The sequence below is a fragment of the Triticum urartu genome, chromosome 3 (genome assembly GCF_003073215.2).
Source record: "Triticum urartu cultivar G1812 chromosome 3, Tu2.1, whole genome shotgun sequence".
NCBI classification, from domain to species: domain Eukaryota; kingdom Viridiplantae; phylum Streptophyta; class Magnoliopsida; order Poales; family Poaceae; genus Triticum; species Triticum urartu.
This window is the reverse complement of record NC_053024.1, coordinates 303484976-303557064: the sequence shown is the minus strand read 5'-3', so window position 1 is coordinate 303557064 and position 72089 is coordinate 303484976.

Below are 72089 nucleotides of genomic sequence, written 5' to 3'. Positions count from 1 at the left end.
CTGAGCTCAATTTCACACCTTGCAACACAGGCAAGAACCCCTTCTTAGACTGATCCATATTGAACTTCTTCAATATCTTATCAAGGTATGTGCTTTGTGAAAGACCTATGAGGCGTCTTGATCTATCTCTATAGATCTTGATGCCTAATATATAAGCAGCTTCTCCAAGGTCCTTCATTGAAAAACTCTTATTCAAGTAGGCCTTAATGCTGTCCAAAAGCTCTATATCATTTCCCATCAAAAGTATGTCATCTACATATAATATGAGAAATGCTACAGAGCTCCCACTCACTTTCTTGTAAACGCAGGCTTCTCCATAAGTCTGCATAAACCCAAACGCTTTGATCATCTCATCAAAGCGAATGTTCCAACTCCGAGATGCTTGCACCAGCCCATAAATTGAGCGTTGGAGCTTGCACACCTTGTCAGCATTCTTAGGATCGACAAAACCTTCCGGCTGCATCATATACAGTTCTTCCTTAAGATGACCGTTAAGGAATGCCGTTTTGACGTCCATTTGCCATATCTCATAATCATAGCATGCGACAATAGCTAACATGATTCGGACGGACTTCAGCATTGCTACGGGAGAGAATGTCTCATCGTAGTCAACCCCTTGAACTTGTCGATAACCCTTAGCGACAAGCCTAGCTTTATAGATGGTCACATTACCATCCGCGTCTGTCTTCTTCTTAAAGATCCATTTATTTTCTATGGCTCGCCGATCATCGGGCAAGTCAGTTAAAGTCCATACTTCGTTTTCATACATGGATCCTATCTCGGATTTCATGGCTTCCAGCCATTTGTCGGAATCCGGGCCTGCCATCGCTTCTTCATAGTTCGAAGGTTCACCATTGTCTAACAACATGATTTCCAAGACAGGGTTGCCGTACCACTCTGGTGCGGAACGTGTCCTTGTGGACCTTCGAAGTTCAGTAGGAGCTTGATCAGAAGTATCTTGATCATCATCATTAACTTCCTCTCTAATTGGTGCAGGCACCACAGGAACATTTTCCTGAGTTGCGCCACTTTCCGGTTCAAGAGGCAATACTTCATCAAGTTCTACTTTCCTCCCACGTACTTCTTTCGAGAGAAACTCCTTCTCTAGAAAGGATCCATTCTTGGAAACAAAGATCTTGCCTTTGGATCTGAGGTAGAATGTATACCCAATAGTTTCTTTAGGGTATCCTATGAAGACGCATTTTTCCGACTTGGGTTCGAGCTTTTCAGGTTGAAGTTTCTTGACATAAGCATCGCATCCCCAAACTTTTAGAAACGACAGCTTAGGCTTCTTCCCAAACCATAATTCATACGGTGTCGTCTCAATGGATTTCGACGGAGCCCTATTTAAAGTGAATGCGGCAGTCTCTAAAGCATAGCCCCAAAATGACAGCGGTAAATCGGTAAGAGACATCATAGATCGCACCATATCTAATAGAGTGCGATTACGACGTTCGGACACACCATTACGCTGAGGTGTTCCAGGCGGCGTGAGTTGTGAAACTATTCCACATTTTCTTAAGTGTGTACCAAATTCGTGACTCAAGTATTCTCCTCCACGATCTGATCGCAAAAACTTGATTTTTCTGTCACGTTGATTCTCAACCTCACTCTGAAATTCCTTGAACTTTTCAAAGGTTTCAGACTTGTGTTTCATTAAGTAGATATACCCATATCTACTCAAGTCACCAGTGAGGGTGAGAACATAACGATAGCCACCACGAGCCTCAACACTTATTGGACCGCACACATCAGTATGTATGATTTCCAATAGGTTGGTTGCTCGCTCCATTGTTCCTGAGAACGGAGTCTTGGTCATCTTACCCATGAGGCATGGTTCGCACGTGTCAAATGATTCGTAATCAAGAGACTCTAAAAGTCCATCTGTATGGAGCTTCTTCATGCGTTTGACACCTATGTGACCAAGGCGGCAGTGCCACAAGTATGTGGGACTATCATTATCAACCTTACATCTTTTGGTATTCACACTATGAATATGTGTAGCATTACGCTCGAGATTCATTAAGAATAAACCATTCACCATAGGAGCATGACCATAAAACACATCTCTCATATAAATAGAACAACCATTATTCTCGGATTTAAATGAGTAGCCATCTTGAATTAAACGAGATCCTGATACAATGTTCATGCTCAAAGCTGGTACTAAATAACAATTATTGAGGTTTAAAACTAATCCCGTGGGTAAATGTAGAGGCAGCGTGCCGACGGCGATCACATCGACCTTGGAACCATTCCTGACGCGCATCGTCACCTCATCCTTCGCCATTCTTCGCTTATTCCGCAACTCCTGCTTTCAGTTACAAATGTGAGCAACCGCACCGGTATCAAATACCCAGGAGCTACTACGAGTACTGGTAAGGTACACATCAATTACATGTATATCACATATACCTTTCGTTTTGCCGGCCTTCTTGTCCGCTAAGTATTTGGGGCAGTTCCGCTTCCAGTGACCACTTCCCTTGCAATAAAAACACTCAGTCTCAGGCTTGGGTCCATTCTTTGGCTTCTTCCCGGCAGCTTCCTTACCGGGCGCGGCAACTCCCTTGCCGTCCTTCTTGAAGTTCTTCTTACCCTTGACTTTCTTGAACTTAGTGGTTTTATTCACCATCAACACTTGATGGTCCTTTTGACTTCTACCTCTGCTGATTTCAGCATTGCAAATACTTTAGGAATGGTCTTTTCCATCCCCTGCATATTGAAGTTCATCACAAAGCTCTTGTAGCTTGGTGGAAGCGACTGGAGGATTCTGTCAATGACCGCGTCATCCGGGAGATTAACTCCCAGCTGAGTCAAGCGGTTATGTAACCCAGACATTGTGAGTATGTGCTCACTGACAGAACTATTTTCCTCCATCTTACAACTGAAGAATTTGTCGGAGACTTCATATCTCTCGACCCGGGCATGAGCTTGGAAAACCATTTTCAGCTCTTCGAACATCTCATATGCTCCGTGTTGCTCAAAACGCTTTTGGAGCCCCGGTTCTAAGCTGTAAAGCATGCCGCACTAAACGAGGGAGTAATCATCAGCTCGTGCCTGCCAAGCGTTCATAACGTCTCGGTTCTGTGGGACGGGTGCGTCACCTAGTGGTGCTAGTAGGACATAATCTTTCTTGGCAGCTATGAGGATGATCCTCAGGTTCCGGACCCAGTTCGTATAGTTGCTGCCATCGTCTTTCAGCTTGGTTTTCTCTAGGAACGCGTTGAAGTTGAGGACAACGTTGGCCATTTGATCTACAAGACATATTGTAAAGATTTTAGACTAAGTTCATGATAATTAAGTTCATCTAATCAAATTATATAATGAACTCCCACTTAGATAGACATCCCTCCAGTCATCTAAGTATAACATGATCTGAGTTAACTAGGCCGTGTCCGATCATCACGTGAGACGGACTAGTCAACATCGGTGAACATCTTCATGTTGATCGTATCTTCTATACGACTCATGCTCGACCTTTCGGTCTTCTGTGTTCCGAGGCCATGTCTGTACATGCTAGGCTCGTCAAGTCAACCTAAGTGTTTGCATGTGTAAATCTGTCTTACACCCGTTGTATGTGAATGTTGGAATCTATCACACCCGATCATCACGTGGTGCTTCAAAACAATGAACTGTCGCAACGGTGCACAGTTAGGGGGAACACTTTCTTGAAATTATTATGAGGGATCATCTTATTTACTACCGCCGTTCTAAGTAAACAAGATGCAAAAACATGATAAACATCACATGCAATCAAATAATAATAGTGACATGATATGGCCAATATCACATAGCTCCTTTGATCTCCATCTTGGGGCTCCATGATCATCTTGTCACCGGCATGACACCATGATCTCCATCATCGTGTCTCCATGAAGTTGCTTGCCAACTATTACTTCTACTACTATGGCTAACGCGTTTAGCAATAAAGTAAAGTAATTTACATGGCGTTTCTCAATGACACGCAGGTCATACAAAAAAATAAAGACAACTCCTATGGCTCCTGCCGGTTGTCATACTCATCGACATGCAAGTCGTGATTCCTATTACAAGAACATGATCTCATACATCACATATATATCATTCATCATTCATCACAACTTTGGCCATATCACATCACAAATCACTTGCTGCAAAAACAAGTTAGACGTCCTCTAATTGTTGTTGCAAGTTTTACGAGGCTGCAAAAGGGTTCTAGCAAGAACGTTTTCTTACCTACGTAATAGCCACAACGTGATTTGTCAACTTCTATTTACCCTTCATAAGGACCCTTTTCATCGAATCCGCTCCAACTAAAGTGGGAGAGACAGACACCCGCTAGCCACCTTATGCAACTAGTGCATGTCAGTCGGTGGAACCAGTCTCACATAAGCGTACGTGTAAGGTCGGTCCGGGCCGTTTCATCCCACAATACCACTGAAGCAATATAAGACTAGTAGCGGCAAGAAAGTTGACAACATCTACGCCCACAACAAATTGTGTTCTACTCGTGCAAGGAGAACTACGCATAGACCTAGCTCATGATGCCACTGTTGGGGAACGTTGCAGAAAACAAAAATTTTCCTACGGTTTCACCAAGATCCATCTATGAGTTCATCTAGCAACGAGTGATCGGATCGCATCTACATACCTTTGTAGATCACGCGCGGAAGCGTTCAAGGACGGGGATGAGGAAGTCGTACTCGACGTGATCCAAATCACCGGAGATCCTAGCGCCGAACGGACGGCACCTCCGTGTTCAACACACGTACGGTCAGCGTGACGTCTCCTCCTTCTTGATCCAGCAAGGGGGGAAGGAGAGGTTGATGAAGATCCAGCAGCACGACGGCGTGGTGGTGGATGCAGGGCGTCACCGCAGCAGGGCTTCGCCGTAGTACTGCGAGAGGGAGAGGTGAAGCAGGGGAGAGGGAGGCGCCAAGACTCAAGGTGTGGCTGCCCCCTCCCTCCCCCCTTTATATAGGCTCCCCTAGGGGGGGCGGCGGCCCTAAGAGATGGGATCTCGTAGGGGGGGGCCAAGGGGTGGAGTGCCCCCCAAGCCAGGTGGGGCACCCCCCACCCCTAGGGTTTCAACCCTAGGCGCATGGGGTGGGCCTAGGGGGGCGCACTAGCCCACTATGGGCTGGTTCCCCTCCCCACTTTGGCCCATGGGGCCCTCCGGGATGGGTGGCCCCACCCGGTGGACCCCCGGGACCCTTCCGGTGGTCCCAGTACAATACCGGTGACCCCGAAACTCTCCCGATGGCCGAAACTGCATTTCCTATATATAATTCTTCACCTCCGGACCATTCCGGAACTCCTTGTGACGTCCAGGATCTCATCCGGGACTCCGAACAACTTTTGGGTTACTGCATATTCATATCTCTACAACCCTAGCGTCACCGAACCTTAAGTGTGTAGACCCTACGGGTTCGGGAGACATGTAGACATGACCGAGACGGCTCTCCGGTCAATAACCAACAGCGGGATCTGGATACCCAAGTTGGCTCCCACATGCTCCTATGATCTCATCGGATGAACCACGATGTCGAGGATTCAAGCAACCCCGTATACAATTCCCTTTGTCAATCGGTACGTTACTTGCCCGAGATTCGATCGTCGGTATCCCAATACCTCGTTCAATCTCGTTACCGGCAAGTCACTTTACTTGTACCGTAATGCATGATCCCGTGACCAGACACTTGGTCACTTTGAGCTCATTATGATGATGCATTACCGAGTGGGCCCAGAGATACCTCTCCGTCATACGGAGTGACAAATCCCAGTCTTGATCCGTGTCAACCCAACAGAAACTTTCGGAGATACCCGTAGTATACCTTTATAGTCACCCAGTTACGTTGTGACGTTTGGTATACCCAGAACACTCCTACGGTATCCGGGAGTTACACGATCTCATTGTCTAAGGAAAAGATACTTGACATTGTAAAAACTCTAGCAAACGAACTATACGATCTTGTGCTATGTTTAGGATTGGGTCATGTCCATCACATCATTCTCCTAATGATGTGATCCCGTTATCAATGACATCCCCATGTCCATAGCCAGGAAACCATGACTATCTGTTGATCAACGAGCTAGTCAAGTAGAGGCTTACTAGGGACATGTTGGTGTCTATGTATTCACACATGTATTACGATTTCCGAATAACACAATTATAGCATGAATAAAAGACAATTATCATGAACAATGAAATATAATAATAATCCTTTTATTATCCCATGCCACCCCACTATATCGAGCCTATATCGAGGTACGTCGAACAAATTTCCTGCAGTCCGTGCTCTGCCCTCCTCTATCTCTCTTCTCAGCCAGCAGCGGACGCGCGGAGCCCATCGTATGTTTGCTCACATGCGGCCCCACATGTCAGTGAAAACGCAAGAGGACCCACTGAACGTGCACATCTTTCACCTCGACGTGCTGGTGATGAAAAACAAATCCAATAAAGATCTTCGGTGGCCGCTTTTGGAGTTACTCAAGAGTAGTAAGATTCTATTTACAGTTTAACCCAAGATGCACATCTCGTGGCTTCAACTACCACTCTATTTTCTTTCATGACACGACCTGGATGCTGGATGTCCCACGTGTCGGCAAAAGGAGGAAGAACCCGACCAAATCTTCGGTTCTGCTCTCGGATGAGATTAGTGCACTTGTTGATACTCCTACTAGAATAGAGGCTAGACATGAGACTAGATGCGAGGAAGCAACGTCTACTTCTTTACACTCGAAGAAGAAAGAAGCACGCAAGATCGAGCCTCCGCAGATCAACAATGAATGCATCGAGAAGACACTAATCCAACTTACAGGAGTAGTAAAATGTATTCTTGTGGTTCTTGTTTTCTTTGGTCTTGCTTTTCTAGTCAAAATTATCGTTGGAGTTCATGCAAAATGGAGGTCCGTTTGGGGTCGTGCATTGGAGTTGGCCTTATAAGTGGGACCGCAGTTAAGGAAACTGACTATCGGCAAATCCCCACCTCGCCCGCCGCGCGATGGCTAAAGTTAGAGAAACGACGAGGTTGAAGAGATTGCTCTAGCACGGACTCCAAGAAATAATATGGTGTCAGATGGATGTCGTGGTGGTGGCGTGTGCCATACTCCTGGACGTGAATGCTTGTTCTGGCCCATGCCACCCTACTACTCCTACTACTGACTCCTACTATATAGTACTAGTATCGAGGATTCGAGGTGCTGGTTACGTACAGCGAACACATTAACATATGGCTACAGTAAAAACACCCGCCCGACGCGTGAAGCATGTGAAGCTAGTACAAATAGTGTACTACTATTGTTGATTGGCCTCATCCGATTACCTGTTGCAATGGACGTACAATTATGTATTCGGAAAATATTTTTTTGCCTCGTCGCACCACTCACTCAGAGAAGCGACTCGAAAGCCATTCATAAATTTAGTAAGTTTATCACAGGCATATCATTTTATTACATACAACAGGTCATCAACCCACATCGACAACGAGGATACATTATAAATACTAAAGTTTTCACCACACAACAAATAACAAGCCATGAAATGAACTTCAACTCAACCATTCCGCGGCGTTGGAAATGCTTGCTTTGAACCACAAGTGATTCTCTGGGACAGGCCATCCGTTGTCGATCTGGAGACCAACGCAGGACTGATCATCCAGGCTGAAGCGGCCTACTATATCAGTACCAGGGTAGGGAACCACCCAAATGTCCGAGGTATAGACATAGTTGCTTCTCATAAATGTGTCAACAGCAGTTGGATCGCCTTTCACCATCATCGGATAGTTTTGTCCAAGGAAGAGCGAGTTTTCTCCAAGACTATCAATTCTGTGCCAGGGAGAAGGAGTTGGCGCTAGCACACTAGTATCCATCCCGAATACCATGCAACGGGTGTTGGAATAGGTACGGAGAGTGCGACCATGGGAGACACCTACTTCCTTAGCAGTAACATCATCAGTGGGCTGTATACACACAAGAAGAGGTGATCCATCGGAATTAGTTGCCAGGCGCCACAGAGTATATGGGCACTGCTCGTGATGATCACCATCGGCATCTCCCCCTTGGTTATAAAATTTTTCAAGTATAGGTGGTGGGATGTTCATAGGACCTTGGAAATACAAGAAGAAGGTTAATTATTAAAGGGAAACTTGCTAACCCGCATGCATGTGGATGAAACAATTATAATTACGGTGGAAGACAAACATACCGAAACTACGAGGATACCATGCAAAAAGAGTGCCATGAGTGGTGGCAGCAAACTCAAGGCCCTCGTATTGAATTGCATCACAGTACTCATTCGTGCACATAAACTGATTTTTGAGCAATGTCCATCGAGTCAAACCACTAAGGATGGCAACAAGCTTGGTGAAGATAGCAACAACTTCATAGTTGTTATAATTCCAAGAGCGGTTGGGAACTCGACAAATTGCTATCTTCTGTAGAAGACAGTCACCATGATCGTATTTGAATGCGCGTACATTACCGGTGTGCTCAACCTCTGGGCAGTGTGCTGAGATTTTTGGAAGTGGAACCCGGTGACGAGTGTACACATTCACAAGTTCCCACTCGCAGTTGGACCCAATGTAAACAACCCAATCTCCATTTGCACCCGCCCAAGCCTTGCCCTCAAGCGATGGCATCTTAACATCACACGTATCATTATCAAGCGGCATCAACTTGCACAGGGCGAGGCCTCCGTCGTGCCGGCGCCAGTCATCAGGGTCACGGCGAAGAAGATATGGGAGATCAAACCGCTCCTTGAATCTTGGGTTCTTTGTAATGATGTTATTAGTTGAGTCGAGAATGGGCTTGAACGAACCTGCCATGCTAGCCGAGGTGATGACGTCGCACCAATCAATGAGTTCCTCCACCACGTCATCTTTCAGATCGGGGCACGAGTAACGGGGTCGTTTCCGGCCTGTTCCCTCCATGGAGAAGACGATCGAACAATAGCAGAAGAAAGGGTGAAGGGCTGAAGGAAAATGGAGGAGGGAGAGGAAGAGCGTGCGACAACAGTTCCAAATCGAGAGGGAAAGGCGAAGAGTCGGTGGACGGTTGCGAGTTTGCCACGGTTCACGAAGAGGCGCCCCGGCCTACACGTCCGTTCGGAAATACTCCTACTACTCGCCGTCGTCTCACTGATATGTTGGAACGGGACCACATGTCGACGAAACATGGTGTGTAATTTCTCATGCAAAATGCGATCTGGCCGCGTTGGCCCGAGGTGCCACATTAGTTATCGACCTTTATTTTTTTAATGGCGTGCCGATCAGTTTTGAAGCACGACTAACTGGTACTATACGTGGAGAGGATGACAGCAGGGACCCGCCAAGGTCATGGCAGTACGCAAGCAAGTGCCTCCTTATTTCAAGCCAATAAAAAATGGCTCATCCTAGTGGATTTCTGACATCTGGGTCCCATGCCATTGTCAACGTAGTCAATAAACGAGAGAATTGCACAACGAGCGGCTGACACCAGGGACCCAGCAGCTTGCCCAGTTATTTTTGTTTTGGGTTAATTTGATAAATGCCACTCCAAATCTGGTGTATCCGAGAAATGTCACTGCAATTTCCAAACTTTGAAAAATGGCATTTCATGCCATTTCTAGTGGCATTTTTCGAAGTCTGGAGTGACGTTTTTCAAAGTTTGCAAACTGCAGTGGCATTTTTCAAAGTTTGGAAATTGCAGTGCCATTTTTATGAATCGCCATAATTGGAGTGGCATTTACCTAATTTGTTTTTGAGACAGAAGCAAGGTGTCAACTAGGCTGTGCGGGACACTCTGGCCTGTCTAGACAGCCTTTTCTTTTATGTTTACCACAAACTAGCCCAGTAGTTTTTTTTTCTTTCTGAAAATGGCTAGCCCAGTTCTTTTGTGATTTGTCAAGTAAGTCGCTTTATCAGGCCTGCTGGGCTGCAAATCTTTCAAGATGAGGAGAGCTTCATTCGGCTGGCCGAGAAAATGGCCTATCAGTAATGAGAAATGGGCTGTACATTTTTAAAACACATCAAACCGGCAATTATTTTCAAATATCTTTTTTTCATTTCGAGATTTTAAATTGCATTGATTTTTATGCGTGGACAATTTATTGGATTTTATATTGATATACATTTATTTTTAAAATCAGTCTGAATGTGACTCGAAATTTCGGGATTAAAAACAGTTCAGACCACACCGACATATGCAAAATTTCGTATAATTTTTTAACCGTGGCCACAATATGGGCTGTAATGCTAACATAAAGAATACGGGCTCCAAAAAACCTGTAAGAATTAGCAAATGGGCTATAAATTATTTGAAATAATGGCAGATGGGCTGTATGCTGTTTTCCACATATTTGAGGCTTTCCACAGATAGCCTGTATACTGTTGGATGTCCATCCAACGGCCGTCGTGCTTCTTCAATCTCTGCTCTTCCTGTTCCAGCCGCTCAAACAAGCGCCGGCGGGACTGCCTGCTCCCTCCTCCCTGCGGCCGGCTGTGCTGCCGCGCAGGCCTCACCGCCTGTAGGATCTAGAAGTAGGAGTGTCTAGAGGGGGGGGTGATTAGACACTTAATGCTAAAGTTGCACTTTTTAAGCTTTTTTTCGGTTTAAGTGGAGTTTTAGGCACAATTTCAGCAGTACATATCAAGCAAGTATGCAAAGAGTGTATAGGCAGCGGAAAGTAAAACATGCAACTTGCAAGAATGTAAAGGGAAAGGTTTGGAGAATTCAAACACAATTGGAGACACGGATGTTTTTCCCGTGGTTCAGATAGGTGGTGCTATCCTACATCCACATTGATGGAGACTTCAACCCACGAAGGGTAACGGTCGCGCGAGTCCACGGAGGGCTCAACCCACGAAGGGTCCACGAAGAAGCAACCTTGTCTATCCCACCATGGCCATCGCCCACGAAGGACTTGCCTCACTAGCGGTAGATCTTCACGAAGTAGGCGATCTCCTTGCCCTTACAAACTCCTTGGTTCAACTCCACAATCTTGTCGGAGGCTCCCAAGTGACACCTAGCCAATCTAGGAGACACCACTCTCCAAGAAGTAACAAATGGTGTGTTGATGATGAACTCCTTGCTCTTGTGCTTCAAATGATAGTCTCCCCAACACTCAACTCTCTCTCATAGGATTTGGACCTGGTGGAAAGAAGATTTGAGTGGAAAGCAACTTGGGGAAGGCTAGAGATCAAGATTCATATGGTAGGAATGGAATATCTTGGTCTCAACACATGAGTAGGTAGTTCTTTCTTAGAAATAGGATGCTGGAAGTGTAGGCTTAGTCTGATGGCTTTCTCTTCGAATGAAGAGAAGGTGGAGGGGTATTTATAGCCTCCACACGAAATCCAACCGTTACACACAGTTTTCCAATCTCGGTGGGACCGAATCAACAAACTCGGTCGGACCGAAATAGTAAACCTAGTGACCGTTAGTGATTTTCGGTGGGACCGACTGGAACAACTCGGTGGGACTGATGTGCTAGGGTTAGGGAAAATCCAAAACTCGGTTTGACCGATTACTCAAACTCGGTGGGACCGATTTGGGTAATAAGCGAAACAGAGAGTTGGCCAAGCAAACTCGGTGGGACCGATTACATATCTCGGTGGGACCGAAGATATTGCAACAGGTAACAGAGAGTTTGCAAGCCCATCTCGGTGAGACCAAGATCCCATCGGTGAGACCGAATTGATTAGGGTTTGGCAGTGGCTAAGTGACAAGTGAAACTTGGTGGCGTCGGATAGAAAGAATCGGTAGGTCCAAGTTTGGCTTTGGGTTTGGGTCATATGTGGAAGTGGGAAAGTAGCTGAGGATTTTGGAGCATATCATTAAGCACTTTGAGCAAGAGGCTCATTATCAACACCTCATCCCTCCTTGATAGTATTGGCTTTTCCTATGGACTCAATGTGATCTTGGATCACTAAAAGTGTAAAATGAAGAGTCCTGAGCTTGAAGCTTTAGCCAATCCTTTGTCCTTAGCATCTTGAAGAGGTTCCCACAACCTTTAGTCCATGCCACTCCATTGTTGAACTTATCTGAAATATACTAGATAAAGGTATTAGTCCAACAAGAGATATGTTGTCATTAATTACCAAAACCACCTAGGGAGCACTTGTGCTTTCAATCTCCCCCTTTTTGGTAATTGATGGCAACATACATCAAAGCTTTAGATAAAGATATAAAGAACAACAAGTAAAGCTTTCGAAGGACATGTAACAAGCATAGGCTCCCCCTACATGTATGCACTCATGTGAATATGAAATATAGAGGCATGTGAGAGCATAACCATGACAGAGTGGGCAATGTGTTACATGTATCTTGGCCATATGCATCAGAGCAAAAGATTGTTAAGGAAAATACCTTCATGCTCATGAGTCCTTCTTGCAAACAGTATGTACATAAGCAAGAACTCCTCATACTCATGATTTTGATGCATACACTTACCTTGTAGTCTTTGGTTGGCTTAGGATGGAATGAACCTGCACAAACAAGGTTAGATAACACAGGTACATCCACTAGCCAGAGCAAACTAAAGAAACCACAAGAATACCAAGACTGGGATGACATGTAGAGAGTAAGTACTAGGTACTACATTGAATTCAACATGTCCCCAAGAGTAAAGATATGCAATGAATTTGACTGATTTCTTTCCCATAGGTGTCTTGCTCCCCCTGAATCTTACATGGGATATTGGGAGAAGATAGGGAACAGAAAATCAGAGCTGAAAGATACAAATGAACATGTCTTTCCCCCTAAAAAGACACGTGACATCTCTCCTCTTGAACATCAAGCATCTGGGGTCCTTGAGTATTCTCTCTCCCCCTAGAAATCTCTTTCTCCCCCTTAATACATTATCTGGGACATCTGGGATCCTTGAGACTTTCTCTCCCCCTTTAGTGTGTTCTCTCTCTCCCACAAGCTTTGATGTGATCTCTCTCTCCCCCTTTGACATCAATTTCCAAGAAGGGTTTTCTGGAATCCGCCGTATAGGTTTGGTCCTTGAGATTCAGCACAAAGCAATGGATAAAATTGGGATGCTTGCAGAGGACAAGATTCATTGAGTGGAGCTGGATCAGAGGAAATATAGAATATGTGACAAACTGTTTTTTCTGTTGCTAAATCGGTGGCACCGAGTGGTATGTTTCGGTGGTACCGAAGGAATTCGGTTGGACCGAAAATTACAATTCGGTGAAACCGAGTTCACACAGAGAAAAAACACTTGTCACCTCAGCTCACTAGACATGTAGGATCTCACAAAGATTTGCAATGAATTATCTAAAGGATTTGCAAGGAATTGAATGCATAAAATGCAGAACAAAAACAAAAAAAGAAGAAACTGAGGGATCTAGATGAAGTAGAAGGAAACAAATAAACAAGCATGAGACAAATGCGGTAACACAGAAAAGAACACAAGAGAACTTCATCTAGAGTTGGGCGGTGACATAGTCACCTATGTTAGAGTATATTGACTTAGGAGTCAAGTGAGAGCACTTGATCATAGGTCATACTCATCGTTTAAGCTCAAAATGGGGTTACCATTTTTCATTTAAGCATCTTGATGTATTCACATCTTGTTGAGTTGCTTTGACTCATGTCTTGGAGTAAAACTTCTCTAAGATGGAATAACATACCTTGGGTGGTGGAGTGGTTCTTGCTCATGTAGTTGAACTTGTGTGGGTGCTCATGGTTGATGTAGCCCATCAAGAATTTGGAGCACCACTTGGAGTTTGAGTTCATCTACCTACATGGGTTAGTTCTTGCAAGGAAGAGCACTTGTGTATCCAAAAATGACAGTCATGAAGCTCAACATAGAATTTGTCAAAGGATATGTTTGAACGGTTTTGTGCTTCCTTGTCTTCAACCACCATTGTGTAGAGACTTGGTGATGTAGAGATTGCTCAAGATGTGAGTGAGTTGCAATGTCATGGAATTAGTTTCAACCAAGCACCTACATGGGTTAGACAACATGCAAGGTACAAATATATCCAAGACATAAGATAGTCATCATAAGAGATATATCATGGATTAGTCATAAGCTCATGTCTTGCATGTATCCAATGGAGTTCCTACTCCATGTTTGAAGCATCAATGATGTTCAATTCTCCTCTCAACCTGCAAAACACTTTCTCATCAAGTGGTTTAGTGAATATATCCGCTAATTGCTTATCAGTGCGAACATGCTTAAGATTAATGTCACCCTTAGCAACATGATCTCGAATGAAATGATGACGAACTTCAATATGCTTAGTTCGAGAATGTTGTACAGGATTATGACCAATTTTGATAGCACTTTCATTGTCACAAAGTAGTGGAACATGTTTCACATAGATTCCATAATCTTTTAGAGTTTGGGTCATCCAAAGTAATTGAGCACAACATGAACTAGCAGCAATGTATTCCGCTTCGGCGGTGGATAAGGATACCGAGTTTTGTTTCTTGGAGGACCAAGACACAAGAGATCTACCAAGAAATTGACAAGTACCCGAAGTGGACTTTCTATCAACCTTGTCTCCGGCATAATCCGAGTCGGAATAGCCAACAAGATCAAAAGAAGACCTCTTAGGATACCAAATGCCAAAGTTTGGTGTATGAATTAAGTATCTCACTATCCTTTTCACAGCCTTAAGATGACATTCTTTAGGAGCAGCTTGATATTGTGCACACATGCACACACTTAGCATAATATCGGGACGTGAAGCACATAGGTATAGCAATGAACCAATCATAGAGCGATAAACCTTTTGATCAACTGGTTCACCACCTTTGGTCAAATCATTATGTCCACTAGTGGGCATGGGTGTAGACATACCTTTGAACTCTTGCATATTGAACTTCTTGAATAAGTCCTTGGTGTACTTCGTTTGAGAGACAAATGTACCTTCCTTAGTTTGCTTGATTTGCAAACCGAGAAAGAATTTGAGTTCACTCATCATAGACATCTCAAACTTCTCTGACATTAGCTTTCCAAACTTTTCACTAAAGAAAGGGTTAGTTGAACCAAATATGATATCATCAACATAAATTTGGCATACAAATAGTTCTCCATTAACCCTTTTAGTAAAAAGAGTAGAATCAATCTTACCAATTTCAAAACCACTTGTAATAAGGAACTTGGTCAAACATTTATACCATGCTCTAGGAGCTTGTTTAAGACCATAAAGAGCTTTGTGAAGTTTGTAAACATGATTTGGTTTCTTAGGATTGATAAAGCCAGGAGGTTGTTTAACATAAACTTCCTCTTCTATTTCACCATTTAGAAAAGCACTTTTAATGTCCATTTGGTACAAGGTGATATTATGGTGATTAGCATATGCAAGTAAGATGCGAATGGACTCAAGTCTAGAAACGGGAGCATATGTCTCACCATAGTCCATACCTTCGACTTGTGTGTACCCTTGGGCAACGAGACGTGCTTTGTTGCGAACCACTTGTCCATCTTCATCTTGCTTGTTGCGAAACACCCATTTGGTACCAATGATGTTGTGGTTGTTGTCGGGCTTCTCAACCAATGTCCAAACTTGGTTTCTCTCAAAATTGTGTAGCTCTTCATGCATAGCGTTTATCCAATCCGGATCTTCTAATGCTTCTTCAACCTTCATAGGTTCAATGCTAGAGATGAATGAATAGTTTTCACAAAAGTTAGCTAAACGAGTTTTTGAGCGAGTGATTCTCACGGTTTGTATATCATTGAGGATTTGCTCGACGGGATGATCTTTGGCAATTCTTGCTCGAACTCGTGAGAGCTTTTGCTTGGGTCTTCGTTGAGCATCTTCTTCATCTTGTTCTTCTTCTTGGCCTTCTTCATTGTTGACGTTGTCATTCTCTTGTCGTGGTGGAGAAGGAGGTTGTTGATGTTCGTCTTGATGTACTTCCTTGTCTTCTTCATCTTGGCATGTCCCACTTGTGGATGCTTCCATATCAATTCTTGGTTCACCTTGTTGTGAAGTAGAGGCTTCCACTTGGACGGACGAGGTACTCTCCTTCACCTCCGTTGGAAGGATTTTGCCAATGGACAAGTCTTGGATTGCTTCTGAAGGGTCTTTGTCTCCTACATCAATTGGCAATTGCTCTACTTGCGAGCCATTAGATTCATCAAACTTCACATCTACCGTCTCTTCAACCTTTCGGGTGAAATTGTTGTAGACACGGTAAGTGTGAGAGTTTGAGCCATAACCAGGTAGAAAACCTTCATGAGATTTAGGAGCAAACTTTGAACGATGATGCTTATCAAGAATGTAGCACTTTGAGCCGAATACTCGAAAGTATCCAACTTGGGGTTTGTTACCGGTGAGGAGCTCGTATGCCGTCTTGCCGAGTAGCTTGTGAAGATACAAGCGATTTGTTGCGTGACAAGCTGTCTCAACCGCTTCTGCCCAAAAGTGCTTCGGTGTCTTGTATTCATCAAGCATCGTTCTTGCCATTTCGATGAGCGTCCGGTTCTTCCTCTCAACAACTCCGTTTTTTTGAGGTGTGTACGTAGCCGAGAACTCGTGTGAAATCCCTTCCTCGTCAAGAAAGGTATCCACATTTGCGTTCTTGAACTCCGTTCCGTTGTCACTCTGAACCTTCTTGATCTTCACGTCAAACTGATTTTGGGCCTTCCTAGCGAAGTTTTTGAAGATCTTCTGGACCTGCGACTTGTCATTAAGAAAGAACACCCATGTAAATCTTGAAAAATCATCAACTATAACTAGACCAAAATAATTTCCACCGAGACTCTTGTAGGCGTTGGGACCAAAAAGATCCATATGAAGTAGCTCGAGTGGCCTCCTTGTGGTCATGATGTTCTTCACGGGATGCCTTCCTCCAACCTGTTTACCTGCTTGACAAGCACTGCAAAGTCTATCCTTATCAAATATGACATCGTTAACTCCAAGGATATGATTTCCTTTAATAAGCTTGTCAAGGTTTCTCATACCAACGTGACCTAGTCGTCTATGCCACAACCAACCTTTTGAGGATTTAGCAATAAAGCAAGTTTTAGGTTGTGCCTTTTTAGAGAAATCGACAATGTAAAGATCACCTCTACGCATACCGGTAAAGACCATTTTATGATTGTCTCGACGAAACACTTGGCAATCTACCTCAGTAAATAGAACATTCAAACCAAAATCAGCAAGTGTAGATACTGAAAGTAAGTTGTAGCCAAGAGATTCAACGAGCATGACATTTTGAATGGAACTATCATGTGAGATGGCCACCTTACCAAGGCCAACCACTTTACCCTTTGAATTATCACCAAAGGTGACATATTTTTGAGGGCCGTCATTTTCAGCAAGCTCACGGAACATTTCTTCATCTCCGGTCATATGATCAGTACATCCACTATCAAGAACCCATTCCTTTCCACCTGATGCATATCCCCGAAGACTTGCCGTAAGACCAAAGTGTCTCATTGCATCATCAAGATCGAAGTCACTATCATCATCATCATAGTATCCATGTTCATCATGATCTTGTGACTCATCATTTCCTAGAGAGGGTAATTCATTAGATAAATGGTCATCAAAGTGGTCACTTTTATGAATTCTTATAGCTTCAAATATAATATCACTAATGATTCCAGCATCTCCTTTAGCATGCTTGAGATTGGTAAGCTCAAATAGACAATCACCAAACTTAGGATCACTAGAGTTCATCTTACTCAATGTAATAGATTTATGGAGAATTTCATCCAGATTTTTCAAGGAATGATCGGGAAATCGTTCCTCAAGAAATTTCCATATAGTATAGGCACAATTAAGAGTAGGCAAATTAGCAATCAAATTTTTGGGCAATCCTCTAATGATGAGCTCAATGGTTCTAAGATTGCGAATCATGTCAATATCTTCATCTAGGGTAGGATGCAAAGGATCAATATGAGGTGCACAAGGGCTGGCAATATACTTGTTTAAATGATATTGATTGAAGATTACAAGCATCTCATTTTTCCACTCATGAAAATACTCTCCATCAAGAATAGGCACTCTATGTCTAAGACTCCCTAAAGTGGACACATCCATCTTCCTCCAATGGTGATTAAACCAAGGCAATGGAGACCAAAGCTCTGATACCACTTGTAGGATCTAGAAGTAGGAGTGTCTAGAGGGGGGGTGATTAGACACTTAATGCTAAAGTTGCACTTTTTAAGCTTTTTCGGTTTAAGTGGAGTTTTAGGCACAATTTCAGCAGTACATATCAAGCAAGTATGCAAAGAGTGTATAGGCAGCGGAAAGTAAAACATGCAACTTGCAAGAATGTAAAGGGAAAGGTTTGGAGAATTCAAACGCAATTGGAGACACAGATGTTTTTCCCGTGGTTCAGATAGGTGGTGCTATCCTACATCCACATTGATGGAGACTTCAACCCACGAAGGGTAACGGTCGCGCGAGTCCACGGAGGGCTCAACCCACGAAGGGTCCACGAAGAAGCAACCTTGTCTATCCCACCATGGCCATCGCCCACGAAGGACTTGCCTCACTAGCGATAGATCTTCACGAAGTAGGCGATCTCCTTGCCCTTACAAACTCCTTGGTTCAACTCCACAATCTTGTCGGAGGCTCCCAAGTGACACCTAGCCAATCTAGGAGACACCACTCTCCAAGAAGTAACAAATGGTGTGTTGATGATGAACTCCTTGCTCTTGTGCTTCAAATGATAGTCTCCCCAACACTCAACTCTCTCTCATAGGATTTGGACCTGGTGGAAAGAAGATTTGAGTGGAAAGCAACTTGGGGAAGGCTAGAGATCAAGATTCATATGGTAGGAATGGAATATCTTGGTCTCAACACATGAGTAGGTAGTTCTTTCTTAGAAATAGGATGCTGGAAGTGTAGGCTTAGTCTGATGGCTTTCTCTTCGAATGAAGAGAAGGTGGAGGGGTATTTATAGCCTCCACACGAAATCCAACCGTTACACACAGTTTTCCAATCTCGGTGGGACCGAATCAACAAACTCGGTCGGACCGAAATAGTAAACCTAGTGACCGTTAGTGATTTTCGGTGGGACCGACTGGAACAACTCGGTGGGACCAATGTGCTAGGGTTAGGGAAAATCCAAAACTCGGTTTGACCGATTACTCAAACTCGGTGGGACTGATTTGGGTAATAAGCGAAACAGAGAGTTGGCCAAGCAAACTCGGTGGGACCGATTACATATCTCGGTGGGACCGAAGATATTGCAACAGGTAACAGAGAGTTTGCAAGCCCATCTCGGTGAGACCAAGATCCCATCGGTGAGACCGAATTGATTAGGGTTTGGCAGTGGCTAAGTGACAAGTGAAACTCGGTGGCGCCGGATAGAAAGAATCGGTAGGTCCGAGTTTGGCTTTGGGTTTGGGTCATATGTGGAAGTGGGAAAGTAGCTGAGGATTTTGGAGCATATCATTAAGCACTTTGAGCAAGAGGCTCATTATCAACACCTCATCCCTCCTTGATAGTATTGGCTTTTCCTATGGACTCAATGTGATCTTGGATCACTAAAAGTGTAAAATGAAGAGTCTTGAGCTTGAAGCTTTAGCCAATCCTTTGTCCTTAGCATATTGAAGAGGTTCCCACAACCTTTAGTCCATGCCACTCCATTGTTGAACTTATCTGAAATATACTAGATAAAGGTATTAGTCCAACAAGAGATATGTTGTCATTAATTACCAAAACCACCTAGGGAGCACTTGTGCTTTCACCGCCCCACCGTACTCCCATCGCTGGCCTAGCCATCCCTCTACTCACCCACACCTGCTGTTATTCTCCGGCGACGGCAGACGAACCAGTAAACCCTCGTACAGTCGTACTCCCCTCCGCGTGGGAAGCAAAAACAACGGCCGAGTCTTCCCTGCCTCTGTGTCGTTCCCTTCCTAGGCCTCACCGTCGTCCACCGCCCTGGTGCTCTCGGCGTGGCGTGGTCAGCGTGGTCAACGACCGACATGCATCTGAAGTGGACTGTACGTGGAGAGGCTGACAGCTGGGTCCACGGACGCACGCAAGGAAATGCCTCCTTATTACGCGCAAAATAATGATTTCCTCCACTTGACATCTGGGACCCACCGAAACGGCCTCTGTATTTCGCGAAAAAACGTTACCGCCGCTGACAGCTCGGACCCACCAGCTATATCTTTGCACGCAAGGAAGTGCCTCCTTATTACGCACAAAAAAATGAATACTCCCCCTGCTAGCTGGGACCCAGTATAGTGGGCCTACTAAGTTGACGGGGACGAAGGGCTTTGTCAACTTAGTCAATATGCATGATTCTAGCTCGACTGACCGTACGATGTCCATCCAACGGCCGTAGTCCTTCTTCAACCTCTGGTCTTCTTGCTCCAGCCTCCCAAAGCAGCGCCGGTCGTGCCGCCTGCTCCTGCCTCCTATGGCTGGCTGTGCTGCCGCGGAGGCCTCACCGCCCCCATACTACTCCCACCGCTGGCCAGGACATCCCTCCACTCCACTCACCCACACCCCCTGTTATTCTGCGGCGATGGCAGCACAGCTGAACCAGTGAACCCTCGTACTCCTCTCCGCGTGGGCATCCACTGCCGCGTCTTCCCCGGCTCCGCGTCGTCCCCTTCCTAGGCCTCGCCATCGTCCACCGCCGTGGTGCTGTCGGCGCGGCGTGGTCAATGTGGTCAATGACCGAATTCCATCGGAAGAATACTGTACGTGGAGAGGCTGACAGCTGGGTCCACGGCAGCCACAAGGAAGTGCCTCCTTATTACGCGGAAAATAATTATTCCTCCACCTCACAACAGGGACCCACCGGACGCCCACCAGTATATCGCGAAAAAACGTTTGCCCCTGACTGCTGGGACCCACCCGACGGGCCACCGTATTTCGCAAAAAAACGTTCCCCCTGCTGTCAGCTCGGACCCACCAGAAGTGCCTCCTTATTACGCACAAAAAAATGAATACCCCCCTTCTAGATGGGACCCACCATAGTGGCAGGCTGACTTGTGGGCCTACTAAGTTGACGGGGACGGAGGGCTTTGTCAACTTAGTCAATATGCATGATTCTAGCTCCAGTGACCGTACGATGTCCATCCAACGGCCGTAGTGCTTCTTCAACCTCTGGTCTTCTTGCTCCAGCCGCCCAAACCAGCGCCGGTCGTGCCTCGTGCTCCTGCCTTCCGTGGCCGGCTGCGATGCGGCGGAGGCCTCACCGCCCCCTACTACTCCCACCGCTGGCCAGGCCATCCCTCTACTCACCCACACCCCCTGTTATTCTGCAGGACGGCAGCCTCACACCGCAATGAACCAGTGAACCCTCGTACTCCTCTACGCGTGGGCATCCACTGCCGCGTCTTCCCCGGCTCCGCGCCGTCCCCTTCCTAGGCCTCGCCGTCGTCCACCGGCCTGGTGCTCTCGGTGCGGCGTGATCAACATGGTCAAGGAACGGCTTCCATCGGACGTGGACTGTACGTGGAGAGGCTGACAGCTGGGTCCACGGCCGCAGCAAGGAAGTGCCTCCTTATTACGTGCAAAATAATTATTCCTCCACCTGACAGCGGGGACCCACCGGACGGGCCACCAGTATTTTGCGGAAAAAATCATTTCCCCCTGACTGCTGGGATGCACCGGACGGGCCACCGTATTTCACGAGAAAAACGTCCCCCCCGCTATCAGCTCGGACCCACCGGAAGTGCCTCCTTATTACGCACAAAAAATGAATACTCCCCCGGCTAGCTGGGACCCACCTTGCTGGGAGGCTGACTTGTGGGCCTACTAAGTTGACGGGGACGAAGGGCTTTGTCAACTTAGTCAATATGAATGATTCTAGCTCCACTGACCATACGATGTCCATCCAACGGCCGTAGTGCTTCTTCAACCTCTGGTCTTCTTGCTCCAGCTGCCCAAAGCAGCGCCGGTCGTGCCGCATGCTCCTGCCTCCCGTGGCCAGCTGTGCTGCCGCAGAGGCTTCACCGCCCCCTACTATTCCCACCGCTGGCCAGGCCCTGCGACGACGGCAGCCTCACACCGCAGCCGAACCAGTGAACCCTTGTAGTCCTCTCCGCGCGGGCTTCCACTGTCACGTCGTCCCCTTCCTAGGCCTCGCCGTCGTCCACCGCCGTGGTGCTCTCCGCGCGGCGTGGTCAACATGGTCAAGGAACGACTTTCATCGGAAGAGTACTGTACGTGGAGAGGCTGACAGCTGGGTCCAAGGCCACATCCCAATTTTTTTGTGATTTGCCAAGTAAGTCGCTTTGTCAGGCCTGTTGGGCTGCAAATCTATAACATCCCAAATTTTCAATTTGGAATGTTATACACTAGATCATATGCATATCATATTTTCTTGTATTTTGGTTGATCCTAGAAATTTCACGCAACTCAAGGACCCTCAGAGAGAGTTGGAGATTTCGTTATTTTCATATTTGAAAGTTCTCTCGAATTTTAAAAATAGGATCATTTGATTTATTTATTTTGTCTTCAATAATTTTTCCGGTGTCAGAAAATATGAGAGAGGGAATAATATGACTTTTCCAAATTTAGGAAAAACGAAGATATAATAAATAGATCAATTTTGCTTTCCGGTGTTTATTTGCATTTTATTCGGATAGGGAAAAATGCGCGTTTTCAAAAATTGCATTTTAGGTCCGGAGAAAAGTTCATTTTGTTCGGCTCATTTTTAGGAGTCGGGGAAAATTTACTTTAGATTTTTCGGAGTTCGTTTAGATCCCTTTTTGTTTTTTTTTCTGCGCGAGGAAACTATTTAAAAAAAAAAATTTGAGCAGTGCCTTGGGCCAAAGGCCCAAGCCAAGCCACCTACCGCCGCGCTCCCAGGCGCCAGGCGCCGAGCCAGGAGCCGGTCGGCCGCCGCCGCCTCTTGCTAGGACCGAATCCTTTTAGGATTCTAGGGCGCCCCCTTGTCCCCTTTTCCTTATTTCGTTTTCTTTAGTCCTACTCCGTTTATTTTCTAGATCTTTCCTACTCCTATTCTAATTCCTTGTCCTCTACCCCAAGTAAACCCCTCCCCTCCCCAATATAAATACCCAAGCACCCCCCCTCTAAACACATCAAATCAAAGCCCTCCTCCACACCGCGCCTTGCACCGCCGCCGCGCCGCCGCACCTTGCCGCCGCCACCCCACACCCGCGCCGCGCCGCCGCACCTTGCCGCCGCCACCCCACACCCGCGCCGCCGCCGCACCTTGCCGCCGCCGCCCCACACCCGCGCCGCCGCCGCACCTTGCCCACGCCGCCGCCCTACGCCGACGCCGCCGGAGCCCCTCACCGGAGACCTCGCCAAGGTTGCCCCGCGCTACATCTATTCTTTTTCTCGGATCGTTTTCTTCTAATCGTTCCGATTCTTTTCTTCTCTAAACCGTTCCGGTTTTCTAGATCGGTTTTTCGTTCGGTTTTTCTTCTCCGAAACCCTAGATCGGATTCGTTTTCTTCTCCGATTTAGTTTCTTTGGACCGTTCGCCGGACCGTTCGTCCTAACGAACGTGATCACCGGATTCTTCTAGGTTAACGAACGTCCGTTCGTTTAACCGTTCTTCTTTTTCTTTTCGTCGGATTTATTCCGCGATCGCGATCTCAGATCCGATCTTCTTTCTAGTCTATTTTTCCGCTCGTTTATCGGAATCAGGTGATTCAAGCGCCTGGAGTTTCGTCTCGAAACCGCCGTTCCGTCTAATCAACTTGAACAAGCTTTTGTTATAGTAAAATTTTGACCTAGATTCAACTCGCTAGAACCGAGTTGTTTTCTTCCGCCGTTTGTTTTTCGTTCTTTCTTTGCAACCGGAGTTCTTAAGTTGAACTACCTGGTTCGTTCTCTTGTTCGAGTTTTACCTGTGCATTAGACGAGTACTTATTGTATGCTTGTTGTTTGTTTGCGATAGATTACCCGGATTGCGCTTCTTGTTACTTCGAAACCCTAGGACTCGCGGATCATCAGCAAGGCAAGTGACACTTTGATCATACCTTTTCTACAACCCATGTTTTATTGCATTAGATCAATCCTCTCACATTGCATGATTAGGATCTAATTAAATTGTGGGATGGGAAGTAGATGAGGTAGTACCTATTACCTGTATTATTATGAAACCTTTGGGAGTTACTTCTACGTTTGCTTATCATGCCATGCTATGCTAGTAGACGTGGATTGGGTGAGTGATATCCATGACAGATGTGAGATTGATAATTTTAATGGTTTATCTAAGGTGGCAACTTAAACACACATCTGGGTGGATTGAGGCACCTGATGTCTATCAGGACTTGCCTATTTTTTTTGGACCGCCACCCAGGCTCAAAGGGATCATAAGATAATTCATGCTAGAAACTTCCGTGTGCAGCCACATGCTACTATGGGCTCTGGCATAGTTGACTAAGTTGTGCGAACTCTTACGGGGTGGACTAGCAGATGTAGGGGATGTAGGTGTACCGGTCTACCCCACATGTAAGGTGCTAGTGCTTCTGAAAGACTATGTCTCGGTCATCCGTCTCTCAAACACCATGTAGTGCGAGAAAACAAACGGAGGCGATTGAGTCATGTGGGGAAAAGTGCGCAACCTCTGCAGAGTAACAAACTAATCATGATTAGCCGTGTCCCCGGTTATGGACAACTTGAGTATCTAGTACTTGAATATCATTGTGAATCTCAACATGTTACTTCTAATTAATGTTATTGGGTTTTAATTACTTTTAATTGGGATTGAGAATGCTGTCAACCATTCTCAATGTTTCACATCCACCATGATAGTAAATAAAATTTATTCCTTTGCAGTAGGGAAAAATTGGCTTTATGCAAAAACTGTAACCATAGAGCTTTCCACCAGCCATATATGCATATAGTATAGCTGTTTCATTCCATTACTCTCTATGTGTTACTTTGCCAGCATATTCCATGTGCTGACCCGTTTTCGGGCTGCAACGTTAATGTTGCAGACTTTTCAGACGACGATTGAGGTGCGTTTAGGTCGTGGTTCTATACTCAGTGATGCCGCTGGAGTTGATGGACCCATTTATCTTCCAAGTCTTCCGCTGTTATCTTTAAAATATGGCCTTAAGTCATATTTATTGTAATAAGTTCTTTTTCAGCCATCGATGTAATAAGTGTGTGATTGCAACTCTGCTATAAAATCTCGATGTACTGTGTGGTGTCAGCATTACTGATCCAGGGATGACACCGTAGCACAGTAGACGTGATCCATTCGGGTCAGGTCGCTACAGAGATGGTATCAGAGCACACGCTGACTGTAGGACACGACCACTAAGTTAAAGCCATAGATCACCCTTCTCTTATCATTTCCTAACTCCTCATCTTTTCTACTCTATTAGGATGACGCACGCGAAGATTAAGTACGCTCAACCGGATGAAGGCACACCATTTGGATTTCACCTGAAGGAAGTCACCAAGTACCTGAACATTGGATTACCAAGCTTCACGGGAACCTTCAACGCCACTCTGCCTGAAGAGGAGCGCTGGAAGATTCAAGCTCACGTTCCGGGAAGGACATTCGTGCCAATCACGAAGCCCATAGATAGTGTTTTCAATGCACCAACCTGGAGTCTAGGAAGGAGCATGGCAGCTCATATCACCATAGGACGCATTGGAGAAGTTTATCAAGAAGACCTCAAGGACACTATCTACCAGATTTGCGGACGCCGTGATGAACAATGGGAGTTAGTCAGCACCAAGAAGGATAGATCCATTGCATCTTTCATCCAGGAGTTAAACCAGCACATTCCACGCCATGAGAACCAGATGTGCAATGATATGGTAGAGTTGAAGAATGCGAAGGCAAGGATCATCGAGCTAGAAGGAGAACTAAAGTCTACACGCAAGGACTACCTGGACGAGATCGTAGCTCTAGCAAGGCACAATTGCGATCTTAAGCAGGAGATTGAAGAACTCAAGAGGTAGTTAGCATCCCAGGAGGAAGACGAGTACGTCGCATGTCCGGACAACTACATCATCATCGACGACACCGATTTGGATCCAAGTGAACCCGACTTTGAAGACGAAGCTGGAGTAGATATCATGGAGTCTTCCACCGGTTCAAATTTCTAGATGACCACCAGATAGTAGTAGTATTCCCCCATGTAAACACATTATAGTCGAGCACTTTTGCGATAGTTAGACCGTTTGTAAGCCCTTGTTTAATTGATTGAAGTGAATTGTGTGCTTTTGCCTCATGTGCATATGGGTAGTGTTTTCCCTTTAGACCCCCTCTATTCTTAATTCTCGTCTTTTCTAAACCCTCAGATGCCTCCGAGACGTGACAATGGATTTCCACCGGAGCTCACTCAGTTGATCCAGCAGCAGAATCAATTGATGCAAATGTTAGTTCAGAACCAGCAGAACAACAACAACCCACCACCACCACCTGTTGACCACTTAGCCCGTTTCCTTAGGCTGAATCCGCCAGTGTTTTCTAGTAGCACCGAGCCGATAGTAGCAGATGATTGGCTCCGCAAGATAGGAAGGGAGTTGACCACTTCAGGATGCACGGATGGTGAGAAAGTGAAGTTTGCCGCACACCAGCTTGACGGACCCGCGGCAGCATGGTGGGAGAATTTCACAGCCACTTACCCAGTTGACACTGTCACATGGGATCAGTTTCAGCAAGCTTTCCGCACTGCCCATGTTTCAGTAGGAGCTATGGCCATAAAGAAGCGTGAGTTTCGCAACTTACGCCAAGGAGGAAGGACTGTTGGCCAGTATGTGGAAGAGTTTAGTAAGCTAGCCCGTTATGCCCCAGATGACATTGCTACGGATGCAGCTAAGCAGGAGAAGTTTCTGGAAGGACTGAATGATGAGCTAAGCATGCAGTTGATGGTAGCAAATTTTAACAACTACCAGGAGTTGGTAGATCGTGCCATCATGATAGAAGGGAAGCAACAGCAGATTGAGAACCGTAAGAGGAAGTATGGACAGGGGAAGTATAACTCTGGAGCCCAGCAGAAGCCCCGTTTTACCCCTAAACCGGGATTTAAGTTTCAGCACACCCATGGAGGAGGTAGCTCGCACAACCATAATGGCCACAAGAATGGTAATGGGAATGGAGGAAGCAACGGCCAGAACCGAACAACCCCATCAACCCCAACCAAGAGAGACCTGAGTCAAGTCACCTGTTTCAAGTGTTCGAAGACCGGACATTATGCCAATGAATGTCCTGAAGGCCAGAATGGAAATGGCAATGGAAGCTCTGAGAAGAAGCCGAATCCTTTCAATAGGGGACAGGTGAACCACGTTAATGTGGAGGAGATTGAAGATCAGCCCGATGCAGTAATCGGTAAGTTTTTGGTTAAGTCATTTACTGCACTCGTTCTTTTTGATACTGGTGCATCGCATTCATACATATCAAGGGGATTTGTGGAAAAGTATAGCCTGCCCACTAGGATTCTTAAAACACCTATGCTAGTAAGCTCGCCAGGAGCAGAATACATGGCCAGACAAGGATGTTTTCAAGTACCATTGAGTATAGGAAGGCATGTATTCCCAACGGATTTAATTATTCTGGAATCCCAAGGTCTGGATGTGATTCTTGGTATGGATTGGCTGTCGATGTATGGAGGAAACGACAATTTTGCTTACCACACCAGAAGGAAGAAGGATCAAGTATGTATCCCGGCATGTGCCAAACAGGACACAAGTGAATTGCTTATCAGGAGTTGTGCAGGAGGAAGTACCAGTGGTAAAGGATTTTCCTGATGTATTTCCTGAGGAATTACCAGGCATGCCACCGGATAGAGACATTGAGTTTTTGATTGAGTTATTGCCAGGTACAGGCCCAATATCGAAGCGACCGTACCGGATGCCAGCAAAGGATTTGGTGGAAATTAAGAATCAGATTAAGGAGTTATTGGATAAAGGTTACATTCGCCCAAGTTCGTCACCTTGGGGATCACCCGTACTTCTAGTGGAAAAGAAGGATGGATCATTAAGGATGGTTGTAGATTATCGGGGATTGAATGAAGTAACCATCAAGAATAAGTACCCACTGCCAATGATCAATGATCTGTTTGATCGATTGCAAGGAGCTAAAGTGTTTTCCAAGATCGATTTGCGATCAGGGTACCATCAGTTGAAGATTCGAGAGTAGGACATACCTAAGACAGCATTCACCACAAGATATGGACTGTATGAGTATACCGTTATGTCATTTGGATTGACTAACACACCTGCCTATTTTATGAACCTGATGAACAAAGTGTTTATGGAGTTTTTGGATAAGTTCGTCGTAGTGTTCATTGATGACATCCTAGTTTATTCAAAGAATGAAGAGGAGCATAAGGAACATTTGCGTTTGGTTTTGGAGAAATTAAGGGAACATCAGTTATATGCCAAATTCAGCAAATGTGAGTTTTGGTTGAAGGAAGTTGGATTCCTCGGACACGTTATATCCGGAGAAGGTATAGCAGTTGACCCCACAAAGGTTGAGACCGTAACCGAATGGGAAGCACCAACAACAGTTGGAGAGATCCGGAGTTTTCTTGGACTCGCAGGATACTACCGGAGATTCATTGAGAACTTTTCAAAGATTGCAAAGCCTATGACTGAATTGTTGAAGAAGGATACTAAGTTCAAATGGACTGAGGAGTGTGAGGCTAGTTTCCAGGAGTTGAAGAAACGTTTGGTTACCTTACCGGTATTGATTTTGCCAGATCAGACCAAGGATTATGAGGTGTATTGCGACGCTTCACGTCGAGGACTTGGAGCAGTGCTTATGCAGGAAGGGAGAGTTGTTTCGTATGCATCACGACAACTGAAGCCTCATGAGTTGAATTATGCCACGCATGATTTGGAGTTAGCAGCCGTAGTGCATGCATTGAAGACGTGGAGACATTTCCTCATTGGAAATCATTGTGAGGTGTACACGGATCATAAGAGTTTGAAGTACATTTTCACGCAGAAGGAGTTGAACCTCCGACAAAGGAGATGGTTGGAGCTCATCAAGGATTATGACATGAGATTGCATTACCATCCCGGAAAGGCTAATGTAGTAGCTGACGCATTGAGCCGTAAGAGCCATGTCAATACCCTAGTGACGGGGAAAATACCAAAGGAGTTAGCAGAAAACCTTCGTAAGCTATGTTTGGAAATAGTTCCGAAAGGATATGTAGCAGCATTGGAGATTCAATCAACATTGATGGATAAGATCAGAGAAGCTCAGAAATCTGACAAAGAGATTGCTGCTATAAAGGAGAAATTGAGCGAAGGAAAAGCGAATGGATTTCATGAGGATGAGCACGATACCCTATGGTTTGAGGACCGTGTTTATGTGCCCAATGACCCGGAGATCAGGAAGTTGATTTTGCAGGAGGCACATGATTCACCATATTCGATTCACCCAGGGAATACCAAGATGTATCTGGATTTGAAGGAAACATTCTGGTGGACCGGAATGAAGAAGGATATTGCAGCGTATGTAGCAGTTTGTGACGTATGTCAGAGAGTAAAAGCAGAACATCAAAAGCCAGCAGGATTGTTACAACCACTGCCGATACCCGAATGGAAGTGGGATAAGATAGGCATGGATTTTATCACAGGGCTACCCAGGACAAAAGCCGGATATGACTCGATATGGGTAGTAGTTGATCGTTTGACGAAGGTAGCACATTTCATTCCAGTTAAGACCACTTACACCAGTGCTAAGTTGGCAAAGATATACATGACTAGAATCGTTTGTTTGCATGGAGTTCCGAGGAGTATCGTATCAGATAGAGGAACCCAATTTACCTCAAAGTTTTGGAATCAGTTGCATGAAACTTTAGGAACCAGACTAGAGTTCAGCACAGCTTTTCATCCGCAGACAGATGGACAGACCGAGAGAGTCAATCAGATTTTGGAAGATATGCTGAGAGCTTGTGCACTAGATTATGGATCAAGTTGGGACGAAAACTTACCGTACGCGGAGTTTTCTTATAACAACAGTTACCAAACCAGTTTGAAGATGGCCCCTTTCGAAGCTTTATACGGAAGGAGGTGCAGGACACCGTTGTCCTGGAACGAAGTTGGAGACCGTCAATTCTTTGGACCAGATTTGATTAAGGAGTCTGAACGGAAGGTTAAGTTGATTCGCGATAGGCTCAAGGTAGCCCAGTCCAGGCAGAAGAGCTACGCAGATTCTAAACGCAAGGAGACAGTTTACGAAACCGGAGACAGAGTTTACCTTCGAGTATCCCCACTTCGAGGAGTTAAGCGTTTTGGAGTTAAGGGAAAGTTAGCACCGTGTTTCGTTGGACCATTTAAGATCGTGAAACGTATGGGAGAAGTCGCTTATAAGTTGGAATTACCAGAAGGACTGTCAGGAGTTCATGATGTATTCCATGTTTCTCAGCTGAAGAAATGTCACGCCGAGATGGCGGAGGTACCGCTAAGAGATACAGTGCCATTAGAAGCAATTCAGTTAAAGGATGACCTAACATATGAGGAGAAGCCAGTCAAGATTCTCGATGTATGCTCGACTGATTTCATCGCTAAATCCTGTATTCTTGAACATTTCCACCCAAACCTTATTGGCTGCAATGCACGTAGCGGGAGTGTAGCTCGCAGCAATGGCTGGGTATCCAAGTTTTGGTCAAAGGATTATTTGTTGGTCCATGAGATCCGTGGGACAACCATCAATCACATCAACAACATTCACAGCTCACAGGATTGGATCTAACGTATCCCACCGGTTGGGCGATGGCCAGAGAAGATAGAATGCCTATTCTCGACCTCAGGAAAGATCCACACCCTCACTCAAGGAAAGATCCCTTTTCATGCCACACACCGACACTTCTCACGCAGGGCGAAAGATCATCTTAAAGGGGTAGGTTTTGTCAACATTCCCAAATTTTCAATTTGGAACTGTTATAACACTAGACTACTATCGCATATTCACTATCTTTCTGCAGTTTTAGGTGTTGATCCGTACGAAATATTTCTCCACTGCGAATTCGCAATTGGGACCTCGGAGAGAGTGCGATGAATTTGTCTCCCGTTATATTTATACTAGGTATTCTTGAAAGCTTCTTCTCGAAGTTTTTATAAGGGAACATAAGCGCATCGTACTTTGATTTATTCTATTTTCTGTCACTTGTCACCAATTAATTTTGTCCGTGTCACGAAAAAACTCTATAGCCAAGAGCGGAAGTACTAATATGCACCTCTTCCCACTATTTAGCGCACAAATTACTCGAAGATCTATACCACTCAAAGTATGATCAATCTGTCGTGCTCTTTCCCGGTGTTTAACCCAGTCCCTCCTTGCATCCTTCCTCTCCACTTCCCCTGAGTCTTCGCCATAGGTGACCAATAATTTCCCTCCGCAGTTTTCTATAAGATTCGCGCATTTCTCGGCTCCGGAGAAAAGCTTCATGTCTCGGCCTGCAGTTTAGACCGGCGCGGGAAAATCGTATACCGTCGTTAGATTTTCCGGAGTTCGTTTAGATCCCTTGTTTTGTTTTTTTTTGCTGGCGTGAAGGGAGTAACCTATTTAAAAATTCAAAAACGTCTGCACCGCCTATACGCGCCTTTGTGCAGCTACTCCCTTCTGGGTGTAAAACGGTACCCACGTCCCCAGAATTGTCGCGCTAACACACGGCTTTTTACCTCTCTCTTTCTTCTTTCTTCCTCTCATCTGCTGTTGCTTCCCTTCTATCATGATGGCACCAGCACAATCCTGGTAGTTGTTGAAATTTGCTACCATCAACTGCATGCTTAGTTCATCATTCAGTCCTTCCAGAAACTTCTCCTGCTTAGCTGCATCCGTAGCAACGTCATCTGGGGCATAACGGGCTAGCTTACTAAACTCTTCCACATACTGGCCAACAGTCCTTCCTCCTTGGCGTAAGTTGCGAAACTCACGCTTCTTTATGGCCATAGCTCCTGCTGAAACATGGGCAGTGCGGAAAGCTTGCTGAAACTGATCCCATGTGACAGTGTCAACTGGGTAAGTGGCTGTGAAATTCTCCCACCATGCTGCCGCGGGTCCGTCAAGCTGGTGTGCGGCAAACTTCACTTTCTCACCATCCGTGCATCCTGCAGTGGTCAACTCCCTTCCTATCTTGCGGAGCCAATCGTCTGCTACTATCTCGGTGCTACTGGAAAACACCGGCGGATTCAGCCTAAGGAAACGGGCTAAGTGGTCAACAGGTGGTGGTGGTGGTGGTGGGTTGTTGTTGTTGTTCTGCTGGTTCTGAACTAACATCTGCATCAATTGATTCTGCTGCTGGATCAACTGAGTGAGCTCCGGTGGAAATCCATTGTCACGTCTCGGAGGCATCTGAGGGTTTAGAAAAGACGAGAATTAAGAATAGAGGGGGTCTAAAGGGAAAACACTACCCATATGCACATGAGGCAAAAGCACACAATTCACTTCAATCAATCAAACAAGGGCTTACAAACGGTCTAACTATCGCAAAAGTGCTCGACTATAATGTTTTACATGGGGGAATACTACTACTATCTGGTGGTCATCTAGAAATTTGAACCGGTGGAAGACTCCATGATATCTGCTCCAGCTTCGTCTTCAAAGTCGGGTTCACTTGGATCCGAATCGGTGTCGTCGATGATGATGTAGTTGTCCGGACATGCGACGTACTCGTCTTCCTCCTGGGATGCTAACTTCCTCTTGAGTTCTTCAATCTCCTGCTTAAGATCGTTATTGTGCCTTGCTAGAGCTACGATCTCGTCCATGTAGTCCTTGCGTGTAGACTTCAGTTCTCCTTCTAGCTCGATGATCCTTGCCTTCGCATTCTTCAACTCTATCATATCATTGCACATCTGGTTCTCGTGGCGTCGAATGTGCTGGTTTAACTCCTGGATGAAAGATGCAATGGATCTATCCTTCTTGGTGCTGACTAACTCCCATTGTTCATCTCGGCGTCCGCAAATCTGGTAGATAGTGTCCTTGAGGTCTTCTTGATAAACTTCTCCAATGCGTCCTATGGTGATATGAGCTGCCATGCTCCTTCCAGACTCCAGGTTGGTGCATTGAAAACACTATCTATGGGCTTCGTGATTGGCGCGAATGTCCTTCCCGGAACGTGAGCTTGAATCTTCCAGCGCTCCTCTTCAGGCAGAGTGGCGTTGAAGGTTCCCGTGAAGCTTGGTAATCCAATGTTCAGGTACTTGGTGACTTCCTTCAGGTGAAATCCAAATGGTGTGCCTTCATCCGGTTGAGCGTACTTAATCTTCGCGTGCGTCATCCTAATAGAGTAGAAAAGATGAGGAGTTAGAAAATGAGAAGAGAAGGGTGATCTATGGCTTTAACTTAGTGGTCGTGTCCTACAGTCAGCGTGTGCTCTGATACCATCTCTGTAGCGACCTGACCCGAATGGATCACGTCTACTGTGCTACGGTGTCATCCCTGGATCAGTAATGCTGACACCACACAGTACATCGAGGTTTTATAGCAGAGTTGCAATCACACACTTATTACATCGATGGCTAAAAAGAACTTATTACAATAAATATGACTTAAGGCCATATTTTAAAGATAACAGCGGAAGACTTGGAAGATAAATGGGTCCATCAACTCCAGCGGCATCACTGAGTATAGAACCACGACCTAAACGCACCTCAATCGTCGTCTGAAAAGTCTGCAACATTAACGTTGCAGCCCGAAAACGGGTCAGCACATGGAATATGCTGGCAAAGTAACACATAGAGAGTAATGGAATGAAACAGCTATACATATGCATATATGGCTGGTGGAAAGCTCTATGGTTACAGTTTTGCGTAAAGCCAATTTTTCCCTACTGCAAAGGAATAAATTTTATTTACTATCATGGTGGTTGTGAAACATTGAGAATGGTTGACAGCATTCTCAATCCCAATTAAAAAAATAATTAAAACCCAACAACATTAATTAGAAGTAACATGTTGAGATTCACAATGATATTCAAGTACTAGATACTCAAGTTGTCCATAACCGGGGACACGGCTAATCATGATTAGTTTGTACACTCTGCAGAGGTTTGCGCACTTTTCCCCATGACTCGATCGCCTCCGTTGTTTCTCGCACTACATGGTGTTTGAGAAACGGATGACCGAGACACAGTCTTTCAGAAGCACTAGCACCTTACATGTGGGGTAGACCGTACCACAACACCCTACATCTGCTAGTCCACCCCGTAAGAGTTCGCACAACTTAGTCAACTATGCCAGAGCCCATAGTAGCATGTGGCTGCACACGGAAGTTTCTAGCATGAAAGATCTTATGATCCCTTTGAGCCTGGGTGGCGGTCCAAAAAAAATAGGCAAGTCCTGATAGACATCAGGTGCCTCAATCCACCCAGATGTGTGTTTAAGTTGCCACCTTAGATAAACCATTAAAATTATCAACTCACATCTGTCATGGATATCACTCACCCAATCCACGTCTACTAGCATAGCATGGCATAATAAGCAAACGTAGAAGTAACTCCCAAAGGTTTCATAGATAATACAGGTAATAGGTACTACCTCATCTACTTCCCATCCCACAATTTAATTAGATCCTAATCATGCAATGTGAGAGGATTGATCTAATGCAATAAAACATGGGTTGTAGAAAAGGTATGATCAAAGTGTTACTTGCCTTGCTGATGATCCGCGAGTCCTAGGGTTTCGAAGTAACAAGCAGCGCAATCCGGGTAATCTATCGCAGACAAAACAACAAGCATACAATAAGTACTCATCTAATGCACAGGTAAAACTCGAACAAGAGAACGAACCAGAAAGTTCAACTTAAGAACTCCGGTTGCAAAGAAAGAACGACAAACAACAAACGGCGGAAGAAAACAACTCGGTTCTAGCAAGTTGAATCTAGGTCAAATTTTACTGCAAAAAGCTTGTTCAAGTTGATTAGACGGAACGGCGGTTTCGAGAAACTCCAGGCGCTTGAATCACCTGATTCCGATAAACGAGCGAGAAGATAAACTAGAACGAAGATCGGATCTGAGATCGCGATCGCGGAATAAATCCGACGAGAAGAAAAAGAAGAACGGTTAAACGAACGGACGTTCGTTAACCTAGAAGAATCCGGTGATCACGTTCGTTAGGACGAACGGTCCGGCGAACGGTCCAAAGGCAACTAAATCGGAAAAGAAAACGAATCCGATCTAGGGACGTCTCGCGCAAGAGTGCCCCAGCGCTACATCTATTCTTTTTCTCGGATCTCGTTTTCTTCTAATCGTTCCGATTCTTTTCTTCTCTAAACCGTTCCGGTTTTCTAGATCGGTTTTTCGTTCGGTTTTTCTTCTCCGAAACCCTAGATCGGATTCGTTTTCTTCTCCGATTTAGTTGCCTTTGGACCGTTCGCCGGACCGTTCGTCCTAACGAACGTGATCACCGGATTCTTCTAGGTTAACGACGTCCGTTCGTTTAATCGTTCTTCATTTTCTTTCTGTCGGATTTATTCCGCGATCGCGATCTCAGATCCGATCTTCTTTCTAGTCTGTCTTCTCGCTCGTTTATCGGAATCAGGTGATTCAAGCGCCTGGAGTTTCGTTTTGAAACCGCCGTTTCGTCTAATCAACTTAAACAAGTTTTTGCCCCGGTAAAATTTGACCTAGTTTCAACTTGCTAGAACCGAGTTGTTTTCTTTCGCCGTTTGTTTTCCGTTTCTTTGTTCGGTTCATTCTTTCTTTGCAACCGGAGTTCTTAAGTTGAACTTTCTGGTTCGTTCTCTTGTTTGAGTTTTACCTGTGCATTAGATGAGTACTTATTGTATGCTTGTTGTTTGTCTGCGATAGATTACCCGGATTGCGCCGCTTGTTACTTCGAAACCCTAGGACTCGCGGATCATCAGCAAGGCAAGTAACACTTTGATCATACCTTTTCTACAACCCATGTTTTATTGCATTAGATCAATCCTCTCACATTGCATGATTAGGATCTAATTAAATTGTGGGATGGGAAGTAGATGAGGTAGTACCTATTACCTGTATTATTATGAAACCTTTGGGAGTTACTTCTACGTTTGCTTATTATGCCATGCTATGCTAGTAGACGTGGATTGGGTGAGTGATATCCATGACAGATGTGAGTTGATAATTTTAATGGTTTATCTAAGGTGGCAACTTAAACACACATCTGGGTGGATTGAGGCACCTGATGTCTATCAGGACTTGCCTGTTTTTTTTGGACCGCCACCCAGGCTCAAAGGGATCATAAGCTAATTCATGCTAGAAACTTCCGTGTGCAGCCACATGCTACTATGGGCTCTGGCATAGTTGACTAAGTTGTGCGAACTCTTACGGGGTGGACTAGCAGATGTAGGGGATGTAGGTGTACCGGTCTACCCCACATGTAAGGTGCTAGTGCTTCTGAAAGACTATGTCTCGGTCATCCGTCTTCTCAAACACCATGTAGTGCGAGAAACCAAACGGAGGCGATCGAGTCTTGTGGGGAAAAGTGCGCAAACCTCTGCAGAGTAACAAACTAATCATGATTAGCCGTGTCCCCGGTTATGGACAACTTGAGTATCTAGTACCTGAATATCATTGTGAATCTCAACATGTTACTTCTAATTAATGTTATTGGGTTTTAATTACTTTTAATTGGGATTGAGAATGCTGTCAACCATTCTCAATGTTTCACAACCACCATGATAGTAAATAAAATTTATTCCTTTGCAGTAGGGAAAAATTGGCTTTACGCAAAACTGTAACCATAGAGCTTTCCACCAGCCATATATGCATATAGTATAGCTGTTTCATTCCATTACTCTCTATGTGTTACTTTGCCAGCATATTCCATGTGCTGACCCGTTTTCGGGCTGCAACGTTAATGTTGCAGACTTTTCAGACGACGATTGAGGTGCGTTTTTAGGTCGGTTCTATACTCAGTGATGCCGCTGGAGTTGATGGACCCATTTATCTTCCAAGTCTTCCGCTGTTATCTTTAAAATATGGCCTTAAGTCATATTTATTGTAATAAGTTCTTTTTCAGCCATCGATGTAATAAGTGTGTGATTGCAACTCTGCTATAAAACCTCGATGTACTGTGTGGTGTCAGCATTACTGATCCAGGGATGACACCGTAGCACAGTAGACGTGATCCATTCGGGTCAGGTCGCTACAAAATCTTTCAAGACGAGGAGAGCTTTCATTCGGCTGGCCGAGAAAATGGCCCATCAGTAATGAGAAATGGGTTATACATTTTTAAAACACATCAAACTGGCAATTAGTTTCAAATATCTTTTTTTTCATTTTAATATTTTAAATTACATTAATTTTTATGCGTGGAGAATTTGTTGGATTTTATATTGATATACATTTATTTTTAAAATCAGTTTGAATGTGAGTCGAAATTTCGGGATTAAAAACAGTTCGGACCGCACCGAAATATGCAAAATTTCGTATAATTTTTTAACCGTTGCCACAATATGGGCTGTAATGCTAACAAAAAGAATATGGGCTCCAAAAAAACCTTAAGAATTAGCAAATGGGCTGTAAATTATTAGAAATAATGGCAGATGGGTTGTATGCTGTTTTCCACAGATTTGAGGCTTTCCTAAAAAAAGGTTGACGCACAAGCACTGACTGTTGGATGTCCATCCAATGGCCGTCGTGCTTCTTCAATCTCTGCTCTTCCTGCTCCAGCCGCTCAAACAAGCGCCGGCGGGAGTGCCTGCTCCCTCCTCCTCGCGGCCGGTTGTGCTGTCGCGCAGGCCTCACCGCCCGACCGTACTCCCATCGCTGGCCTAGCCATCCCTCTACTCACCCACACCTGCTGTTATTCTCCGGTGACGGCAGATGAACCAGTAAACCCTCGTATAGTCGTACTCCCCTCCGCGTGGGAAACAACTGCCGAGTCTTCCCTGCCTCCATGTCGTCCCCTTCCTAGGCCTCGCCGTCGTCCACCGCCCTGGTGCTCTCGGCGCGGCGTGGTAAACGTGGTCAAGGAACGACTTCCATCGGACGTGAACTATACGTGGAGAGGCTGACAGCTGGGTCAACGGCCGTAGCAAGGAAGTGCCTCCTTATTACGCGGAAAATAATGATTCCTCCTCCTGATAGCTGGGACCCACCGGACGGGCCACTGTATTTCGCAAAAAAATGTTTCCCCCTGACTGCTGGGACCCACAAGCTACATCTTCGCATGCAAGGAAGTGCGTCCGGGTAAAAAAACCGATTCGCTCCCTTACTGCTGGGACCCACCAGCTACATCTTCGCAGGCAAGGAAGTGCCTGACAGTCGGGACCCACCTGGTGGAAGCGTATGTAGCGTTGTCATTCTGGTCGCGAACGTGTACGTACATACTGGTCGATGTAGAGGCGCGCACGTGTCGTAGTAGAGGCGCGCACGTGTCGTAGTAGAGGCGCGCACGTAGCATGTACACGTACGTACAGCGGCCAGGGTGCAAGAAAGAAAATACGGCCACGTATGTGTACATACGGGCGGGGTCTCGAACGCCTACTCGCGCATACGTACGGCCAGGGCTCGTGTACATGGCTAGGTCGGAACGGAGAAACAACATCGTCGTCGTGTTCATGGGGAGGCAACGGAATGTGTCGTGTTCATGGGGAGGCAACGGAATGTTTCCTGTTCATTGGGATGGCTTGGACGGAACAAGTGATGGAAACGAGGCCTGGCATACCGCAGAACGGAGGAAACGACCTTGTGTTCGACCGGCCATGTTCGAAACAGGATCCTGTTCATCGGGAGGGGTCTGGCGTACCGCAAAACAGAGGAAATGGACCTCCTACGGTCGAAATGGGGGTCCTGTTGATCGGGAGGGGTGTGGCGTACCGCAAAACGGAGGAAACGGACTTGTGTTGGAGCGCTACGGTCGAAATGGGGGTCCTGTTCATCGGGAGGGGTGTGGCGTACCGCAAAACGGACGAAACGGACTTGTGTTGTAGCGCTACGGTCGAAACAGGGGTCCTGTTCATCGGGAGGGGTGTGGCGTACCGCAAAACGGGACTCCACGGGATACTGTTCATCTCCACCGTCGACCCCCTCCAGCATCCACGAGCTACTGTTCATCCACCGTCGACCTCCTCCAGCCTCCACCTGCGACTGTTCATCCACGGGCTCCTGTTCATCCAGCCTCCACCGCGCGCTACTCCACCGGCTACTGTTCAACCAGCCCTCTCCACGGGCTCCTATTCAACCACCCCTCCACGGGATACTGTTCATCATGCCCTCCACCGTCTACTGTTCATCCTGCCCTCCACGGGGTGGTCCTGTTCATCCAGCCCTCCACGGGGTCCTGTTCATCCAGCCCCAACCGGCTCGATCGATCGGGGTCCTGTTCATCCAGAGGCAACACCACGGGGTCCTGTTCATCCACCCCCACCGGGAACTGTTCATCCAACCCCCCCCGCAACACTCATTGTTCATCCAGAGGCAGCATCGATCGGCTTCAGTTAGCAGCAGTAGCGAAGGAATCGCTCGATCGGGTTCAGTTAACAGCCATCGATCGATCGCTCGGGTTCAGTAACGCGTAGCGTGCAGTGCAATCGCTCGGGTTCAGTTAGAGCCCAACGCCTCGCTCGGGTTCAGTTAGAGCCAACGCCTCGCACACACGCGCGTATGTGTACGAGAGAAGCGCGCATTGCTCGGCCCCCGACCTCCCACCATAACTGGGAACTCCCCGAAATTTTCCTCGCCCTCGCTTCTACCACGGTTTTTTCCGTCATGGACAACCCAAAGAATGTCATGCAGCTGCGTCTCCGGCCCGCCCAGGACGAAAAGCCCATTTTCTGTCATGATTTTTTGTCATAGAAGTAGGAGCCCACCACATCTATGATGATACCAGGTTTTGTCACAATTATCTTCATAGAAGTGTCATATGTATGACAGAAAAAATTTCGCTCAGCCCAAAATGTCACGGATGTGTCTTTTTTTAGTGTTATGTGTTGCAGCAAGGCTACTTTTAGTAGTACGAAGCTTTATTCTATCTCAAGCCAGTCTATCTACCATTCAGATTAGTTGCCTATGAATAAATACAGTCATATTCAGTACCAATAACTATGCACAGGTACAATCCTAAATGTCTCCCTCTCTCATGTTAATTTAGTACGGCTTTTTCTAAAATTATTTTCTAGAATAGCATATGGCATATTCAAGTTTTTTTCCAGATGTGTTGTTCCCTGGCAATTTATTCTGCTATGATTGTTATGGGGTCGATCTAATACTGGAGTGATTCAATTATGTGATTTATATTGTTTGTTCTTTCCCTGCTGCACGCTAAAAATGGATTATGGTGAGCAATGCAAGCTAATTCCTATTTCGATGCATTAACACCGCAAAAAGCTCTCAAATTAGCATGAAGTCTCTTTGTTTCTTGCTCTGATGCACTTCTAATAGATAACCAAATTATTTTATCTTGAATTATTATGAGTTCCTGTTTATGTCAGAGATGCATTCTAATTACACAAACATGGAGATACTCTTCAATATGACTTTTTAAAATTTCAATATCATTCCACCAAAGGTTCAAATAAACCTACGTTTATATTATTTCGATGGTTTCATCATGTCGTGCTTCATAAACCCTCCTTCTATATGATGCTACAAATTCCCGTAGCAAATCACGGGGTGTCATCTAGTATAAATGATATTGCAGTACATGTCGTCTGAGTGCTTCGCGAGCGAGAGTACCCTCTGCGTCGCCCATTTCCCGGTGGCGTGTCACGGGGCCTCTCGGGGACTCTTAGCGCCACCTGATCCACCCAGACGGCGTGCATTGCTACTCCCGCCGGAGTTGTTGGGTTTCCCAAAGAGGAAGGGTGATGTAGATAGTAGCAAAGTTTCCCCTCGGTTAAAAACCAAGGTTTATCGAACTAGTAGAGCTTCTAGACTACCAAGATAAGCAGCATCTCCACACAAACAAAATAAAATACTTGCACCCAACATGACAAGAGAGTTGTCATTCCCCTTGTACCGCCAGTTACAAGGTTAAAAACAAGTAGATAGATAGTGATAAAGTGATACGATAAATAAACTAAAAGAGCCATTTTAGTAGCAGAAAGTATTTATGAAGAATGGACCCGGGGGGCATAGGTTCACTAGAGGTATCTCCTCGAAAGCAACAAATGGCAGGTGGATAAATTATTGTTGGACAACTGACAGAAAAGTAGTATTTATAACTATGATCATTCATGGCATAGGGTCAGTTCTTTTGGCAGCTTAAAAAATAAGCTGCCTCCACCCACAGCCTATCTTATAAACCACCCTTCTTATTCATTGTGGCTTCTAAACTAGCTATGGGATAACTAATGTAGAAGTCTCAACAAATTTAGGGAGCAGCTTGTTTTTTAAGCTGGGAGAGGCAGCTTATTTTTTTAAGCCGCCCAAAAGAACTGGCCCTATAGACATTCATCCGCGATAAATAGAGTGTTATCCAACTGCATCTATGATACGGGGCTAACACAGTGTAGGCCAATCTTTCACGATTGGAGTGGATTCCCTCGAAGAACACAAAGAACACGGGGAAGAACTGGGAGAAATCATAAGAGGAAACACTCAAGAACAAGTCCAATCACGCATCCACTAGACAATCAAACACACAAGATCCACAAGGTACATGAACAACAAAGGGAAAGATACAAGGTAAAGTTCATCTCCGTGAGGGGGTCTTGATGGTATCCTAGACGGATCTTCCCATGAGGGGTCTTGATGATATATCCCGTAGGATCTTCTCACATGGAGGTCTTGAACTCCATGGGAGTGGTGGTATCTCTCTCTCTCTCAAGAGTAGAGGAAGGTAGGAGCAAAGCTCACATACAAATGAGCTATCACTTTGCTAACCCTAGAAAGGAGGTGGAGGTGGTCTATTTATAGTCTAAGCCACGAAGGGGTAAGTGGGAGAGGGATACAAGGCCAAAGGCCCAGCTGCACACAGGCAGTGTCGGACGTCTGGTCGGGGTTGGACGTCCGGTCACTCGCGGGTCTGGTCGTCTAGAGAAGGCCGGACTTCCGACGTTTCGGCTCGGTTGAGATGGCGCCGGATTTCCGGACGATGTCGGTCGTCCGGTGGCTGATACTTGTCGGACGCCCGGTGGTCGTCGGTCGTCCGGCCGCTGTAGCGTCTTCGTCTGGCTGGGTGGAAGGTGTGTCGGACGTCCGGTGGATGCCGGTCGTCCGGGCGCTGTAGAGTGTCGGACGTCAGGTGGCACGTCGGTCGTTCGGCCGCCGTAGACTCCGCAACTCCGTCTTCTTCCATCTTCGCTTCCACGCTTCCCTCGTGGATGGTGTAGTTGTACACTTGCTCTCTCACTCCTCCTCGACATCCGTAGCATTCCAACAATACCTATGCATGCACACGAGTGGAGTATCAAGTAGTATACCATCCTCGAAGGGGTCAAGTGAACACGTGTAAAGGAGATGATTCACCTTTATGTATGTGAAGTAGAGGTTGCGTGTGTCACTTGCCATACGGACTCTTGACATGGTGATGTCCATAGGATGCTCCGCATCATCTCCCCCCCTTGGGAAAGATCTGACCTCAGATCGAAAACCAAATCACCATGGGAAAGAGATGGCTTCGTCGTGTAGAGGTGGACGTTCACCAAGTACTCATCATCTTCAAGCTCGCAATGGGCACTCTCCAATGTCGCACCGTCTAGTGATTCCTTCAAAAGGAGCAAGGATAACAAACACTTGCAAAACAAATGTGGTTAATGTTAGTGCAAAATCAAGCATTCAAGTGGTGATTCACCCAACAAGTGTCGTCATCAAGCATATCATAAGGTGTGACAAAGGATTGTGACATGGCATGTAAGCACATAAATTGAGCGAAATCAAGGTCATCATGGAAACAATCATGTAAATGTGAGGTAGTGATGCAAATATGTGTGATAAGAGAATAAGCATCTACCTCAAGTTCATAGCAAGCATTCACAAATTGCTCAATCAAAGGTCTATGGAAGGCATAAGAATCATTCACGACACCAAATAAAGTGAAGTGTCTAAACACATGGGACAAGTGCAAGACAGTCCAAGCATAATGTGCATAGGGTGTAGTGAATATAGTGTGACATTCAACACAATAGAAAGAGCAATTGTTCATCATGTGTGAGGCAATTAAGGCAAGCGTGTAGCAATCAATGGACATGGCACATGTGAAGAAATGACATTGTTGCAACCAAGCATAAGATAGGAGCAAGTAATCCAAGAATTGGATGCAACACACAAGGTATAAATGTCATGAGGCATAGAAATGTGCAAATGACAAGTTGAAGCAAGATCTCTAACATGTGCACAATCAAATGGTCCAAGATGACCAATAAGTCTGATGGTGCAAGCAACACAAGTAGTATGATCCACAATATTCATGCTCATGGTATTGGGATTCTCAAAAGAGAAGGATATCACCTTGAAAGCATGTCCTTGTGCGTCCATCACAATGTCGAAGTACAAGCAAGTGTAATGTAGAATCATCGTGGTAGAAGGTGGTTCGCTCTCAAGAGCTCGAATGGTCAACTCATGTGAAGTGGAAGTTGACACGAAGTCCAAGTATCCTACACATGCACAAAACAAAACAAAGAAAGTATACGCATGGTAGATAAACACATCATCAATCGTGATGGTTCTCTTCTCTTGCACATAACCATTAGAAGCACAAGTGCATGAATAATATGATGCAACAATGGCTATATTCATGGCACTAGGTGTATGGTGCAAAGAGGTAAGACAAGCATGCTTCACAAGGAATATGTCAAAGTCTCCAAATATATTCGAGAATGCTATGGGGGCAATCTCATTAGCAAGACTAAAATCATTGTTGCACTCAATACATGTCAGATCATCTAGCATGGGAGAGGCAATACATGGAGATATATGACAAGAAGCAATAACAATCATGTGCAAAACATGTAGATGGTTGTCATCAACCGCATGAAATGAGCAAGTATGAATCATTGGTGATGCAACACGAGCAAGCATAGAGATCAAGTCGTGCAAGCTAGTAGTGCGAAGATGAAACACACTAGAGGAAATCATGGCAATCATGTCATGGGAGCAAATAATAGACATAGACAATGCACATGACATATCGCAAGCACGAGTACAAAGCAAGATCATAGTATCATCATAGGAATGGGTCATAAATGGAACATGGCAATAACAAGCTATATCTCCACCAAGCTTGCAGATACACATACAAGTACTAGAACCAATCATCATGTGTAATGCAAAGCATGGGTCACAAATGCATGGCAAATGCATAGTAATGAGCATATCATGCAAAGTGAACATGGCAAGATGGGCATAGAATATGTAATGGACAATAACCCATAACCACGTGAGGGCCATGTAGAATGAATGCGCGAAGCCTTTGCGTGAAGAGAGCAGTGGGAATGACAATCCACGGGATCCCAAGTCATCATTGCTCTCTAGAGCTCGTTTTGTCAACTCATGGGATTGTGAGGTTGACAAGTATTCATGGGAACCTACGCAAAAGAGACACAAACCAAAAAAATTGTGTGTGTGGTAAATGTACACATCATCCATCATGACGTGTATGTGCATGTGTGAGTTAGCACAAGATAAGCATCGCTCAAAGAAATTTGATGCATGGTATAAGAACATGTTATCCACCATGAAAGAATAGTTATTGTGTATGACACGATGGGGATACAAATTGAGCATACAAATATATGGCACATCAAGATCATGTTTATTCATGGGGAGCATATGGTGCACACAAGTATTGGGATCATGCAATGAATGGGATGGATCAAAATCTCCTAAAATGTATGAGGAAACTATGGGGGTCTCCTCATAAGCAATATCGGAAACATCATATGGAGAAAATGGAAAACATCCAAAACAATGCATATCCGAAGCTAGGTGGTCATGGCATCATGGCATGGCATATGAGATAAATGATGCTGTAGGATCGAAAGTATGTCTAGAGGGGGGGGGGGTGATTAGACTACTTGACCAAATAAAAATCTAGCCTAACCCAATTTAAAGTCTTGGCAGATTTTAGCAACTTAGCACAAAACAAGTAATCAACCTACACATGCAATTCTAAGAGTATATCAGCAGAATGTAAAACAATTGCATATGAAGGTAAAGGGAGGAGTTTGGAGGGAGCAAACGCAATGTAGACACGGAGATTTTTGGCGTGGTTCCGATAGGTGGTGCTATCGTACATCCACGTTGATGGAGACTTCAACCCACGAAGGGTAACGGTTGCGCGAGTCCACGGAGGGCTCCACTCACGAAGGGTCCACGAAGAAGCAACCTTGTCTATCCCACCATGGCCATCACCCACGAAGGACTTGCCTCACTAGGGTAGATCCTCACGAAGTAGGCGATCTCCTTGCCCGTACAAACTCCTTGGTTCAACTCCACAATCTTGACGGAGGCTCCCAAGTGACACCTAACCAATCTAGGAGACACCACTCTCCAAAAGGTAATAGATGGTGTGTTGATGATGAACTCCTTACTCTTGTGCTTCAAATGATAGTCTCCCCAACACTCAACTCTCTCTCATAGGATTGGATTTGGTAGAAAGATGATTTGGGTGGAAAGCAACTTGGGGAATGCTAGAGATCAAGATTTATGTGGTTGGAATGGAATATCTTGACCTCAACACAAGTGTAGGTGGTTCTCTCTTAGAAAATGTATGTTTGAAGCGTAGGCATGTTCTGATGGCTCTCTCCATGAATGAAGAGTGGGTGGAGGGGTATATATAGCCTCCACACAAAATCTAACCGTTACACACAAATCACCAAACTCGGTGGGACCGAATTATAAAACTCGGTCAGACTGACTTAGTTCATAATGTGAACGTTAGGATTTTCGGTGGGACCGACATGTCCACTCAGTGGGACCGATTTCATTAGGGTTAGGGCATAACGTAATCTCGGTGAGACCGATTACACAAACTCGGTGGGACCGATTTTGCTAATAGACAAACAGAGAGTTGGTCAGGCAAACTCGGTGGGACCGATTCGCTCATCTCGGTTAGACCAAAACGTTATGAAGGGGAAACAGAGAGTTTGCATTGCAATCTCGGTGGGACCGACGCTCATCTCGGTTGGACCGAAACGTTATGAAGGGAAATAGAGAGTTTGCAACCCCATCTCGGTGAGACCGAGATCCCTATCGGTGAGACCGAATTGACTAGGGTTTGTGGCAGTGGCTATGTCAAGTGAACTCGATGGCCCCGGATAGAAGATTTTGGTGGGGCCAAGTTTGACTTTTGGTTTGGGACATATGTGGATATGAGAAAGTAGTTGAGGGTTTTTGGAGAATATCACTAAGCATTTTGAGCAAGTAACTCATTAAGCAACACCTCACCCCCTTTTAATAATATTGGCTTTTCCTATGGACTCAATGCGATCTTGGATCACTAAAAGTAAAATGTGGAGTCTTGTGCTTTGAGCTTGAGCCAATCTTTTGTCCTTAGCATTTTGAGGGGTCCACTTTCTAATCCATGCCATGCCAATCACTGAGCTTTCCTGAAATATTTATCTTAAAATGGCATTAGCTCAGTGAGCTATATTTTGTTAGGAATTACCAAAACCACCCAGGGATAGTTGCACCTTCAATCTCCCCCTTTTTGGTAATTGATGACAACATATAGATCAAAGCTTCGACAAATGATCATAAGATTGAAAAACATCGTCGCTTTGAGAAGTATGTGATGAGCAAGAGCTCCCCCTAAATTTGTGCATTATTTAAGATTTGCTTTTGAATGCAAATGCACAATCGATTAGGATCATGGGTTACTCTTCCCTGTCATATACATCTTGGTGGAGCGCTCAAAATGATAGAAATTAAAAGCATGCACTCATCACCAAGCAAGTGAATGATCATATATGAGATATAAAATATAGTATCATCCAAACAAGCATTAAGGTAGCAAATGATCAACCACATGATCACATAAGTATCTCACAAGGACATAAAGTATCTCACACAAAGACATAAAGTTCAACCAAAAGCAGGAGAGATAAAAAGCAAGACACTCTATCTCGAAGCCTATGATCTATACATATTTCTCCCCCTTTGGCAACAAGTTACCAAAAAGTTTGAAAATGCATAGTGCTATGTGTCTCTCAGGCTTGGTCTTCGGGAGGTGGTGTAGAGAGAACTCCAAGGACGAAGGCATTTGTCGATGTAGTTGGAGCTGGTGGAGTGGGTGCTGGAGGTGGCACTGGAGCTGTAGCTGCTGGTGCTGACACTGTAGCTCTAGCATCTGAATCTGGAACTGCAGCATACCTCGGACCTCGTGGCACTCGCTGAAATGCATCCGTAGTTGCCTTGCCTCTCCTCTCTTCTGCTTCCTCTGAAGCTGCTCAACTACAGTCTGGATCTCAGTTACCTTGAGACCAAGATCATATAATTTTGTCTCAACAATCCTCTCCAGGCTCTCCCGATTCTGAGTCAGGGTGGCCAAGCCCTTCTCAATCCTCAGTGTAGCTTGAATCAGATAGCCTAATTGATCTTGGTTGCTCTTTAGGAAAACTTGAGATGCTTCTTCAACACTTGGCATCTTGATAGCTTTCTCTTCCTTTGCTTTGGCTCTCTTCTCTTGGACTTGAGCTGATGATGGTTCCTCCTCATTCATCACGACTGTGTTGTCTTCAAATTCAGGCTATAAGGGTAGATGCTCCTTGTCCAGCAAATAAATTCATGTGCCCATCTTGGAGTTGATGAGCTCCTGAATATGTGGAGCATACCCACAGCTTCTCTTCTGATCAACAGTTGTCCTCTTGATTGTTCCTACAATCAAACTCATAACCTTGAACTTCTGAGGGACATCAAAAAGCTGTAGCAGGTTGATAGAATGCCCTCTAATCATCTTGTGATCTCCTGACTTGGGTAGCAATGTGTGCCTTGAGATCCAGTTGATGGTAGGCAGACCAGACAACAAGAAATGTACGGATCCAAGCTTGTGTGTCTCCAAAGCTTTGTCAGGGATCTCTTTGTACATGTTTTCCATGGAGTTGTGGTCTTTCTTCTTGGTGGCATACACATCCAAGTCATCTTCATGTTCTTCGGGGGCATTGATTAGCTTGGCCCACTCCTCAATTGTGGATTGGTACCTAGTACCCTCAGACATCCATACCATCCTTCCATTTGGATAGAAGTGGGTAGTGGAGTAAAACTGCATGATCATCTCATCATTCCATTTGGTGAGCTTTTGTCCAATAAATTCATCTACTCTACATGCCTTGAAGCTATCATATACTCCTGGGAAGTGATCTTTGTTCTGCTGGATGTATTCCCAATCCACCCATTTCATGTCACATACAATGGGCTTCTTGTCAAGCAAAATTGTCTCATAGAAGTCTTGCTGTTCCTTTGTATGAAACATGTAGTCAACTGCAGTCCTTCTCCTAACAACATAAGGATCAGACTATCTCCACAATCTCAGTCCAGCATCTTTCCTGATGTGCATGTCCTGAGCAACTGGATGCGCATCATTATGGTCAAGAATTTCGGGTTTCAACTTCCTCAAAACAAGTGAATCATGTTCCTCTTCTTCAGCTTGAGGCACTGGGGCCTTGTTCTTCTTTGTTGCAGGAATATTTCTAGTATTCCTCTTGGGTGCAGAAGGCTTCTGAGCAGAAACCTTGGGAGCAGATTTGGGCTTTGATGGAGAAGCCCCTGATTTAATTGCATCTCCCATAAGCTTCTGAGCTTTGGGTGCTGGTGCAGCATCCTCTTCCTCTTCCTCTTCTTCTGGATCTCTCATAATGGAGGATCTACCAAGCACTTTGGCGGTGGTCTTCTTGACCCTTTCCTTCCTCTTCTTTCCTTCTCCAGCAGCCTCTTCAGTTGGCTTGGAGGTTTCAGCAGTTGAGGCTCTAACTTTTAAGGTTGGCACCCTCTTGGCAGGGGCCTTCTTGTGCAAGCCAGGCTTAGTTGATGCAACTGTGCCATATTCCTTTTTCAGCACCTTCTTCTTGGAGCTGACTTCCTCCTCAACAGCCACATAGTCCTCATCTTCAGAATCAGAGGTTTTCTTCTTCCTTGACCTGGTGGCTGCTTTGGGCAAGTTGCTTGGTGTGCTCCTGCTGCCCTCATCAGAAGTGCTAGAGGGACTAGTGCCCTCACTCAATTGCACTTGTTCTTCAGACCTGTTCTGGCTGTCGCTTTGATTAGACATCTTTGCAAACTTACTGACAACAGACCCTGTGAATAGATATAGATGAGGTAGAGTGGATGAGCATCACAAAGTGCAGATTTTTTGCAAAACAGATGAGTTAAAAACTTAGTTTTAGTTCTCCACAGAAAGAATTTCAAAGTTATCGATTTGTAAACTCGGTGATACCGAAGCAGCTTTTGGAACCTAAACTAGTGAACTCGGTCAGACTGAGTCACAATTCGGTGGCACCGAGACTGCTAGGGTTTCATAAAGAATCAAACTCGGTCACACCGATTTGCAGTTTTCGGTCAGACCAGAAGTGCAAGTGCTATGGCCTAAGCCAAATCGGTGAGACCGATTTCTACAATTCGGTCGGTCCAAGATGTGTCCGGTGGAGACCTAACCCTAAATTTTCAAATCCAATCTAATCTAAAGGATGTTTTCAGTGGATAGAGTGTTTGCATACGTGTTCATGATCATGGCAAAGTAATGTGCTACGAATCGGAGTTAAAAGAATAGCACAAAGGATCGAACTCGTACCCTAGTTCGGCGGAGTTCGCTATGGCGGCAACGGAGGGGCAGAATTCCGTTGACGGCGACGAAAACTAGTGGCGGGAGGTCGCTGGCGGCGAGAAGACGATCCGGAGACCCGAGGCGGCAGAGTAGGATACGCGCGGGCTAAGAGGTTTCGAAGAAATTTCCAAAATCTCACCCGTGGGTTTATATATCCCGACCCTGTCGGTGTGACCGAGTGGAACAACTCGGTGGCACCGAGATGCAGAATCGCAAGCGGTTACTGCAACTTGGTGTGACCGAAAAGTTCAAATCGGTTGCACCGAGATTGAAAACCTAGATCAACTTAGTGATCTCGGTGTGACCGAAATGGATGACTCGGTCATACTGAAATGCACAAAGAGGTTTTGGAAGTTTAAGTCTATGACGAATCGGGGACTCCAAGTGCTCCTCACACAGAGTGGTTCGAATCTGACTTGATCAAACTTTGTGATGTAGCATGAATAGAGTTTGAGATGAGAAAAGCATAGATTTAGAGGGAGTTCTTAGGCATTCTTGTCCATCCATTTGGCAAAAGATAAAAAGCCAAACAATCAAAGCAACAAATGGATGTCCTCGAATGAGTAAAATATGCATCCAACATGCTCACACAATAAAATGGCAAATGAAATATGTGACAAATCATGCACAATCACTCTAGCATCTATCAAGCAATTTGGCGATGACTAGGTCATCTATATATGAGTATATTGACTTAGGAGTCAAATGAGAACATTTGAGCGTAGGTCATACTCATCGTTTAAGCACAAGTGGGGTTTCCACTTTTACATAAAGCATTGTTGTGATCACATCATTAGAGTTGCTTTAGCTCAACTGATTAGAGTAAAGCTCCCCCTAGATGTGATATCCCCCCTAAGAGGGATGAACTAACCTTGGGTTTTGTCGATGATGACTTCATGTAGGTGTTGAAGATGTAGATGCTCAATGTTGATGTAGATCATTCGGAGCAATTCTTTGGAGTGAGTTGCACTTTCAATACCTACACGGGTTAGTCCCACAAGGAACAAACAAGGATGTCCATAGACATAGAGTGATATTCACATGAGATGATGTCCATGAATGCATTAAGTTACTGTGTCCCTTGTCTTACCAACAAGAGGGTTTGTGACTCCTTGAACTAGTGCAATATATGGAAGTTGTTTGCACTTGTCCTTGCCAAGATGATAAGAGTGAAGTATGTTGGTGGAGTCACCCTCAAGAACTCTCTAGTTCTTCTTCTTAGGGATCCACACCATCTTGATGGAATCCTTGGAGTTGTAGTAGTACTTGATGAAGTGAAACTTGATGTAGTCTTGGGAACCCACTTGACCAAGGCCTTAGGTGCTTCTTCAAATGCATCAATCTCCTCTTGAAGCTTGTCCTTGCCTTTTAGCTTGTGGTCTTGTGGTGGAAGATCATATTGAGCTTGTGTTCCTTGGAAAGAAGTAGGATCATACTTGTCTTGTTGAGGAACAAAATTCGTCTTGGGGTATTGATCTTATTCCTACTCAACTCCATTGGCATTAAACTTTCGTTCAAAACCAACACCTTGATTCTTCCGGTGTCTTCCTTGCTTGCGTACAATTTCCTCAAATTGCTTGCTTCCGACAAGACTCTTGTAAACACCTTTCTCTATAATTCCCTTCAATAAGCTATTTTATTGCTCAAGTGTAACTTGGCTAAGAGAATCATTAGTGGAATCAAGAGAACTACTAGAAGCAACAACATTGGATTTAGCATAATTGTTGTTACTACTAGAGGAAGAATCTTTCTTGTTCTTGTTGCTAGATTTAACTTGTGGCATGTAAGTAGACAAGAGTAAACGCTTGGCAATGTAAGAAGAACTTTTCTTACGAAGATCATCATTGATTGCCTTTAAGAACTCATGCTCTTGCTCAAGGTTGAGCTTTTCAAAGCGTAGCTTCTCATGAGTCTTTAAAAGTTCTCGATGATCTTCCAAGGTAGTTTCATGAGCTAACTTAAGAGTGTTTAGCTCTTTAGTTAGACGCTCAATCTCCTTCTTGTCATTGTCATTCGTTTTGTCTTGATTAGCATGATTAATAGCAAGTTCATCATAGTTTTCATAACTAGAGTTGTCAACAAGTAAATCATCATCACCTAGCAAATCATCTTCATCACTATTGAAATCAACATACTCGGGGTGTGATACCTTTGGACCTTTAGCCATGAAGCATCTTCCAATTCCTTCATTTGGTGACTCAAATATGTCGTAGGAGTTGGTTGACACAAGTGCTAGACCGGCAACACCTTCATCTTGAGTATATTCGGAGTCGAAGTGATAACTTCTCTCGGAGTGATCGTCAGAGTCGAAGCCGGATACCCATTCATCAACATGAGCTTGATGTCTTCGTTTTGTGTAGATCTTTGATGACTTGTCCTTCCTTTCCGAATCCTTGATTCTTCGTGATGTTCTTTGTTCATAATGGTCATCTCTACTCCTTCTCTCTCTTGGTGGTGATTCTTCTCTTCTACTTCTTCTTTTGGGAGAATCTTCTCTTCTTTTGTAGCGAGCCGTACACTCATTGGAATAGTGTCCGAGTCTTCCACAGTTGTAGCAATTGCACTCACGACTAGAAGATCTTTTGTCATTGTAGGACCTTGACTTGGAACTTCTTTCCTTGCTTCTACTCTTGTAAAACTTGTTCAAGTTCTTCACCATTAGGCTCAATTCTTCATTGAAGGTTTGCTTCTCACTTGATGATGTGGGAGCATCACATGAGGCTTTGTAAGCACCACTTGACTTGTTGTGAAGCTCTTCCTTATCCTTGAGTGACATCTCATGAGCAACAATTCTTCCAATGACTTCCCTTGGCTTGAGATCTTTGTAATTGGGCATCATTTGGATCAATGTGCACACGGTATCATATTTTCCATCCAAGGCTCTTAGGATCTTCTTGATAATGAATCTACCGGTCATATCTTCACTTCCAAATCTGGCAATCTCATTTGTGATGAGAGCAAGCCTAGAGTACATTTCAGCAACACCTTCACCATCCTTCATTTTGAACTTGTCAAGTTGACTTTGAAGCACATCCAATTTGGATTCCTTGACGGAGTCGGTACCTTCGTGCATATCAATCAAAGTATCCCAAATTTCCTTTGCATTCTCAAGACGGCTGATTTTGTTGAATTCTTCGGGGCACAATCCGTTGAAGAGAATATCACAAGCTTGAGCATTGTATTGCAACATCTTCAAATCTTCCGCGGTAGCTTCACGGTTCGGTTCTCTCCCATCAAAGAATTCACCTTGCATGCCAATACACATAATAGCCCAAACGGCGGGGTTATGTCCAAGAGTATGCATTTTCATCTTATGCTTCCAACTAGCAAAATTAGTACCATCAAAGTAAGGACCTCTACGGTGGTAATTTCCCTCACTAGACGCCATACTCTCTTAGGTTGTGAAACCAAGGCTATGATCACCAAAAGCTATGGAAATCAAAGCAAATTGAGACCAAAGCTCTGATACCACTTGTAGGATCGAAAGTATGTCTAGAGGGGGTTGATTAGACTACTTAACCAAATAAAAATCTAGCCTTTTCCCAATTTTAAGTCTTGGAAGATTTTAGCAACTTAGCACAAAACAAGTAATCAACCTACACATGCAATTCTAAGAGTATAGCAGCGGAATGTAAAACAATTGCATATGAAGGTAAAGGGAGGAGTTTGGAGGGAGAAAACACAATGTAGACATGGAGATTTTTGGCGTGGTTCCGATAGGTGGTGCTATCGTACATCCACATTGATGGAGACTTCAACCCACGAAGGGTAACGGTTGCGCGAGTCCACGGAGGGCTCCACCCACAAAGGGTGCACGAAGAAGCAACCTTGTCTATCCCACCATGGCCACCGCCCATGAAGGACTTGCCTCACTAAGGTAGATCTTCACGAAGTAGGCGATCTCCTTGCCCGTACAAACTCCTTGGTTCAACTCCACAATCTTGACGGAGGCTCCCAAGTGACACCTAACCAATCTAGGAGGCACCACTCTCCAAAAGGTAATAGATGGTGTGTTGATGATGAACTCCTTGCTCTTGTGCTTCAAATGATAGTCTCCCCAACACTCAACTCTCTCTCGTAGGATTGGATTTGGTAGAAAGATGATTTGAGTGGAAAGCAACTTGGGGAAGGCTAGAGATCAAGATTTATGTGGTTGGAATGGAATATCTTGACCTCAACACAAGTGTAGGTGGTTCTCTCTCAGAAAATGTATGTTGGAAGTGTAGGCATGTTCTGATGGCTCTCTCCACAAATGAAGAGTGGGTGGAGGGGTATATATAGCCTCCACACAAAATCTAACCATTACACACAAATCACCAAACTCGGTGGGACCGAATTATAAAACTCGGTCAGACCGATTTAGTTCAAAATGTGAACGTTAGGATTTTCTATGGGACCAACATGTCAACTCGGTGGGACCGATTTCATTAGGGTTAGGGCATAATGTAATCTTGGTGAGACCGATTACAAAAACTTGGTGGGACCGATTTTGCTAATAGACAAACAGAGAGTTGGTCAGGCAAACTCGGTGGGACCGATTCGCTCATCTCGGTTAGACCGAAATGTTACGAAGGGGAAACGGAGAGTCTGCATTGCAATCTCGGTGGGACCGATCGCTCATCTCGGTTGGACCGAAACATTACGAAGGGAAACAGAGAGTTTGCAATCCCATCTCGATGAGACCGAGATCCCTATCGGTGAGACCGAATTGACTAGGGTTTGTGGCAGTGGCTATGTCAAGTGAACTCGATGGCTCCGGATAGAAGATTTCGGTGGGGCCAAGTTTGACTTTTGGTTTGGGACATATGTGGATATGAGAAAGTAGTTGAGGGTTTTTGGAGCATATCACTAAGCATTTTGAGCAAGTAACTCATTAAGCAACACCTCACCCCCTTTTAATAGTATTGGCTTTTCCTATGGACTCAAGGTGATCTTGGATCACTAAAAGTAAAATGTAGAGTCTTGTGCTTTGAGCTTGAGCCAATGTTTTGTCCTTAGCATTTTGAGGGGTCCACTTTCTAATCCATGCCATGCCAATCATTGAGCTTTCCTGAAATATTTATCTTAAAATAGCATTAGCTCAATGAGTTATATGTTGTTAGGAATTACTAAAACCACCCAGGGATAGTTGCACTTTCAGATGCAAAGGGAGCATATCAATATCATCACAAGAAAAACAAGTGCCAATAACCATGGGATTGTCATCTATGCCATAAGTGCAAATTGGGTTTATTTTAATGGCATATGCATAGTCACTACGATGAGATTACAAATATGACATATGGTTGATCTCATGCATAGCATACGACAAGTCAAGCGGATTGTCAAACATGATGTGACCTAAAGAATTGTCACAAGAAATCCTATGTAACATGGCATCACAACTAATAGACTCCACATGGCAATCGTCATACTCATCATAAATGGGCAACAAATCATCACATGAGGAAGTCGCACTAGCATGGAGCATGGTAATAGGTTGATCAATAGCATGCAAGCAATTAATGTCAAGAATGTCCACTAGTGGGACTAGAGCATCACCGTCACCTATGTTACATTTGTCATTCCACTCAAGTGGTGTAGGTGAGGTGTGAAAGACCAAATGGTGGTCATCATCGTCAACTTGATGGAATGATGTGGGGGGTGCATCATATTCCACCATGGTCATCGTCTTGTCCGAAGGAAGGATGTAGTCGTCGTGAATCGTCGCGTCATCATATATGGGACCTAGCACCAAATGAGAAGACACAACAGAGGTAGAGGTCAAGTTGTTAGAAATGCAAATGGCCTCACTAGACCTATCAACTATAACACTCTCTCTATGTGGTGGTTCACTCACTCCCTCAAAGTAGGTGCACCCAATCTCACGTATGGTGGAGTCACTCATCTCACTCAAGTGGTGGGGGTTGTGGCTCTCCTCACATGGGAATTGGGGCAACTCGTCACATATGGGGCTAGTGGTCAAGTCACTCTCACTCTCAATATGGTGGCAAAAGTCACTTAAGTCATCATACGTCGTCGTGGTCGAAGGGAAAATCCCATGCTCAACCATCTCGTAGTCGTCGTCGTGGATGAAGGCTGAAGATGGCACATCATCGCTCTCCTCTATGACCGAAGGGAAAATCCCATGCTTGATCACCTCGCATCGTCGCCGTGGATGAAGGCCGAAGATGGCACATCATCACTCTCGCCTCCAAAGATGGAAGCATCATCCTTGCTCCCCACCTTGTCGCTCGCCTCCAAAGCTTGATCCTTGAGGGTCTCCGTAGTCGCAGTCGTACTCGTCGCCGCACTGTCTTGAAAAAGAGTCATGGATGACTCGGCATCATCAATGCCACAAAGAGGAATGGCGGTGGAGTCGAACTTGGGAGCATCGTCTTGGAGCTCGTTGGGCTTGGACATCTTGGTGGTACTATCCTCATGCTCATTCTCATGGAGCTTGGCCATCGCAAAGTGAGCTTGGGGTGGAGAAACCTTGGCCTTCATGAGTTCTTGTTCCGACTTGAGAGCACCAATGTAGTTGTGACGCCCCGAGTCCAATGCGCCAGGTGTCTTCCAGTTATTCGTTGTCATTGCCATGTCATTTGTTTGCGTGTTGCATATTGCCATGTCATCATGTGCATTGCATCATCATGTTTTCAAACTTGCATCCGTCCAGGTCTCCCCGTCCTCTCCGTTGTCCGTTCTGAGCCCAACCACACTCGCACGCGCCCGCAGCACGTCCGAAATATTATTTTATAGTGGCCGAAAAAATGTTCTCGGAATGGGATGAAAGTTGGCGTGCGGTGTTGTTATGTTGTAGCACTACAAAAAAATACACTTCCGTGATGATACGTGTTTGTCATAGTAGGTCGCGTTTTTTGTCATGCATGTACATCCATGACGATTTTATGACAGAATCAAGATAGTCATACCTGTGCTGTTGTAGAAGTATTCCATGACATTACCAAAATTATCATCACGGAAGTGTCCACTTCCATGACGATAAATCACGCGTCATAGAAGTGCTTTCGTCAAGGGTGACCGACACGTGGCATCCACCATAATGGAACACCGTTAAGCTATCGGGTCGGATTTTGGATCCGATAACCCGTTAACAGCCCTGACCAATGGGAAATTTCCACATGTAAAATTCTGATTGGCCGAAGGGAACACCTGTCAGCTTGTTTGTGGGCCAGATGTCGCCCGTCCATTGGAGGAGACATGCCTATGATACGTAGACACGTGGCTGGGCCCAACAGAGGCCTATATAGGTTAAAAAGGCCGGCCCAGTCAAAGGCCCGTAGAACTTAATCAGGTACTAGTGGGCCAGCCCAATAACGACCTGCTTAATAAAGGCCCATTTATGACCCGAAGCCAGATCTAGCCCGTTAATTGTTCGCCCAATATTTGGGCCCATTTACAGCCCGAAGCCAGATCTGACCCGTTAATTGTTCGCCCAATATTTGGGCCCATTTGCGGCCCGAAGCCAGATCTAGCCCGTTAATTGTTCGCCGAATATTTGGGCCCAACTACAGCCCAGTGACTTTCGGCCTGTTAGAGGCCTGATGTAGAGATGGGCCCATTTTAGCCCGGTGTGACTTTCGGCTTGGGAATGGCCCGTGCTGCCCATGGGCCATATATGGTCCGACGGGACATCGGGCCCACTAACGGCCCGTGCTAAAGGTGGCAACAGTTAAGCCCAACGTGACTTTGGGCCTGTTAAAGGCCTGTCGCGTAATTCGGCCCGCTGATGCCTGTGCTAAGCTTTCGACCTCTTAAAGGCCCATGATATCAGTGGGCCAACTAAGGCCCGATATATATTTCGGCCTGGTAACGGCCCGTGATCTAACTGGGCCCAAAACGGCCTGGTCTACATTTCGGCCTGCTGAAGGCCCGTCGACGACTAGTGAAAATTGAGGCCCAACATGCATTTTGGCCTGCTAAAGGCCCGTGGTTTCATCTCGGCCGTAACAAGCCAGTACAATATTCAGCCTGTTAATGGCCCAACGCTACCTGGGCCAAACTAAGCACTGGGTCGACAAAAGGCCCAACTAAAATATAGGCCGGTGTAAGTTTGGGCCTGGCGCAATGTGTGAAGGCCCCAATCATTCGGGCCCAAGAAAGACGCAGGCCGGCCCAATTGTGGCCCGCTAAAAACCTGGCCCGTTAGAGTCGAATGTTTCGGTCCGGTCGACTACATCTGATTTTTTTTCAGATAGCGAATGATGGCAGTAACTAGTAGGAATTAAGAACAAACCTACTCTATACAATAAAGAAATTACGACATAGTAACTAAGAATAAACCTACACTATACAATAAAGGATTTAAGGTATATTACATCCACTGGCATCGAAGTTCGCCACCAGTGATCATAAAGCGCAACAAAGAAGCAGATTACAAAAACTGGGCACCATTGCAGCGTAACAAAATAATACTGAACCGAGACCACTTCCAAGACAGTTCAAGAAAGGTTAGCCTTGCGGGGGAACTGCTGCGCAAGCTGCTAAGCAAGGCTGTGAGACCAGCCTAGCATGTCGGTCATATCTTCCAGGTGTAGCTGTTTAGCGATGAGGTTCTCATTGGTGTTCTCCGCAATCTTTCTTAGAGATAGGACTTCAAGTCGAAGTTGAGTTGCAGAATGCCTTTCTGCTAGAACTTGGGACTGAAGAAGTCAAACTGATTCAGACAACGAATTCTGTGAGCTTGTCTGACTATTAGTCTCAAGTAACTTTAACACTGCATCAAGACAAGACTTTGGGGTTGTCTCGCTATCTTCAAGATGTTTTGCCTTCTTTGCTACAATATATGTTGGGTTTGTCTCACAGCCTTCAGCAGACTTGTGCATGCCATCAGGTATATCACCCCGAAACAAAGCAAAGAGATGACAGGTTTTGCACGTGTATAAACAAAGATGATAAATATTCTGTCAATTCTATCCAATTTCAAATTAGAAAATAAAGAGTAAGTTCAAAATATCAATAGCATAATTTGGCATTGTTCATAATGCGGGGAGCTTCACCACACTACTGGATTACCATGTCAACATAACAAGCATAGATGAAGGGCAAAGAAAATAATTGTATCTATTTTGGATAATGTGCATGGCATGTTGTTCATATCATCAGCCACATCAGTAAGATAAAACAGGAGATGACAAGGTGCAAACGTGGGCTGCTTCACCACACACTGGATTATAGATCCGCAAAAACAAGCATACATATAGGGAGTATTAAGTAATGTGCATGGTATGAATAAGGAATTTGGTTTTACAAGTAAAACTTAGAACTTACGGTTCTTACGAACATACATTTTGGTAGAAAAAGCAAACTAAACAGCAGTAAACGATAGGGAGTATGAGCAAACTAAACAACAGTTGAGGATAAAGGCTTTAGAAGGACTGACTTACATTAACAGTTAACATCGGCTTTATAATGCCCTTCTCCATGTCAAGGGAAGGATAACTCAAGAATTTCAACACATAATCTTCTTCATAAGCATTGCCTGTACTCTACATTTTATAGAGAGTAATTATAGATATGATAATACTGGAAGGGATAGAGGATAATGAAGATAAGATGCAGATTGATGCTACATAATCAACTACCAATCCATGGAAGTACAAGCGTTACAGGGCAAAATGTACTGACAAGAGCAATGGGCTACACTTCTGCACTCGCATTGTCTGTGTATTCTACTTGTTGGTAAGATTAAATATAGATCTGATCTTTTTTAATAAATGGTGGGCGAGGGAGATAAGATGCAGAATGCTACAAAATGAACCAATCCCTCTTCCCATAATACAAGAGTGTTTTGAACACTGATGTACTGTACAAAACGTTCTTATATTATGGGACGGAGGGAGTAGCTATTGATGTAAGTACAGTGATAGACCACGTTCAGTCCTTACAAGAGGGCTGCAGAGCTAAACCTCTTCAAAAGCATTGGGTTGATTCTAAATTTATGTAAGAGTCCATACGAATCTTATAATGTCCACCAAATGGACGATTACGAGGCTAACATGTGCAGTGATGCTACATAATCAAACAGCTATGAAAGTAAGTATGGTCATATAGGGCAAGAGGTACTCACAAGAGCAATGCAGTGTGCAGTATAGTTGCGAGATTCTGTGGTCCCTTGAGAACGAATGTTCTTCTGCTAACAGTTTTTGTACAAGTGAGACATTAAGGCAAATGCAGAAATGTAGTTCAAATTGTGATGTGATATCATAGACAGTACCTTATGCTGCAGCCGAGACCAATGTGTAACAAGATTATTCCAGTCACCGTCGGATAAATGTAGCACCGGAGACTTTACAGAAATTTCGTTTAGAGGCTTGCCATCGAAGTGCGCTTGCCTTAGGTAGGAACGATACTTCATCAACGAGTGCTTGAAAAGTGCAACCAACCCTTGCTCGTCATCACAATCCAATTTTCTCCTCGCCTATTTAAAAGAATGAAATCTTGTGTCTTCTGTCAGCAGAAACATATGCAGTAATGACCATGAATAACATTAGTACATTACTTACATGTAAGTTGCAGAGGAAGACTGGAAATTGTTCTATGTCTGTGGTATAATCTTTCCATGAAGGAAAGATGCGCACAAAGTTCCTGACAACAACATAAGCTTCGCCTTCTAAACTGGGAAGAAATGGAATAGGGGTCCTATTTGCTGCAATTGGGGCTCTTTCTGGTTCGAAAAGGGATTTGACAACTGGATTTGGTGTACTCTTTGCTGGAATGGGGGTTTTGCATCGTACAGCTGGTGCTATGTCAACTGGCATAATCATACTGTTTGCTGCAGTTGAGGTCTGCTGAGTTGGGGCATCATAAATGACCAGTGTAGTAGGGCTAGAGTCTACTAGAGTTGGGGTATTTTGTGGGTCAGGTGATATTTCAACTACACCTAATGGGCTATTTGATTTATCAGGTGCCACTACCTTTTCCAAATACTTTGCTTGTGCTCCTCCACGATCAGCAATCGCCCTCTCCCTTTTGAACGTCTGATACACAAGAACAACATTTGAATGGATAAATATGGTATGATGACAGATGGAATATGTACTGAAAATGGATAGGCAGGGCGTATTCACATACACGATGTGTAAACTAAGCTAATGGCAGTTCAACAAAGTAGAAGCAATGCAAAGCATTAGTTGCAAGATATGTGCGAGCAATGTAACCTTGGAAAGTTAGAGCAAGTACCTTGATGGGTGAATAAGATAGGGCATCTTCCTCTGACTCCTCCACTAGGGAGCTACATTGACTTAGGTCTCCCTCTAGCTCATAATCACTGTTAGGATCATATTCTGAGCATGAATCTATAGGTGGAGAGCATTTGCATTGCATTGCATCCAGACTTGATTTCAGTCCCTTAATGCCAAGTTTGATAGCCATGGCATTGTTCTGCTTTATTCTTTTCATGCGCGCAAGCTCATAATCATTATGATGCTGTTCAGAATCTGAGATTCATGAAAACATAAAAAGTAGTCAGATTATCTATGGAATGCATTACAGGTTCAACCCGGAGAGTGTCTCCCTATAAACCCATGCATATGCAAAGTTCACCTCCCCAACCGTGCTGACCAGACCACACACAGAAATACAAACCCCTTATGTCTCTATAACAGGCAGACACACATTTCAAAACTGAAGTAGGAACATTAGAATCATATAAAATTCCTATTTGAACAAATAAACTAAGCAATTATGAGTGGCGTAATGTTTAGATTCCAGGGTGGAGTGTTGGTAGTGCGACATAAAGCAAGTAGGCAGATTGTATTCCATGAAAAAGATCGAAACCTATGTAAAAGCTGGAAATGACACCTTCTTTCTATACAATGCAGTGTTCGTTACCCACACATGATGGAGGAGATCACATAGAGAAATACTATCCACTCATGTCTATGGTTCTAGTATTTAGAAACAGGGTGGTCCACACTAAAAGAATATTGACAACAAATATGACAAGGCAAGCATAGATGTAGTGAATCAATCATTTACTTGTGAGCTTACTAGGACAAGTATGCAGAATTGTAACTGCAGTAAGAGACCGTCCAAAATCTGAATGAAGAAGTTTGTCTAGCACTTATTGTTTGCAACTAATCGATGTGAATAATCGGATATTATATCGAATGAGTAAGAAAGACAAGTAAAATTGTTAACAAACCTGGCTTGCAGTAGTAATCTGGGTCAATCTCACTACGACCAACAATCCAAAATGACTAGTTTCTGTTTCGAGGGCCGGAATTTTGAAAACCCTGTGAACTTTAGAGGTACTAAAGATTACCGAAATACATGTGAACCATTAAGTGTAGGTAGCACTAAGCACACAACAAACCCTAATGACAGTCATGCCTAATGAGTAATGAATCAATTAGAAAATGGGTGATGAGGAGTGACTGCTGAGTGTTGAGGACGTATCTCAGGATAAATCGGGTTGGCTTGGTGGGTGCTGCACGCCTGAGCCCTGAACGGACTGGGAAGGTAGGCACGGCGGCGCGCCCGGGTAGCGGTGACGCTGTTGGGCGAGCGGCTCCTGGCCTCCTGTTAGTCCGGTGTCTCCTCCTAGAGTCATGCCGTTCGGGGACGGCAAGTCACCGGCGAGGCAGGCGGCTGGGGGCGAGTAGAGATCGGAAGCGCGCAGCAGAATAGAGGGGAATCGAGGCCTGGGACGACCCAAAATCCCAGGGTGGGCCGGCCCACCATGGGCACCCTGTAGAGATACACACCCGAGCGGCGAACATGCATTTTCGAAACTAATTTAGGAACATTTAGCTGAGCAATTAAACAACTCTGTTTTAATAACATCAGATTCGTATTTGAACAACTAAGCTTGTTTAGCTTGATGGGTGGAGCAGTGTTATTATGACACGAAGCACGTATTCTGATCGTATAGTGATCAAAGGGGGAAACTCTAAGCATATTTTTTAGCAAAAGAGGGTTTCCCCTCCGATTTCTATTAAAGAAACCACCACGGAACCATCATGATCAATTAAACCCTAAGCATGATCAATTAAACCATATTATGGCTGTGCCATGGCAGATTTGAAGCTGCAAACCGGAGAAATGATATTTAGCATCCATTGTTTGCTTCGAACTAAGAACTAAATTCTAAGAGCTGAAAAGAAAGTAGAGTAACCAAGTTAAGATCTATTTTCTGGTTGAGATCAAAAAGTTGAGGAGATATGAAGTACCACCTCTCTTTCGGCGCCGTGTAGGCATCGGGGGTGCAATGGCTGTCGGTGGCGTTGAAGCAGATCGGCGACGGTATACGGGTGCATCAGGGGATAAGTCCCGTTGCGGTGGAAGAGAAGGTCGTGTGAGCGGCCCCGACAAAGAGGACGACGGCGCCGATGAAGCAAGAGGACGCGATGCAAGGCTATTGGTCCGTCGCCGTGGATGAGAAACGTCCATCTCTAGCAGTGGACGACGCAGTCTTGGTAGGCGCTCCGGCATGGTGGAGGACGGTGGCGATGGATGTGGTGGAGGATGGCGGCGATGGATGGGGTGGCGGACGGAGGCTGGTGTGGGGATGGGGTGTTCTAGCGCGGACGGTGTATGAATGGGAAAATGGAGGGAGAGGTACGGGGAACCATGTTTTTGGGACGGGCCTGTCTGAAATATGGGAAAGTTATGAACTTAGCCCCCGTTCAAAATTTGGACATCTCGTCAGTTGGGGATAGGATGGTAATCTCGCATCTCGCCAATATTTTCCCAGAGCGATTTCGGGCGAGGAGAGGGTGGTTGGCGCCCATGGTGTATGAACGGGGCTGACAGGTAGGGCGGTTGTGTCACGTCTGAGTGAAGTTACAAACCTGACCCGATTGAAAAATATTTGCCTACATCTATTTCGGCCGAGTCGAGTTTGTTTTGTCGCCCACCATGTATGAATGGGGAATGGAGGGAGAAACAGAGGTCTTTCGGACGAGCTTGAATCAAATGAGTTTTGCCGCCCATGTTTGACGCCCACCGTGTCGGAATGGGCTCAGAGGCGGTCGTGTCACGTCTAATTGAAGTTACTAACCTACCCCTATTTAGAGCAGTGGAAATCGGGCCGATGGATTGTCCGTGTAATGGGTAGACAGTAATTTCCATCTCCCAAACACTTGGCTTCGGGCAGCCGACGTGGGAGTGGACATTTTGCTGCTTCTTTCAAATTTTGGGACAATAAGCATCCACGTTTACCCTGGCAACTAAATTCGAATCCATTTTGTATTCCTATATGAATCTTTATAAATCATTTTATGTGTTTTTATATATCTTCAAAAGGACGACAAAGATGTATTCCACTGTCATATATGAATATGGTTTACAAATGCCGATACTCAAATTCAGAAACTAGAATCTAGTTTAAGGTGAATTCGAATATTTGGAACACTTCATGTCCAACTCAAATGTCACACGCAACATAATGTGTACTCCCATTTAGATATGTACACAAGCGATGTATGAAGATTCAAATACCGAGTCAATCAACCAAGAATGTACAGAACTAGCAGACATATAAACACTTATAGAGTATATGGATCAATAATATCAACTAACATACATAAGCCAGGCCGCTGTACTTTTTTTTGGCTACAACAGCATCCTTTTTTTAGCCAGCATCTTGGCCCTTTCCGATGCATGCCACTTATGGTCCATCTATACTACTACTATTGCTGAATGTACATTCAGCCCGATTGGCATATTTGTAGGTCTGGCACAACAATCCAAATGAAATGTCTCCGAGTCTTATCAATTAATACAGACTGGTGCTCAAATAAAATTACAAACCAAAAAAAACAATTATTACATGATCTCTAAAACAAATGGTTTGATTGATTACATGAACAGACAACACAAAGGTTATTCAACTATGGAAAGAACATTTCACCTATGATTTACCAAGTAGGAATTTAATTTCCTTTTTCCCTTCAGGACCTTAACAATCTGGTCAATCTCAACTTGCTTCATTTTGAAATCCACCAAAATATTTAATGGTTGTCTTGAGTACTGCTTGTGATTGTGTTGTTTGCTTCCTCAACATGTCAACTTCATTTCTAAGTGCAGAAGCAGAATCTCTTTCTACCACTAGTTTAGCCTCTAGAGCATCAGCAGTTGGCAATTCATAATGCACGATTGGGCCGGTGCCATTGCTGTGGGATGATGCAACGTCCATGGGGACCTCGCTCTTTGATCTTGGGCTAACCTGTTTTGCCATTAAAGTTTCGATTGGATTCAGAAAAGTTGAAGTTAGCAAAACATCTCAACTGGGAGTTATAACAGCAAACCAGTTAAACAAACAAGGAATTAAAGAGTTTCAATTGGATGCTGAAAACTAGTTATTAACATCATTGTAACCCGCTCCTGCAGCAGCAAAGCAGTTAAACAAACAAGTAGATATTTAAGTTAAGGCAAACAGGTAATTCTTAACAGTAAGTATCAAACAGATAGATAGGCGCAGTCTACAATATGATTAACAGGCTGTGCCATTATGTAATCAGTAGCAAACTAAATTAAGCCAAGCAACGTAATTGAACAATTTTGCAATAAGTGGCTAACTAAAATTCCGAGAAGCAGGTAACTGAACTTACGCTAGTTCTTTATACAGGCACACTGCAACTTCTTTTTCGCTTACAAGGTTTTACGAAGGAGTCCATGGCATCAATTGCTAGGATACGCAGTCCCAATACTTCTTTTTTCCCACACTGCATGGGTAAGTCGAATGGTTAATCTGGTAAGATGGTGCGTCCTTGATATGTTATATGAGGACGTGTAGTCAGACTAGTTGTAGCCAAACACATCACACTGGCTTTTACTGTATATCTCATGCGATTACTTTTGGCATATTGAGATCTAAGCAATCTACAATAGGATGAAAAGACTGGCATCCTTCACATTATTGGCGAACTCAGTTCATAGAAACAAGCAATTCAACCATTCTGTGGGTAAATCAACAGCGCCACTGGAATATTTTTCACTATCCAATCATACATGCAAAAAGGGGCGACACCACCATAGGGGCTGGTATGGGCGGCCGCCTCGGGTGGCTGGAAAGTGTGCACCTAGTTTGAGTCGTCCAGGTTGGCCCACGCTAGTTTTGTTCGTCCCAACGCACGAGCATGCAATGTAAAAAATGAAGAAAAATGTTTCAATTTGGATGGGCCAATAACATAAGTGCAGGGCAGGCCCTATAGCAGGCTCGCGGCCCAAACGAGCGCCTCCCATATCGATCAATAGCAGGAAAAATCCCAATTCATTCGCTCCAGCCTCCAGTCTGGTTTGCTCCTAACCTAGCCGCCGCTGGACAGACCGACACAACACTTCCTCGCGCCCTCGTTGGAGGGCGGTCGCCGGGTTTCAAGCGAACAGAAGGACAATAAGATGAAGATCCAACCCTGGGTGTAGCCTGCGTGGGAGGCAGCGGCGGCAGCACAGGCATGGCATCGAGCTTGCGCAAACGGACAGTCGTAGCTTGCAAGAGTAGCATGCGCAACGAGCAGGTACATCACATCCCCGATTATATCTAATTAAACTCTTCAATTTCTGGCCAATAGTTAAACCTGGCGGTGTTGTAAAACTGCTTGTATGTAGGGAATCTATGAGAAAATGAAACCAATTTCTACTTATTTTATAACTCCCCCAATCAATACTGAACTGACTGAATCTGATGTATCTAATCAAGTTTCCGGTGCAAACATACAAGCTCATGTTGTTCTTGAGCCTGAAGTGTCTAATGAACAGAATGCTAATGAAGGATTTGATGCAAACATTTTACATGCTCCTGGTGATGAACATATAGTGTCTAATGAGGGATCTAATGCAAGCATTTTGCAAGCTTATTGAAGGATTTAGTGTCTAATGATGATCTACTATGTTGAGAGAGATAGAGATTTGCAGGCATTGATGACAAGCAAATTATAGTGCATTTTCATAACTTGAGGAAACGTCGAGGCCATCTACTAGAAAGTCCCCGTATCATGACAACATAGCATAAATACTTTTCTAATCTGTTGTTTGAAACTATTGGCATACTTGTGCAGGATAGATATATTGATATGCAGTTTGCGTACTGGTTATACGTGCAATTACACTTCGATATTTTCAGCCAAAGAACGAATAATTCAAGCAGGTACATACCATGTTTGTAGTCCTTGTACACCATGTTGCATTTAGTGTTTTTTGGTGCTTGCATCATTTAGTGTTTATAATCTGAACTACTTTGGATCATTAGCTGGTTTTCAAAGTGCATGTAGCTTCACATTTCGCAAGTTATGTTGATTTCCGGAGTGCAAGTGCCTTTGTATTTTTTAAGTTAAATGTTCGCCCCTGGTAACTTGAATTATGGATCAGCCACTGCACACAAATCATACACAAATGCCAGTACGAATTAAATGAAATGCAGGGACTTATGCTAGCTCGTTGTACAGGCTCACTGCAGCTCTGCTTGCGCTTGGGATGTTCCATGTACAAGTCCATGTTACCACTTGCTTGGATGTGCAGGCCTTGTGCTCCTTGCATCCCCCTCTGCATTTTTGACACGGCGAATGGTTGATCAAATAAGAGGAATCGACCTTGATGTTGTACCGGAGGACAGATACTTACAAGGTTATATGGGTGTGCAGGATGTGTACCAGATCCCGTAGCACCGTCATGCTTCGCTAAAAATGGATTTTCTTGTTTTAGATGATATCTCTAGAAGAAATAAGAGTTAAAGTCAGAGTTGCATAGGCATGTAAGCTAAGAGAGCAGTGAAAGGATATCCAAACATCGTCAGAACAGTGCACAAGGGAGTGATGTGTGGATACCTAGTTCGGGCCGGCGTTTGGGCATGCTCGCCTAGCTAGAGTGTGGGTCACTTCAGAGCCATTGAGGGTGATGCGCTGGCATTGGCTGGCCACGCACGGATGCAGATCTTGAGTGGCAGCGGAGCGCTACGATGCGGTGGATGAGACCGTTGGTGAAGCCCCAACGGCCTCGGGGGGCAGAGGTGCGACGATGTGCTCGGTGAAGTAGCCCCGGTGAGCTGGGAGACAGCGTCGGTGAAGCGGACCTGATGCGGTGGAACTCGGTGTCTGTGAGGCACGTCGGTTGCGGCGGCCGACGTTGTCGGTGGACCACCCGGTGCGATGGACGAGGGCGTAGATGAGGTAGCTCCGGTGCGGTGGTGAAGCGCGACCGTCGTCTTCGTCGTCGTCGTCCGGCACAGAGGTGGGGAACGGTGGGGAAAGAGACGAGATGAGGGGCGATTCGAGGGTTGGCGGCGAATTAGGGATTTGAGCAAAATCTGGGCGCGGAAGGGGATGGTGGAGAAGAGAGATTTTGCAGGGCTAGAATTGGGGCCGCAAGATATTTCAATCCGAAACGTGGAAGCGCGAACTTATATTGTTGTCGTCCTTTTTTTGGGGGGGGGAGGGGAGGGTAGGTGGGTGGCTGGGTGCTACGCGTCCGTCCGACACACGCGACCACCCCAACAGAACTATGCTTCGGTGCCTTAAGGCACCTGCCTTTGTGTCCATGACATGTGGGCCCAACAGGTGGCTGGCCCACATGTCAGTGACCCAAAGGCAGTTGCCTTTAAGGCACCGAAGCAGCGTCCACCCCGAGACCACCCTGGTCTGCCTAGTGCGCCTACATTTGAGAATGCAAACGAATCTTCTTCCATTTGCAAACGAATCTGTATGTAGTACCATGCCCGTGTTTTCCTTGCAATAATTAGTCATTCGAAACGAGATACTCCATCCGTTCACTTTTTTAAGTCGTTTCAGACAACTTAAAATGAACTATTTTGCACATTGTCTGAAATGTCTTCAAGGTCTTATAAAAGTGAACAGAGGGAGTACTATAAATTAATTAATGAGGAGTTATTTGAAAAGAAATCGAAACGGTACCCACGCTAACGTGGATTAGAGTGTGTGTCACATAATTAGTTATTTGAATTAGAGTGTGTGTCACGTAGTTAGTTATTTGAATTAGAGTGTGTGTCACGTAGCGATCTCCAATTCTAACGTGGATTTCACATTTCACTGTATCCACGCTACTTTTTAATACAAACATATGTATATGATGAACACCATGGTAGTGAGAAAACTTTTGGATGGATTCAAACATATGACCTACAAAATAGCACAACAAACTGAGTCAATGTCAACTTTTCGAAACTTAGTATGGCACGAATTCGAAATAATTACCCGTATGCCTGGTCCTCGGTTCAAATCTTACAATGTACACCGAATTGAAACATCGATATTAAGTCTCGTACTATGTACATTCAGATGTTGTTTTTAGCCCCCCCGCACAAACGCTACATACTTCCTATATCGGTCAATCTTCCTCTCCTAACCACCTTAGCAAGCTATCGGTTTCCAACACACGTTCATTCTTTCTCTCCATGTTTCGATCTCTAAGTCTCTCAACTACACAACCCCCCTTTCCACTATGTTACCAAATGTATTTACCTCACACACCCGCCATTGCACCCCATGCCGAGCTCTCTCTCTCCCCCCTCTCCCTCTCACCCTCTCGCGCTAAATACATGCATTGCCTATCTACCCCCAACCTCTCATGCGCACGCACGCACGTTGTATATCTAGGTCACTCCCTCGAGACGGTCTCACTCTTTCTTCCGCACGGCGGGCCACACTCGCTCAATCTCGCTCTCTCTATCTAAGTCCCGTTTAACCTCGTTTTCTTTCACACACAAATGATATATCTCCCTGTCCGGGCCTCGATCTACACACTCTATACTCTCTCACGCAGATTGTCTATCTAGGTCAGTCCATCCAAGCCGCCACCACTCTTTCGACCTCATGGTGGGCCACACTCACTCAATCTCTCTCTCTCTCTATCTCTCTCTCTCTCTCTTTCTCTCTCTCCATATGTCTTGACTGACCTTGCTCTTTCTCGGACAAAAATGAGATATCACCATGTTTGAGCCCAATTCGACCTATTCACATTGTATACTCTCTCACGCACATCGTCTATCTAGGTTACTCTCTCCAACCCGTCTCACTCTTTCGATCGCACGGCGACCCTATGTGATCGGTTGACCTTGCTTCCTCCCACGCACAAAATATATCTACACGTCTGTGACTGGATCATCTCTCAAGCTCTATCTTACAGCCCTCACCCCATGCCAAAAAGCTCAATCGGACAATATCTCTCCAGAGCATATATATTTGCTCAATGAATGTCGGACCACACTCACTTTGTCTCTCTATCTATATGTCTCTCGATTGACCTCGCTTTCTCACACCGTATCTTCCACGCGTTGAAGCTACTACCTCTCCATCCCTCGCAAAGCCGGAGCTATTTACATTGCGAGGGGCACTCCAACCTTGGATTAATTTGTGTAGGCATTTATATTTTCGTAGCATTCGTCCCACAACTACTCCAAACACCGTTGCAACCCACGCAACTCCCCTAGTTGATTTCCCTCTGGCTCGGTCATCGCTCTCTCGCACGTCCTTTCTCGCCTTTAAAGTTGCACCATGGTATTATTGAAAAAAACTATGTTGTTCTCTTTAATTATTATAAATAAGCTACAAAACTACACACCGATAGTCCACTTGGAATGGAACAAATTTCGCCCCACAAATTGAAGTGCTACAAACTACACACCGAGGGGCCCACATGTCATGAAACAAATTTGGACCCATATACAAATTAAAAAAATATAAAGGATGAGGATCGAACATGCGACCGGGCCTTCAAGCTGCACGTCAATAGGCAACATACGTAGAATAGCAATGTTTGTTGTACCCCCTCTGTTCACATAATGTTTTTATATTACCACAGCCTAATTAATGGATAACATGTAATATTATTTTTAGTATTATTTGCCTTCACTTACTGGTGGGTTCCATGTGTGCTCTCTCTCTCTCCTCCCCTTCTGCGTTTAGACGCATGGGCAAACAGGAAGAACTCGCGGGCGATGTTGCCATTGACCATATCTGGACGCGTTCACAAGTCACGGCACCATTTTTACGTATTAGCAGCACTAGTCAGTGTGTACGTGTAATGCACGTTAATTTCGAAGTATATTAAGTGCATGCGGATATTAACTACTAGGATATTATTTGCGTGTTGTCATGTGATTAGCACTATTTTTGGCATGAAATTAACTGCATGCTAAACATGTTGAATGCTCGACATTGAAGCAGTCTAGGTCATTGGATGACAAGGAATACATGTGGCTTGATGACGTTTTATATTTAATTTGATACGGCTCTAGCAGAACATTCAATCAATCAAACCATAAATTTCGTTCAGTCTGACTCCGACTTTAAATTATATGACGATCGATATAAAATAAACGGAAATGATAAACTTCAGATTTTAAGCATGGCAATCCGAACGTTTTTCATGGCAAATTTAGATTACGCGGTGGCGGCGGGGCATCTCACGGTGGGAAGCGGCTCCTCTGTCATGCTCTGTGTGTCGTCGGGCCACTGACTGACGGCGATGGTGGCGTCTTGCGCTGCTGTTGGCGTACTCCTGGACGTTGGCCTAGCTTCAAGGAAGGCCAAAATGTTCTGGACTTCGGAGCGAGTCAACTGGCGGGAGGAGGCGACTGGCGTTGGTGCAAGGAAGTGGTTGACGGCGGCCATACATGCCGCTGAGGGGGGCACTGGCACCCGCGCGGGGACAGGCGCTGTCAACGGCGCGGCGGAGACATTCGTGTGCACGGGCACCGGCACAGGCGTGCGCGTCAGTGCACGCGCAGGCGCATGCGCTGGCAGGTGCACGGGCGCGCGAAAGTCGGCGGGGACCTCGTGGAACCCCGTGGGATCAAGCTCGGCGACAATGTGCGGCTCCCAGCCTGTCAATGCCACGGGGATGGGCGCTAGTGCAGTCGGGGCGACGGGAGCTGGAACGGGAGCGAGGACAGGCGCGGCGTCTTCTCGCAAGGCCAGTTCAAGCTCGTCCCAAAGCGCCTTCTATTCCTGAGACTCCGGCTGGGTGTCTTCCTCAGGAAACTGGAACCCTAAGGGCAGACCATCGTGATGCGGCATGGCGTACATTTATGTCAGGCTAGTTGGAGGTAGACGACAGGAGAATTGGAGAGGAAGAGAGAGGATTGTAGCGATACCGGGTAGTGCGGGGTTGATTTTAAACTGCGGCACCGGTGACATTAAAAGTGGGAGCAGTTGGGACGACGGAGGGAGGCGGATCCTGGTCAAAGGGCTCGCCTCCCGGTGAGCCTGCACAGCGGTCTGCTCACACGCCTCCCTGGCAGCCGGCGCAGCGGTCTGCGCGCACGCCTCCTGTCGACTCACATGCTTGCTCGGACGACACCTGCCGATGAGAAGCGGGGACTTGTGGCGGCACGTAAACGCCCACGGTTTCAATAGTGAAAGCGTTCGCCTTAACATGACATGTCTTTGTTCCAAAATACCTTGGCTCTTCATTTGTGCAACTTGTCATAAGCAGCTTGTCTCAAATTGAAGAAAAAACTTACGAAGTAATATTTGTGCCATATCATGTGACCATGCTTAGTTTCAAGAATTTATGCTCACTTTTGAATTTTCTAAAATTTAAGATCCAGGATTCGAAACAATATCATAACCTGCATCATGCAATAAATTTTCAAGCCATACATCTGTCCTATTGTATTTCTTAAGAAAGGATTTGGTCAAACATTTTGCTTAG